Consider the following 71,666-nt stretch of genomic DNA (forward strand, 5'->3'; position numbering starts at 1 on the left):
TTTATGGATCTCATGATTTCCTTTTTCAAATCTCCTACAACGACTTATATATATAAAAAAATTTAAATATAAAACTTCACATGGGGGAAGGTAAAGAAGAAAAAGAAAGTTGGTTGAATTCCTTTCTAGAAGATGAATGGAATAGTTCTTTCTAAAAGATGAATGGATTTTTTCTTTATACATATTCTCATCCTTAGTTTCCCCTTTTTAAAGAGCTTACGATAAGGTAACTTGAAATCTATAACGTGCCACTACTATTTTCAGAAATTTAATCTGGATGTGGAATTTTTCTGAAAATTTGGAAAAAGCTGTTTGAAAAAAAAAAAAAACTTTTTAGCTTCACTCAAAAACTCATTAAAGTTCAAGAAAACAAAAAGAACTACAATATCCAAATACGCTTTTATTTCGTGAAAACTTCTTCTCCAACTTTTTTTTTTTTCCAAAAATTATCCAAAAGCTAAGCTAGCGTTTGACCATACATTTTGGATCAGATTTTGAAATTTTATCTTCAAAATATTTTAAGTTCTAAAAGCTGACTCGGGACATTCGTTATTATTAGAAATTTCACTTCCTCTCACAAAACTTCAAAAAAATTTCAAATAAAATGCATGTGAAGACACAATTTTAAGTTCCAAAAATCCCAATTTCAAAAACTCAAATTTTCAAATTTCAACTTCAAAATCTATGACCAAATGGGAGCTAAGCCTTCAGGCTGGTTGACTACATCAGACTACAGGGAGTAGTATTATCGTGTCCCTTATGTAGTTAGCATATCTCATAATTATATTCAATTATTTATTAATTTATTGTTTTTAATTAAGATATTTTTATTTCCCTATCTTAATTAAGTTCAGAATCTCGTCTCCCCTTTTCCTATTCATGTACAACTGGTCGATCATATGTAAAACTGGATAAGGGTACAAAATTAATGAAAATGTGGAATTCACGAGCTCACTATGACTGACACCTTTCTCTCACGAGAAATCTTTACTCGTTTCAGCAATCCTCCTTTTGTCTTTTGATTATTTTTTCAATCTCACAAACAACAAAATCTATATACACACGGAAAGAAGAAAAAAAAAAAAAAAAAAGAGAAAGGAAAGAAAGACATCGTTCTTTTTCTAACTTGAATGCAAACAAAAATCAATATTGATGGCTCCTTATCATAAATGAGTCAGCTGATGTTGTACACGTACAAAGTAGCATTAATTTGCACGGTCGATGTCACGTACAAGGTTTACGTGATCATATTATACAACATAAGTAGAAATTATTCTGATCCATTTCGAATAGTCGAGATAGAGCTTGTACTCTCTTTATTAGGAGTTTAAGTTCTATCTACTAAATTGTCACTTATGATTAGTAAAATATATTTGAATATTTGTTATCTAGAAACTAACTAGTACTCCCTCCAGATTAAAAAAAAAAAAGTAAAACTTAAAAGCGTTTGCATCTGCTGAAAATACTAACTCCTAGACAAAAATAAGTAATTTGACTAAACTAACCCTAATTAAATAAGCATTGGGATTGATCATATAACACTTAATAGGAGCCAATCTGGAAAAACAATGTTAATTTTTTCTTGATCTGATAAGTGGACACTTTTTCTGGCTCAAGCAAAAAAGGCTAAGTGAACACTTTTTTTGATCCGGAGGGAGTAATTTGTAAGGAACATACTGACCTCATTCTTGGGTAAATCTGGATAATTTTATATAGGTCAATGGAAAATTTAATCTTTTCTCCTTATAAACATGTCTCCATGTTAGAAATTTTTGGTCATTGTTGAACAAGGACATGTTTGGACGAACTTTGATAGGGATATATTCGGCCCCAATTATTAACGAAGAATAAATTTGAACCCTTTCAAAAAATTCAGAAGCAATTTAGAATGTTTTTCTTAAATAAAGGCAGAATAACTAAAGACTCCCAAAATTAGACGCATTTTATTTAGATCCCCTTAAACTATGTCTGATCCTAATTACCCATGTACTTAGTATTTTTCCAAAATTGAACTGTCTCAAACAATAACCGGTCCTAATTTTACATTGCGGGTCGTGACCTTGATGGAATCATATGGTGCAATATATATGGTGGAAGGATTCATTATAACTTATTGCCAATATTCCTCGAGTTTGGTAGGGTATATGATCTCAGACTAATTAATCTATTCCCTATCAATTGAAGTCAATCTCCACCCACCCTTTCAAGTTTGGGTGTAGGGCACCCACAATACCGGGTAACTCTTTAAATGAATATGCTAATTCATGACAGAGGAAAAACCTATACTAAGGTTTTTTTTTTTTTTTTTTTGTTCCATCCGATGTCGTCTGCGTTGGGGCAAGCGTATCCGGATTAAATTAGGGTAGTCCCACATTAGAGGACAAAGTCTTTCCTACAATGGTATTTCCGTCCCCGAAAGGGCTCGAAGCTCGAGCCTTGTTAAGATGAGTAATCTGCATAGCTATCATGTGCCATTGTTGGTTACTAAGATATCTTTATATATAAGTCCCACTTTTTCAATCACCAAAAACAAAATGTTGATATACAATTGACAAGCATTTAACGGGCAATAAGAAGTTGCAACATAGAATTGTAGAGAGTTTTAATGGATCACTCAAGACTAGCTAGGTAGAGCTCGACCGAAAAGGACTAAAGCAAAACCAGTTAGCCAATTAAGAGTTTTGGGTTAAAATTGTCCCTTATCTATGGGAGTAGGTTCATTTTGGTCCCTCAAATATTACCCTGAGCATATTTGATCCCTTATCTATGGGAGTAAGTTCATTTTGGTCCCTTAAATATAACGCTAAGCATATTTAATCCCTTAACTATGCTACAGTGGGACACTTTTGGTTCCCCTAATAGAACCCGTTTAAAAAGTAACGGTGCTAAACCCATGTGACACTCACGTGACTTGTAGAAAGCTTCAATTGGCTGGAAGGAGAAGAAGCTGATTTTTTTAAAACAAGCAGAAACTTTATCTAATATATTAAAATTTGCATTCACATGCTTCCGAAAAAAATTTGAGCGGTTCCACCAATTAAGATAATTTATAACAATTGTTAAAAGAATTTTGATTTTTTTAATATTTAACAAAAATAACTTTATATTCACATGCTTCCAAAATAAGTGGAACGGTTCCATGTGTGCTGCCAGATTACCGTTTAAGAGTTGGTTACCAAGCAAATATTATGAGTTGCTTTGCTAATATCTTATATGAGTTGCATTTTTTAGAAAAATGTCATTCCTCTGCTTTGCATTTTGTCCGATGGGTTTAGCCTTTTAAGAGTCATGTGAGTGTCACATGGGTTTTATATGAATTACTTTTTAAACGGGTTCTATAAGCGCCCCACTTTAGCATAGTTAAGGGATCAAATATGCTTAACGTTATATTTGAGGGACCAAAATGAACCTACTCCCATAGATAAGGGACAATTTTAACCCAAAACTGGCAAATTAACATATGCATGGTGATAGGCTAGCACACAGGAAATGAGAAAATGAAGTGCTATTAATAGTTTCAACCTAAATGAAAGTGGAAATTGAGAAACCTACTAATTGAAGTAAAAGTGATGGTCTTTAGTGCGGTTAAATTCTATACCTAAGTGACGGAGAGAGAAAGCTACTAGCCTACAACCGACGAAAAGTGCGATGAGCTTTCTTTTCGTTGAAAAATTATACAATTAATATGAAGAATATATTATAAGGTACTAATATATATATATATATATATATATATATATATATATATATATATATATATATATATATATATAGACACACACATATATATATACATATATATTTGTGTATTTCTTAGCAAAAATAACATTACTAAGTGATTCAGATTGAAATTACTCTAGACAGAATATATAGTTAATTGTATGAAAAAAGTTGGTAAAAACTTATATGCAACATACCAAACTAATAATAATAATATGATATGTATCTTCTATTTACTCTTGTATCACCTGACCATGGTTAATCAGTTTACAATTTCACCTCATTTGTTATTTAACAGTGAGAATAATTATAAGTTTGGTGCAATCACCGATTTTTTTCTGATCACATGGGTAAGTAATCAAAACTGTCCTTACATTTTCGTAAATGAATCCACAAGCGGAAAAAATATTAATGTAAACAACAAGAAGAGGCTGAATGATGATATCCTAATTATCAGGAGTTAGGTAGGGATCAAAGTTGTCAAAATCATGTCTACCACTTTTGATAATTGTACTGACGCTTTCAATTTTGGCCAACATTTGAGCATGGTAAGCAGAAAGTATATAGGTTTAATATAGTGTCAATTATTGATCAAGAGATGACTGACGAATTGTCCATGTTAATTGATGGTTTTTGTTACAACTTATAGTGGTGATTGGACATGCACATGCAAAAGCACATAGATTTATTAACAGCACATTGAGTCGAACAGTGATTAGTGTTTCATGGCTGAATTTACTCCACAATTGTACCACCAATGCCACCAACTCTCTGTCTCTCATCGGATTCTCAGCAAATAAATTAGTAAAAGTTCTATAAAATAACTAAATATAAATTTTAAGATAAACATTAATTGATAACTTGATAATATTGGCAACTAATCTGCTTTCACGGGTATTAACTTAATTAGTATCTAATTAGCATTACGAAGTTAATTTGTAGATTGTAGCACCTATTGCCTAGTATGATAGATGCAATAAAGAACAATCTTTAGGAATTCAGCAGCATACTTAAGATTTTGCACAAGTAATATCGACCTATTATTAAATTCGACATTTGGCATCTAAGACTTCATTAGTTTTGACTTTTGAGGCTTTACTTCAGTTTCCTAATTGATATCAATTAATATTATTTATTATAAATGGTGTCGACCTATTGTATGTATACATGTTGTTTTGGAAATTATTATCTACACAAACATATAAAATAACTTGTACGTAAAACATATTTATTTTTTTTATTTCAATTTTATCGGATGTTCCGGAGGGGACTAAAATGTACTTTATTGCTAAAAGACCAATTCTAAAACCACCAACAAATATAGGACATAATAATGCATCAACCGATCGACAATGGGTTTATTCCAATTTATAATACATTTCCCAGAATATAGAGAACAAAAGATCAAATCCCCTAACCCGCCCATCTTTTCAAGGTTTAAGGAATCAAGGCAAAGAGTAATTCCTTTTTAGACCTACAGTAATTAAATATTGTGTTGCATGACAAGTATCATTTCATCTTTAATTAGAAGTTTCAAATTTGAAATCTAGCAATGGACTCGCCTTTAATAAGGAGCACTTTAACCCTCAAAATAAGTCTTCTCAGCACGAATCTAAATTAGTTGAGCCTCAATAAGCAAGTATTTATAAGCATAAGGTAATTAGAAAGAAAAAACTACTGTCTTTCTAGGCATAACTGGACATGCTGCCAAATTAACGAAACATGTGAGCGATCTTCCATATGTTAACGAAAAAGGAAATAAATAATTTAAAATCATAAGAACTACAATATAATATGCAAACATGATCACCATCACGAAAAAACCCAAATTTCAAACTTGACCAAGAGAAAAGAGAGAGAAAAAATGGACAAATTAAATCGATAAAACATGGAAAAAAACCACAAGCTTCTTAACTTATACCCCTTGATGCATGTAAAGAAAGAATTGTTTGAATGCAATGCACGTAAAGAAAGCAATGAAAATACAATAAAAATAAGTACTCCAAACTTCATTTTTTTTTTTTTTGCTTTATAAGGGTGCTTTCTTAACTGTAGAGAGGAAGAAATTGAACAAGACATGAGTAGGAGAATTGAGAGAGTGTGAGACTGTGAAAGCTAGAGACCAACAGAACAAGTGAGACTTAAGATTTTTGAAACTTTGTGATTTTAAATACGTCATTATACTTTATATTTATATATGTTTACAAATTTTTATTCAGAGTGAAATAAATAATTTAACTAAATTACTTCTAAATTTTAAAAAGAATTTTCTTAAACGACTAAAATATAATTAAGTTCAAATAACTTAAACGAAGAAGTATAAAATTGGGTCAAATAAAAGGCAACATTTTCATGACAAAAAAAAAAAAAAAAAAAAAAAAAAGAGGAAACATTTTGTTCGAGGATTTTATTTCTCAACAAATAAGTTGTGTCCCTATATCTAAGGGGCCTGGAAATAGACACGTGGCACTATATCCATCATAAGTTCTTCAAAATGTCTTTTTCCCATGAAATCATTTAAGGCGGCTGCCATTTTTTGGAAGCACACTCTTCTGTATTAGTATCTACATCGTTTCTCCATGTAGTCTTTGTTACTAGTAAAATCCTACCATAGTACATGGATTAATCTATATACTTTACTATATGCAACCATAACAGCATTACATATTAATAATAGAGAAAAAATATCATTTCACCTTGAACTTGGCACGAAAACTCACTTTAGCAACTAAACTTAAATTGTATTTATATACCCCCTTAACAACTTTCATTTCAATTATTTTCCACCTCTAATGTTGATGTGGCAAAAAGAAAAAAGAAAAAGAAATTTAGGCAAGTAAATGACATAAAAAGGTGGGTCCGCTAATATATATATTATTATTATAAAATCAATAAAATAAAATAAAAATGAGCCTTTTCTCTTTCTTCTAAACCACCTCCCCCCCGGGTCCTCTTCCCCCACCCACTTAAATCAACCCCCACCCGCTCCTCTTCCCCACCACTGCCACCTCCTCCATATCCACCTCCACCACGGCTACCACCATCGTATCCACCACCACCACTACCATACCCACTGATTCGACCACCACTAAATCCACCCCCACCTCCATAACCACCACCATCAAAGTCATAAAGTTTTTAAATTTAATCCTAATTCTTAATTCGGAAAAAGTTACCAGAATGTTATGAGCTGATTAATTAGGAATTTGAATTTCATCATCTGGGTTGAATATATTACTGAAACATAGTCGTCTTCATCATTGTCGTCGATCAATTTCATCGGGAAAAATGGCGTCGGCGATTACTTTCCGGCCAACCAAACCCACATTAATTTATCTATCTAAGAAATGAATTTCATATTTCTTTTATTATGTAATAAAACACATTAACCAAATTTGTTTACAAAGAAATAGAAAAGAAAAGGAGAATGACATAGAAAATGGAGGTTGGAATTTTTATATATATTTTTATATGGAAAATGGAGGTTGGAATTCTTATGGAAAATGACATGGAAAATGGAAATGGCAGATGATCTGTTTTGCCCGAGCTTAACACAGATCTGAGCCTCAATTTTTCTCTGTTCAGCTTGGAATTCTTATATATATTTTGTTGATGATAATGGAGGTTTGAATGACAAAGATGGGATTTTGTGGTGGCGGCGGTGGTGGTGGTGGTCGGAAGAAGAAAGAGAAAAGGGAGAAGAAGAAGAAAGAGAAAGAGAAAAAATAATAAAAGAAAAATAAAAAATGAAGGGTTGGTAATTTTTGACGTGGCAATGACGTGGCAACAAAGTGGCAATGACATGGCGCGAGTGTAATACACCTCACAATGTGAGAGTGGTATTATTTTTTTAGGGTGGAAAATAATTGAAATGAAAGTTGTTAAGGGGGGTATATAAATACAACTTACGTTTAGTTGCTAAAGTGAGTTTTCGTGCCAAGTTCAAGGGTGAAATGATGTCTTTTCTCTTAATATTATACTGTTAGTTAAAAAAGGTGTAACCGTGAGAGAGTGTGCCTAAAATTATAAATTAAATCTCTATAATACTGATTGATAATTTGATAAAAAAAATTATTAATCTATTATCATAAATTAAACTATAATAATAATTTAAGAGAAATATTTACACTATCAAATCCTAATTCTTTTGTCCAACGACCTTATCCCACCCATGTGTAATTGTCTTCAGTTTCGTATCAAATTGAGTCACATCCGCCAATATTACACAGGTATTTCTCACAAGAGTTGCGTCTATAAAAATATCACCATCATTGAACTTTCAATTCACCTTTCCTTTTCTAGGTTTTGTTGCGTAAAATTTGTATTCAAGAACCAAACTTCAGAAAAATTATGCAGCTTTCTTCTTACTGGACTTTATCAGTTTATGGAGAGTCAAAGACACATAAATTCTCCTAATTGATAATGGCTTTTGTGTGGTAAAAAAATTAATTTCCTATGTCCACTTATAATTTGGAAAAAAAAAAAAAAGTTCCTATAACGATTTTTATGTTTTATTTACAAATTTCTGTATTATTTTTACTGATCTCCTATGAAAAAAGTTAAGTACAATATAACAAAATAGCATTTGTAATGGAGCATGCGGTGTTTTATTCTTTTATTTTTTGTTTAAGAGTGGTGGAAGCCCAGATTACAATTTAGATCTTGTAACCTTATCTTTGATCAAATCTCATCTTCTCACTTCAACAAATAATTCAAAGCAACTCAAATCATTTTCAAGGATCTTGTCAGCTATACCCAAAATTTAAAATAATCACTCTCAAATCTACCTATTTGGCTTAACATGGAATACTATAATTATGGATTAATTCAGTTACGTCTAGACATCTAGTTATATAGCTAGTGCGTATTACTTGGTTAAGAACTAATTTCGTATTAATTATGATCAATAAGAGGCCACGTTAAAAGTTTTTCGCACATAGGAACAAGATAGGAATCAAACACAGTACAATGATGGAAGTAAATTATCGACTCCTCACACTTGTAATAACGATCCTTATCTTATACATGTACTCCTATTTAACGTTTCTTTTCACGTAATGTGACTAATGACATGATTTTACCCTAGATTTTCTCCTACTCATTCTCCAAAATCATCAAGTACATGGAATCCTATAAGCGGATATACTATTTATGGTACGATCCAAAGTTTATACTCCCTCCGTTTACTTTTACTTGTCCAATATTTTAAAAATAGATTTTCACTTTTACTTATCACTTTTAGCATATCAAGAGAAGACAATGTTATGATTTTCCTGTTTTACCCATGGTATTAATTATTAACTTCAAATCATTTTCAAATCCAATAAAAATATGCACAAATTAATATGGGCACATTGGTAAATTATGCACTTCATTTATTATTTCTTAAACAAAGTGAAAAGTCCAAAGTGGACAAGTAAAAGTGAACGGAAGGAGTAATTGTTTTAAAAGTTCATTTAATATGTACTTATAATTATAAATTTTAGAACTCAATAACTTCAAAGCTCTAGAATCCAGAATTTATAAATTTCAAATCATGGATCCACCTCCAAGAGCGGATGTACCATTAAAAGTACGGGTTCAACCGAACCTACTACTAGTAACTTTGACTCACGCTCTATATGTGTTAAACATCAATCTACCATGTATGTACAACTATTAAATTTTGAACCCAATAACTTGAATGTTCCATTAATTTACTAACATGCTCAACCTATAACTTTAAATCGTGAATCCGCCTCGGTCCTACTCCTCTAATTCTACAAGTGAGTCCATCTGTAACTGAAGTGCCAATTTACTTCAGAAAATTGCTTGGCATTGTTCACTTGTCCATTGCAGTATTATGATACATGTCTTCTGGAAGGCCCCAAAAGAGAGGATGCCAGTCAACAAGGAAAGGGAATATTTTCTCTTATTGGTGTTTAATCAAATATGCAAAAGGGGATTTCCCAATTTCCCAGTTATTGGCAAGAAAAGCACATGGTTTCTTACTTAATTAATGACGATTTCCAAGTAATAACTGATCCTTTTTTGGATAATTAGAATGCTTGAAAGTTTTCTGCAAAACGTGACTGTTTTTCTACTTTGGTTGTGACAATGACATAAGATTGGTGTTACCGTTATAATAGATATGATAACAACATAATGATAATTCGTTCTCTTCATCAAACATGTATCAACAACATGGCGGATGCACCATAGGTTAAACGGTGTCACGAGACACCGCTTCATTTGAAATTTTACTTTTATAGATAAGATGCAAATAAAAATATTAGAATATATAAAAACAATTATGACATCGTTTAAACATAGTACTTCACAATGTAGTGGTTCAACCTGTCCCTTCCCTTGGAGGTCGGCTGATTGTGCTCTGATTTACCATCAATTTGCAATTTTTTATTCATCAATCAATTTATGTCATTTTTCAAAAGAATAGTTTCAGGTAGGGATTGAACGGGGAACCTCAAATGAAGAACGTCAAAGACAAATAATAGTCGACTAAAGCGTATATTCGTGTTTAATTACAGTTGCAATCATTATATTTAGCTCGATGAATTATTTAATTATCACTAATTCAGTAAAATAAAAAATAAAAAATAAAAAATCGAGAAAGAGATGTTAGTAGAATATTAGTGTACTTGAATTATGTTTTATAAATATGATTTAAGTATTATATTTTTCAAATAAAATGTTACTATTTGATCTTTCCTAACTTCTTAAAATAATAATACTGCTAACGAATTTTTTTACATAAGCTATTAATCAGTTCATGCATTATCGTAGTGAGCATCACTTCACTGTGATGAAATAATTTGTTATCTTGATGTATATAAAAAGGCCAAAATTTCGGTGTCTTTAAAAAACATTATGTTTAGGGTTAGGGAAAAGTTTGTACCGATTATGCAACCTTATTCTCGCATTCTACAAGGGGCGAACTTTTCACGCTTTCGAACCCGACCTTCTAGTCGAAAACTTTCTGATTCTGTTAATTTGGTGAATATCTTTAAATACCGAGGCGTAAACATAAGCGAAACATTTCAAACTTTCGGACCAACTATTCATGCAAGCTGATAGAAAACTAAAATCTTTCTCACGGAATATTTATTTCCTGCGAAGTAAGTATTAATTAAGCATTTTCTTAACTTGGATAAGAATTTTAGTCACTCTGACTATCAGCAATCAAAGTTTCAAACTTAAGAGTGATTGTCTTGACTTTTCTTTTCTTTTCATTTTGTTCTTTTTTTGGGTTTTGAAAAGGAATTAAAGATGAACTTACCTTGCTCTTAACACATTCTTGATCAGTCTTTGTTCTTTTAGAATTGTACCATCAATTTATGGGGGAGTCCAGACACATGAATTGTCTTAGTTGATAAAGGGTTTTCCATGCCTTATCCTGATTTTTTATTCCTTTTTATTTTTTTTTATTTTTTATTAAATGAATCTTGAGTAGTGGAAGCCCCACTATTTAAAAGTTTAGATCTTTGTCCCCTTTTTATCCATCTATAACTGGTCCTCTCACATTCATCAAAAAATTTCAAACAACTCAATCATTTTCAAACATCTTATCTACTAACCAATATTTGAAAAATGTATCTAAAAGTTTGGCTCACCATGATGAGTATTATCATTAAGTGCAAATGTAACTAATGCATCTTAGTTCTACCCTCACTTAAAAACCGATTGTTTTATGCAGTGACAGTGTGCTATCAAATTAAGATAATCTACAATAACATATATACAGAGAGTCTGTTTCGATGAGCTTATAACAATAGCTTATAAACATAAGCCATAAGTTCCTAACTTATGCTTTTGGCTTATTTTTGTTATTTAACTTAAAAACAAGTACTTAAAAATACTTTTTTTTAATCTTACCTACACTACAAAAGTACGTAAAAGCTATTTTGACTTAAAATCACCTAAAATAAGCCAATTCAAAACTGGTTCATAGTTGTTCGTAATATATAATTTTGATATAGTAAGTAGAAAAAAGAAGTAATAACTTGAAATAGCCATAGTTAAATTACACCATACGTAAAAGAAATTCTTTCATTGTCAATGTACGTTCGTCTCTAAATTAAATCATCTACTCGTGAAGTGTCAATTTCCTTTTGGAATGTTGTTAGGATCCAACGAAGCTACAAGGAGTAATAACAAATAGACAGAGCAATGTGCACAGGCTTTATTAGTTCGGTATTGTTCAGTCGTACTCATCCTCAAGAGGGTAACATTAACAAATAACCACTTTTATGCCTTTGTAATTGAAAAATAATCACTCATGTAATTTTAAATATTACGGGTAAAACTCTAGGACATTATATAGAGTTTCACCATGTGGAATTTAAAATTTTATGGCAGTGATTATCTTTTAAAAACATAACTAAGAAGTGGCAATGGATGTTATTCCATCTTCAAGATAATGTGTCCTAGATTTTCATGTGAGGAATTTGAAATTATATGATAGTGATTGTTTTCCAAAAACTGGTCAATGGGCACTATTTCATTACCATAATAATATCTTGGAAACTCACATGTGAAATAATAAAATTCTATGATATTGACTATTTTTTTAAAATGCGGGACAAAAATGTGTCCAATAAACGTAATTCATCACCAAGATTGTAGCATATGCAGTAAATAATGGCCCAAAAGAGAGGAAGTTGGACACTCACTAAAACTTACATATATGAGATGAGACATGAAAGGACCCATTTTTCTCTCTTATTGATGTCTGATTTAATAATGCAAAAGGGGTTTGATCAATTTCCACATTATTGGAAAGAAGAGCACATGATGGGGTTTCTCTGTTTGGCTTAGACAATTGTAACACTTGAAGTTTTTTAACGAAAGGAAATCTTCCTTTTTCCCCTATTTGGTTTATGAAAATGATATAACATAAAAGAGGCGGCCAGGTCTTATTTAAAATCTCCTGTATGTGCGGGGGGGTCGGAAAAGCTTGGACGCCAATTATAAAGTATATTATACGCGGCGCTTCCTTTGCATTTACAAGATATAACATATGTAGTATAAAAAACTATTTAATATAAATATGAAAAAATATTTGCTAAAAATGTGGGAAAAGAATAATATAATTATCCCTTCTCATCATTAAGCATAATATTTATTCTCTTTATGAGATAGGCCAAACATAAATAAGGATCTATTGCAGTATATAGAATTTGTATTTAAGCTTTGTGTACCCTTTGTCCCTTTTTTTTTTTTTTTTTTTTTACTTCCTGAAAAAACGTTGAATATATTGGACACCTTATATCTATTTATCTAGTAGATTGACAAATTTATGAGGGAAGCTATTTTTCCACTTTGGATAGGAAATAACTTTTCCACTACTGGGATTATACTAGTATGTTGTTGTTGAATAGGAAATATTTTCCTTATAAAATATATTTTATATACAATTAAACACCATCAAATCACTTATTTTTCAAAACTACATTCTCCAAATAATATTATAAAACATAGTAAAATTGCGACATTGAAATGAAACATAAGCTAGTTTAAATGGGAAACTTGAGATTTGGTAGAATGTAGATTTTTAAGTAAAATTGCGACATTGAAATGAAACATAAGCTACTTTAAATTGGAAATTCGAGATTTGGTAGAATGTAGATTTCTAGACATAAAAGGACTTAAACAAAACCTGCAGGTAGCAAATTCAAAGGCATGGTAATAACACATAGGAAAAAACTAAACGGAAGCAAATAGTAGGTACAATCTAGTTAAAGGTGGAAACAACAACCATAAACAAATGAAAATCAATGGTGTAATGCTCACCAATATCTTTTATGATACTTAAACTAACCATTTTCTTGTTCGACGGTCAGATATTAGCATTTATATGTTTGTCCTTTTTCAACTTTTTTTAGGTGGTTGGCCTATGAATATTGTGTAATGGGAATGAGTTTAAGCTATAGAATCGATTTTATTATCTAAAAAATAAAAAAGTTATCTGTCTAAAACATATAAAGTTTTCATAATGGTGCAAAAACTATTATTAGACTGTACTGAAATCTCGTCATATACTCTAACTCGTTTTGAGACTGAGATATCGTTGTTGTTATAATTTGGTTAATGCTCTTTGTTTATCAAGATTAAATTTGATCAATTTTTAGATCTAAATGGGACAGACAAAAGGAGTTAATTTGATAGAGAAAATTAGGGTTCAAAACCTAATCAATGGGCTATAAGCAAACTTTTAATCACATGGCTACATGGCAAGTGAAATTGAAGTGTTCCCTTTTCAAATGATAGCACAAGTTTAAAAATAGGCAAACGTCCTAATAAAGAATTAGGTGGGGAAATTTTTCTGGTTGTTACCAAGATTAGAAAGGACAAACACTTTTCGCCACCATATATGTGAGCATTAATTCTTAGCGTAATGTACCCAGTATATTTAGGTCAACAGAAAGATAGTGATGAACCATACTTTTCTGTTACACCTTTTGTATATTGGTTGGCTAGGTAGGTACAGGTACACTGACGTGCACATAGATTTTAACTAGCACATAGTTTTTGATTGTGATTATTGTTGTACTGGCTGACTTTACTCCACAAGAAATTTTCCCACAAAAAAGATTCAAAATTTACTCTATTTCGTATCGAGTAAGTTACTAAGGACCAGGGGTGTACAAAGAAAACCGATAAACCGTACCAACCCGATAAATCGAGAAAAAATTGGATTAGTTGTTTGGTGTTGAAAAAAAAAAACCGACCATAATTGTTTTGGTTTGGTTTTAGCTAAAAAAAGTCAAACCAAACCAAACCAACCCGACATTACATGTATTCAATTTTTAAAATATTTATTTGTAATGTAATTTATAAACACTTTTAAATTTTTTCATTATTTTTTGTCTTTTATCATATTATTTGAAGCTTGAATTTAGAATTTTGAATGTCAATAAGTTTTATATCTCATGGATGTTAATAACTCAAATAAAGTTCAAACCAAAATCATCTCAACACTAATGCTAACAAAAGAATTTCAACTCTAACACTAGGAATGACAATAATGTTGGATATCTATTCTTTAGTTTTGCATAATTGGTTTAGAGAGTGAAAATACATAACTTAATTTATTTTCTTTGTCATGTAATTAATACTTATTAGCGGTACTTATTTTAGCATGACTTAGTATTTTTGGATTATCATCATTTTCTTTATGGCTTATTAATCAGCAATATTTATTTTAACTGATATTTTTTTTTATTGAATATTTTAATACAATGTCATCACTCATATCACATTTTGTGTTATTTTCTTAAGAAAATCCTTAATTATATAGTTGTATCTTACTAGGACTAAAAAAATATTTGAAGTAAAAGTTATATGTTTTGTATGAAGACTTTTCCGGAAAAAAAGCCCAAAAAACCCAAGAAAATCAAAAAACCTAAGGAAAAAACGAAGTTGAAAAACCTGAATTTTATTGGTTTGGTTTGGTATTTGAAAAATCCGAATCAACCCGGTCCATGTACACCCCTACTAAGGGGTAAGTATTTCTTATTGAACTGTCTCTATTTTCAAAGTTCAAATTCAAAAATACTAGTTGAGGGTAAAAAACCTCCAATCATATTGTCACCAAAGGCGGATCCAAGATTTTGACTGCACCAATAATTACGCCTTAATATAGATATGCCAATTGTTACTGCAAAGTTTAATGTGCAACTTTTTAAATCTTAATAATTATGATAAGTTATTAGTAAAGTATAAAATATAACTTCAAAAATGGAAGAAGGAAACTCGGTTTAGAATGGTAAAAAAAAAAAAGAAATTATATGTACGTCGGAGGAGAAAAATTGAATTTGGGCCTTTTTTCTATTGGGGTTTGGTTAGGGGAGGGGGATTGAGGCAAGACTAAAGAATTGAAAAGGCAAGTATGTGCAGTTGTTAATTTATTTGTAGAGGATCCGTAGAACAGACTCAACAAAAAAAGAAATTGAAGTGCTGCAAGCAAGACTCAAACTCAGGTATCATGCAAGAGCCTAAGGGGCACAAGAAACAATTACACCAAATCAGCAGATATCTCTCAGGGGTCCTTTTGATTATATAACTGTTATTTTGAGGTATATACACTATATACATATTGGATTTTCCCGAGGTTAACGGGGGCACGTGACCCCCTCTTAATAGGGTTGGTCCGCCTCTGTTTGATATAACTTGTTGCTCAATTCTGGTATGTAGTTATTTTCAGTTTAATCTAAGAACATATTTGTATATGATCATGAGTGCTTCAAGCCTTCAACGGTGACAGTGTCACAAGCAATAGCATTGAGATATTTTTGTTTATTTGTCACATTGATTTGCAGCAACTCAAGATGGAAGATATCAAGATTAAAAGACGAGCTCAAAGAAGTTTTGCCACGTTGGAAGAATACCTAGAAAGAGAGGATTTGGGCTATGAAGCACAGTTGACCTCTTATACATGTAACTAACAAGTGCTAATCTTTTTTTTCAGGTTGTTGTGGCATTACTTTTTTTACAATAAAGCACTTAACCAACTTGTCTGCTTCAAAATTGGAGAGTACATGAGGATGAGGTGATCTTGTTTCAACATTAATTTCATAATTTGCTCATTTCTTTATTAATGATAACCTCTTTTTTTCCAGGAAAAAATATGATCTTAACCATGATGAAGATGAAGAGAACGACCAAGATTCTTCATGGAATGTGTTTTTTTAATACAAATGCCTTATTGCCCTTTCCCCCGTTGTGTGTTCCTGGTTTCGTGATTATATTTTTCTAATTATCAATGGTGTCGAGTCTGGCAAACACCTCATTTGTGTAGCGCAGTACATTCATATTAGTTTTTATGCTCACAAACATCATATGTTGCTGAATTAAATAGAGACTAACTTGGATAGTAAATCTGAAGAGTCTCAAGGCTAGAATCTTTTACATTTATGTTTTATTTGTATTGTTAGATTAGTTTCAATAAAGTATGTTTATAGATATATTTTCTATGTGAAATATTTTATGAACCAAAAAATATTCAGAACCAACCGATCAAAAAATCATAGCCCAAGTCCAATTTCCTTCGCAGTTGCTTACAACTGACGAAAACTATTCATATTGTAAGAAATTAATCGCTAGATTCGAATTAAACAAGCTTGCATAATCATATTTTGTTAAAGAACTTATATAATGTAAATCAAATTTCATTTAAATATTCATTGGAACATACAGCTTCAGATTCAAGTCTATGTCAAACTAAAGTAATACAAGCTCGCGTATGATAGCATTTTGCTTAACTTGATATATGTGAATATTGTATACTCCAGTATACTGTTAGGTACATATTGTATATGGTGTTCTAACTTTATATAGTATATGAGTGATATAATATATGCATAGTCCGGGTATTCATGCACATAGGCATAGCTATATGTATGATGCAGATTTGTCACCGATATAGAACTTAGAAAGTTAAGGTCATCTATTTTCTTTTCAACTAGGTTTATAGCCAGCTATGATTTGATTATATGCCAAGTCTGTAGTTTGGACAACCATAGTAATCTGCCTCCCAAATTGATTTTGTTTTTTTCTGCTTTTAGTTTGTTTAGAAATCATATTTATATTTTTCATAGTAAACTCTTTTCTACAATTTTTTTCCGATGCCTATTTAATTTTACAAAGCAAAACCACTTTACGCTATGAAAGTTTGATATTGTAAATGTGTCAATGTCTTACATGTAAAATCATATTTTTCCTTGAAATTTAGTTCAAAGCTATAAACTTGTGCACACAAACATATAAGAATAATCTAGCTCCCTGGCCGATTGATCCCGCTAATCATATGACTAGGAGGAATCGTTTTAATATCTTACGAAGACTGGTCTCTCTTTCAGTAGACTAAAGGAGAGTGAATTAACAGAAGAAAAAAATACTAGTGTCTTTGGTAAAGGGCTAAATTTAAGACTAATAAGCATCTGGGTTGGATACTGGACGAGTCCTTTTTAGAAAAATAAGATGAAGAAATAAATATTTCACACTGAATAGTTTCTTTAGTCTCTTAATGGATGTAGATACTGATAATTCTAGATTTGAAAAGCATACAGGTTAATTGAATACTCAACTTTTATTCTTTTTGACATCATGGTTTTTACTGGATTTGAGAGTTCACTTTGACAAGAATAATTCTTATACCATACAAGATAAGAAAGCTCAATAAACCATATGAACTTTTGAATCTTTTTTTCACTTGGAAAACAAACCTATATGCTAGAAATGCCCACAAGGAATAGCAATTTGGGCCATCGACTTTTAGACAAGTTTAAATAAATTAAATTGCCAAAAAAAAAAGAAAAAGGATTACAAATGTTCCAATATCCAATTTTGTAACTAGTGGAAACAACTATCAATTTGCTCCCAAACATAAATATCACTAATGAACTCTGCTTTGCTTCATTATTTGGAGAAAAAGGTCTTGCTTTTCACCTCTCCAAAATCACACATGAAAGAAAAGAAAAAAACTAAAATTGCTCTACATAAGAACTTGCACTATTTGTTGTACGAGAAAGAACCTCCATATATCTGCCTGGAAATCTTACATTCCACTTTAGAATTCTCAGGTTTTCCTACATACTCAAATATTGGCACTGACTCATTCATCAGTTGGCGTGTTTTGGTCTTCATCACCTTCAACAAAATATTGTTTGACAGCAACAAAAATTTTCTCAGGCACCAAGGGTCCATCTTCATGATCTACTAATTTAGTTTCCCATCTCAGGCCCGCTGCGATTTTCCTAACCTTGTTCAAGACTTCAACTCCATCTCGAAGAATGACTACCCCTTCAGGACGCAAGACACGGTCCATTTCTAGGAGAATATCTTCAAAATCACACCTGTTTTACAATCATATAGCTTTAAGAATCAGTATCTCTTTTTTTGCTAGTTTTTCTTTTCTAAGTAATATATCCGACTAATAAATCCATTTCTTTAAAGAGTTTAAAAACGCTTACTTGTCCTCGTACAGAGTGAACAAGCGATTAGCATGAAGAAGGTCATACGTCCTTGGGTACGTAGAGAAGCCTTCACACCTAAAAGGAGAAGGAAATCGAAATTAATAAAAGTTTCAGGAGCAATATTATGGACTATTCCCAGTGTAGAACAGTGACAGAAGAATAACAATTGACAAAAGGATGCATAATATCTCCAATATGAAAATCTTAAATTTTCGTCAAACATGCAAGCAACAGGAGGTCTTGGATGTTTCATTTTAATCATCTCATTAGATGCTATAGCTGTTCACTAATAAATGGAAGAAGAATTCTTGAAAGTGCTTTTTGCATTTTTGGCCCATCGGCCGGAATTAATTGCGGGTGCTAGCCAAAATATACAAGACACACACTGATCGTGTATATCATATGTATATTTATGAATATTTTGTGTATACAATATGTATATTATATGTATATTTACACTTAATAATACAAAACATGTACATTACTGGCTATTGTTCATTTGAGTTGTCCAAATATGCAATTATCCCTTCTTGAAAACAAAGGTAGGTCAATCGAAATGCCCGCTTCAGTAAACTAGCTAAATTCTTTACCATTTGCGAAATAATTAGTTGATAAGAAACCATTAGCAGTACGTACCAGTCATGGTATATCCCAATCAACCCCCTCTCATATACGACACCAAGAGTGTTATCAGCAATAGTTGGCACAACATTCATCACCCAAAGTTTAGGAGAGTCTAGTGCTGCTGCAAAGCCTCCAAGTCCGGCATTCATGTCCATTATGTTGTGGTATCTTGTGGTGCCAAGTAGGCTAACGATCCTCTTGTACGAAGTGACGTGTTTCTTCCAAAGCTTATTATCCTCTTGATAAGACTCAACCGTCACCCCAGGAACCATTTCATTGGCTACACGTGGTGGAACTGCAAATAGCCTAGCGGGAAACTTCTTCAATTCCCCTCCAGCTACTTCATCAGAGTTCTGGACGGCAGGGTATGGTGTTATGCATGCATCCATTTTTTTATACCTAAATCACCATTTTATACAAAGTGGAAAGACAAACACAAATTAGCACTTGCGTAATGGGATAGAAATATTCGGTATTTATGGTGATAACCCAAATGACCCAAGGTAATGTCAGTCATGAAACATAGGGAGAACTAAGTCAATGATAGGCATAAAACATTTTGGGCTTTTAACACATTTGGCCGCTTGGCCAAAAATAATTTCAGTCACTACCCAATATACGAAAAATACACACTAATTATGTATAAAATATGTATATTGTACATTATATCCAAAATTTATACATTTGCCCGCTATTTTGGTGGGCGGCTATACAGTGTAAAAATCTCAAACATTTTCTCCAACACTTGCCATGACTCATGAGTGGCTCTCACCTTTTTCTTTTATCAACCTGCATTCCATCTTATGCTCTAATTTACAGTTTTTGAGCACAAGTGAAAGGAAAACACCCATCAATAACTGTACATCTTTATTAATGTTGTTGGTTGGATACTATAACCTGAACTTTAGCCTGAACTTTATCAAAGCAGAAAGTCACATCGAAGGAACTTGAAGTTCATAGGGATGCTTCACCCCCTTACCGTCGGTAATATATATATAGCATAGTGATAAAGTGATTATTTGCTTGGTGAAAGACAAATAAAAAGAATCGTAAGACCTCTTGTATTGGCTGGTGGCGTATAAACAGGCTACTTTTATGCAGTACCTCAACAGACATCAAAATACTTGCTTTCAAACAGGTCTTATGAAAACATGACCCGCTGGTCACTGACCCGCCCATTTAGTAGCTCAGCCCATTTCAGCCCATCTAAAAGTTGGACTGATATCTTCTCAAAAAAAAAAAAAGTTGGACTGATATGTAGCCCAAATTGACCCTAGAAACCTTGTCAAAATATTTTCAAAAAAAACATTTTTTCAATTTGATATGTTATATATTAGCCAACAACAACCCAGTGAAATCCCACAATGTGGGGTCTGGGGAAGGTAGAGTGTACGCAGACCTTACTCCTACCAAGGTAGGACAGCAAATAAAGAAAAAAATAGTTTATTAGGTATTCAAATTTAAATAATATAAAAGAACAAACAAAGAAATTAAAACATAGTAAGAATTGGGCAAGTTGGATTATGACCCGCTCTTTAGCCCAATCTATTTTAGCCCAATTAACTTTGACCCGCCCCTTTATTAACTCAACCCATTTTAACCCGCCCAAATCCAGCTCAACCCGCCATTTGACACCCCTAGTCCCAATTGCTACAGAACACAACAATTTTCTCTATATCGACCTTCTTTATATGTGCAGCATGGTACCTGAAGACGCGCTCCAGTTAATATATAACTACTGGAAATTGAAAATAGAAGCTTGAGTTGAAACTCCTTTTTTTTTTTTTTTTTTTTTTTTCCTTTTTTGAAACTAGTGAAGTTAAGCTTGAGTTTCAACTCTTGTGAGCAAACCACAATAAAACTAGAGAGAAAAGTTTGAACTCAAAAGCGACAGATTATCTTGTACCTTTCACAACAAGAACACAGTCAGAAGGGTCTCCGGATTATAAATAAAAGGAGTTTGACAAGTAGGGCTCTAGTAACTCACCAGACATTATCAGTATCCTTTGTTTGACATATGTTGGCAGATGTCCTTCTGCATGATTTTCCGTTTATATTTTTCCTCCATATAGCTACATCACCTCTTTCGTATTTCTTCTCCCAGCAAAGAAGCTCAGCATACTCTTCAATCCTTTTTTGCTCGGCTCTACAATCCTCCTTGGTCCTGTTCCAGACTTTGTGATAGGTCTTCCAATTGAGTGGAGGACCAGACAGTATCCAGTATCCACCAGGTCTCAAAACTCGATCAACTTCCATCATGTACATGCCCTCTGCACATACAAGCCAACTATCAGCAAGCTAGAAAATTCACCATTTAAAGTCAAAACTCGTCACCGACAATTTTAATTATCTTACAATAAACTAAATTCACAGTCACACCCCTTAAAAAAGTTAATTAATTACACAAATCAAAGGCATCTGACAATATCATCCTTTTGCTTTCTCCAAACTTTTCTTAAAAGTAGAAATAGTCAGCATTGGGATTTGAAAAACCTATTAGAGAGAAGGGTAACTTGGGAAAATTAATAAATAACCTCTTTGGACTTTGAAAAGTTCACTTATTTTGGACTGGAGGGACCGAGGGAGTATTCTTCTTGAAAAGAACTAATTTACAGCACCTAATTTTATTCATCACATGATTCCAAAAGGATCTTTCCCCTTAGGCTCTTACACAGGAATTTACAGTTTGAATGGAAATCTGTTATGCTAGTCTCATTCCAAAACCCAAATCTCTGTCAAATCTTTTCCTTGTGACTTGACAAGCACCCCATATGCCATTCTCCTATTTGAAAATTCCAATGGTTTTAGATGTCTCCTTTCCAAAGGTGTCGTTAATAGAGCTCATAATGCTCCGGATGGCACTTGATGAACAAAGGGCAAGTACAACGTAAAAAACATTTAATGAAGTGAGAAATTTTTATGTCTTGGGAATATACCATTTGAAGCCCAGGGAATCAGACACCGAGAACAATGAGACATGTCAAATGCTCTTGATGGGTACGGAAGGTGTATGGAACCAAAAACTCCAATAACAGCAGGTACGCCTCGCTCCAATGCAAATTGCACTTGTGCTTCATGATTGTCCTTAGGTGCAAATGACATTGCCAGAATATTTCTCTTCAGCAAGTAAGCACCCCAGCTTGCAACCTTTTTGCATGATGTGAATGCAACAAGTTGTCAGAATCCAAGAAAACAGGCCACTATACAAAAGCATGATACTTTATGGACAATTACAACCATTAATGCAGAGAGAAACCCTTTTTCTGTCGAATGTAATTACTTAATAAGGGAAGGAAAAAAAAAACCAACGACAGCATGAGAAGAACTCGCAGATGTTCCTGGCCATAATGTTGCCTTTTTCAAGTGAGATTAACAATTTATTAATTTAGAAATTTTACACCTGAACGCAAGATTTTACAACGTTTATCAAAGGTGGTGAAGGATAGACTACTTATTTTATAACCTGTAAGTTATATTAGACTCCTTTCAAAGCTTCACAGTACTAGATCAATTGGAATAGTATCCTTCCAAGCAACTTATCAGGGATAAAAGGTATTCTCACAGATAGATGGGAAGTATTTAGATAGGCGATTCAATGACTACAGCGATTAAATCTATTACAAGTAAATGTGAACTAGTCAAGAATCGATATGTTAATAGAGGTTTTCAAAGATGTGTTACCGACTTACCGTTAAAGAACACAGTGGTCTTAGTGATGCAGTTTTGCTAATTCACAAAAACTTGTTTAATATGTGCACGAAACTTGTTTAGACATGAATTAGGTAAATTTTCCTTTTTCTATATATAAAACATAACCAGTGAGAATAATTAGCATCATGGAGATAGCTTTCTTAATGGAAGCAAAAAGCAAAATAGAAGTCGTTGTTAGAATGGAGGTATCTGCGGCTATAATTGATATAAAAGATAAAATGTTGAATGACTCCACATGAGTAGAAACATTCCAGTAATATATCTGTTTCCCTTCTATGTCAGTTTTTGAAGAGTTGAGTCTAGTACAACTAATACCAGTATTACTTAAACACCTTATTCAGTACTATTCTTACACATAGTAAATAACGGCATTAACAATACCAGTATTATTCTTATAATTATACACCCTATTCAGTATTATTTAGAAATTATGTGATGCATGTTATTGTTAATACACAAACCAAACAGTTAACAAGAAATAACGCCAGCATAACTTGTCTTCGAACCAAATGACCCTTTAAGGGAAGGGAGGAAAAAAGAAAAAGAACACATACCCCACAACCAGTGTCAAGAGCAGTTCTTATCATGCCACTTTTAATTGGAACCACAGAAGCAAGTTCATCAATATATGCATCTGCTCCTTTAGGGAACATTGTACCTCCTCCTGGAAATTTGAAAACATTTCCCTGAAACTGTACCCAGTTTTGGACCGCCTTCTCAACTGTCAAGTGTTTGTAAGGAACATTAGCATAATAGGCATAATCACGGCTTTTTGGCCATGGAAATGGAGTTGTGTATCCTTTGGGTGCCAGGATCAAACAACGAAGCTTTTCATCATCTGGAGGGCAATGCCTTTCTCTATATATCATATTTTCCCGTGGGAACTTCATAGCTCGGTCTTGTTCTTGGCAGGGAGTATAGTCACTGTATTTAGGATCACATGATTTGAATTTTTTAGTTGTTAGTTCTGAAGTTTCAAGCGTTTCCACATAATTATGGTGCGACTCAAAATCTAGAGTGGCCGGTGGAAAGACATTGCAGTCAGCAGTTTGCTCGGTCACTGCTAGTGCTAGCTTATCTCCCTTTCCGGACCCACTTTTCTGCCAAACTCCTATTAGATAACAGAAACAGCAAAGACCAATTACAATCAATATAGAGATCGGTCGCCGTGTTTTGTTGGTTGGTCCATGATACTTGGACGCCATTATGTGCTCGCGGCAGCACCAGAAAGTTCCCTGTAGCATAAAGAAGTTAGAATTTCGAGCAATTTCCAGGATACAATAGATACTTTACTTCAAAAATAAGTTTCATATATCATCTCAAGCCAGGGAAACAGTAACAGATTGACCGAAATTCTCAAAGGATGCAAACACAAACAGACCTAATATAATCTAAATGCAAAAATGAGGAATTTATACTAGGTATTTACAGATATTCAAGATTTAATCATTATATTAGAACATAAATGCTTCTTTAACTTCCACGATTTACTTCGTGTGCAGTACAACAGTCGGGTGGGATGACTGAAGTCAAGATCTCCTCAAAGAATCAGAAAATACTACATTACCATAAAACCAACTTCTGATTGACAAAAAAAAAAAAAAAAAGTGCTAAAAAAGGAAATTTACAAAGATCTTTTTTACAAAAACTAACAATTGAGGAGACAAAGCAGTTAGTGCATCAAGTGATTCAAATATAACAAACTAAACTCCCTGAAGTCTGAAATACTAAATCACCAGTCACAGATCTCGGATACACATTGATCTAGAAAGTTATCCACCATAAAGCCAAACAAGAACTCAGTGTCTTCATACTATGGAACAGATCATCTTTATCACTTACTTCATATTCTCCATAAATCCAATATATCATCAAAGAACTCATTAAAGACTACATCACCATAATTCAGACTACTCTTTGAAAACTAGAAAGAAGTCAGAAAGTGCATCTAGTAAATAACAAACTAAGAACTCTTTTCAGATAAAATCACACCCCAATAATCCACAGAGTTAAAAGAACAAATGGGTACTAGAAAAGATTAAAACTTTATCAAACAAACAAGAAATCAATACTACACAGAGACCTAAACCATAGCAGCAAAGCACAAAAATGAGAAAAAAGAACAAGTCTTTAGCTGATTACCAAGTGAGAAATTTGAAGTGAAGGTCGTCAGTCCTCACTAGACAAGTGAGAGAGATCTGAAGCAAAGGTTTTTAAACAGAGAGAAACAACCTTCACATACTCTACTATAAATGTACTCTTTCTTTAAAAAGACAGATTTTTTTTTTTCAAAGTGGGGATTGAATAAATGGAGTAGATCAGTAGTAGTAGAAGTAATAATATAGTTAAAGATAAACAATTGGGAAATTGCCCAATTAAGGTATTTGAGCAGTAAAAATGAGCAGATTCACCAGAATCCTAATTCTAGTAGGGATATAATGTGAAAAAGGTGGAGAGACCGCGTTAGGACTCTTCTTCTTTCATTTTATTTTATTTTATTTTATTTCTTTTATTTTGTGCAAGTAGGAATCTAATTGTCAGCCAAGTGGATGATTAAAAGAGGACCAAGTTCATTTTTGAAAATAAAAAAAATTACTCCCATCACAACGTCACATATATTTTTCTTTTTAATTTATGTAAAAAAAATGATACATTTCTATATTTATAAATAATTTAAATTAAAATTTCTCTCTAGTCAAATTATATCACATAAATTGAAAATCTTAACGAAAGAACAACTTCTTTCAGTATTATAGAAAACCAGATATGGAAAAGTTCAAGATCTGTAATTTGTCTTTCTTTTAGTTGGATGAAATATTTAACATTTCAATCATACATGATAGTGTAGTATAAGGGAAAAATTAAATTATACGTGTAGTGTAAAGGTTAAATCTAGTCCACTTTATTTAATTAGGATGTGTTTGAGACCAAAAAAAAAATGTTAATATAAATCCAAAAAAATAATAATAAGGTAAGTTAGTCTATAAAGGCAAACTTGAGCAAATTAAAATGGCAAGATTTTTTTTTTTTTTTTGATTGGTAAATAATAATGGCAAGAATATATTGGAGGCTAACTTTTAATGGAGATTAAAGTTGTCCTATTTCGCATAGTTCAGATACAATTAAATATTTTCATATTTTCTATCTAATTTTGAACATAGAAACTTGATATCTTTGTTTAATTTAAAGTAGCGTTTTACAGCTCCCTTTATATGAAATAGAACCTTTGCTAAGTTATTTTAATTTGGTACTAAAAATATTTTACATATATTTAGTTAGTCAAGTGATATGTGAAAAAAGGCTCAATGCATATGCGGCCTCCTAAACTTGCCCCTTTTTTCAATTTTGGCACCTCAAAGTGTTATTCCTATTGAACCCCTTAACTCGTCGTCAAGTGTGTCTATCAAACCCCCTAAATCTGATTTTTTTAAGGAGCAGAAATAAAATTGGGGAAATGAAGGTAGAGAATATTTTAGACGTGGCTATTCTTCTGGGTCATGGACGTGTATTATTTCGTTTTACTCTTCCACTGCCTGCTGAATTAAGAGCTACTCTTTTTTTTCCTCTCAATTGTTGTTAATCTTAGCTAAAAGATGGCATAATTAAATTAGAATATATATATAAACACATTGCTACATTGAAGATGGAATATTATATAAAACATTGCTTTGATAGGCATTACATGGCTTTAATTCAGGATTCAATAGAAACATCACTTAGTTTAGATGTCAAAATGAAAAAAAGGGACAAATTTAGGAGCCGCGTATGCATACAAGTAACAACAAGATACAAGAGTATTTCAGATCTATTTTTCCATTTAAAGAACACAAAGGTATTGACTCATCAGTCTACATCGTACCACATCTGGTTTTCAAAAGATCTAAATAAAACCATTTTATAGGTGGGAAAGGACAACTATTATACTAACAAATATGTCTACAGTGATAGGAGCATTACAAAGAATTTAGATCTACTAGTTTTTAGATCTGCCAAAATTATTTAATATGACCGACAACAATTATTTGAGCATGTCTAAAAATGGAATATTGGGTTTCCGCTGCTAACTCTAATAGTAACATGTTGGTACTTATATAACTTAGATCTGGATACTCAGATCAGATTGGCCCCAAGTTATGCTTCAAAAAAGATAATGGTAATATGATTAATAAAACTAAAACTGTGAGCTAATTGAGCAACCCTTTTTCCAACTGAAAGAATATGAGATAGATTGGCCAAGTGCAGCACGTTACAATGAGGAATAACGAATTTAATATGAACATAGTTAGCTAATCTGTATTTTCCAGTACTCTTAAGCAAATACCAAGATATATCAAGGTCAGTTCATTGATTACAACACCCAAATTTGTCAAAGATTCATTTTAGATGCAGCCTAAAACGACTCTCTCTCATCTTTTAAGCTTTTTCTTCTCCTTCTTTTTTCCATTGTAAGTACAAAGTAGGAAATCAAACTCATAAATTACGATTCGAACTATGACTTCTCAAAAGTTCTTTATTCTAATAAGTTGAGGTATCAAAAATTTATTGCAAATATCAACATTAAGAAAGACCAGTGAAGTTTATGCTAGTGCTAAAATATCTCTACTAAACAAATAAATTGAATATTATTGATTCACCTAGGTGGAGGGAGAGTTTAAAAGAAAAGCTATTAAAGGCACTTGCTTATAATGGACCGTTGGGGGATAGATCTGAATGTGACACACTATCAAGTGCCATTCCATTTGTGAGTCTTACACTCTGCCGACACTATTCGATCCCAAAAGTGATTATTTAAGGTTTTTTTATTTTTATTTATTTATTATTTTTTACTTCAATTTTTCCCTCGAGCCAATTTTCAATTCCACTGCGCATATCAATCTCCTATCACCTGACAATGCCTTTCTTTTTTCTTTTTTCTTTTTCTTCTAATCTTCACCATCAATCCCAAAAGAACCTTTGGCCTAACTTAACTCTAGGATTAAGTTATAAAACTGTATGAAAGTAGAAACATTTGAGAAACAAAACGAATCACAGACCAAAGAATAGAGTATTCGCGTTCAATCTATTTTCATTCTCATGACAGCTGGGGTAGCCTCTAAAGCCACAGTGATTCTTGAAATATCTGGCATAATTAAAGGTACATTATGTGATGTCTAGGAAGAGAACATCATAGTATCTAATCATAAATCAAACACAACTATACAGAAATGTGACATAAAGAGAGCACATTTAAAGGACCATGAAGCTTCCACAAGAATTCTGTTATTGTGAAAAAAAAATTGTGTTTTCTGTTGCACACTAATGTCATTAATGCCAGATGAATAACTAGATTTACAAGGCTACTCTGAGACGTGTATCATGGACCTAAGATCATGACACTGGGAGCTGCATTTTGCCAGATAAAAAGTACTACTATTATACAACAATTCAAAGCAGGCGGGCGAGAGTGTAAATTAAAAAGCTCAGCAATTCACAGGCTCCTTGGCCTTCCATGGCCAGTTTCTTTGCTGAGGGGAGAGTTCTGCATGTTGACCTGATGCTAGCTTGCTTTCCTTGGCCTTCTTCCTCTTGCCCGAAGAGCTTAACGAACCCTCAACTAAAAAAACAGAAAGACTACAGTCAAATTCAAGAAATATGGAAAGAGAGAGAGAGACAAACAATAAGAGTTCCACGGCTAAAGCAAATCTGGCATGGGTACTCTTATTGTTCTCCTATGTTGTTTCCTTTCCCCCACCCCCCAATTAAAATGTGGTATAGAGCTTTACCCTTATCAAGGCAAGGCATAGACCTTGTTCAAAGTATCGGTCTTTGTCTTTGACTTTCAGTGTTTTTAATTGTCATATCAAAGGTTTAGAAAGGAATCACTAGACTGAAATCACCATTCTAAAAGTTTCTGCAAAGGTCAAACAAAAAACTGGGAAGTGAAGCCGTACAGATTTTAGGGAAGGAATTTACCTTGCGAAGAAAATACAATTCCCAGTTGCCTTGAGGCAGTTATTACATTGGTTCGCTATGTTCATGACTATTGATGAGAGTGTGCAAGGAGTCTTGACCTTACTATAAGTTGCTATCATATACAGTCTATTCTCTTACTCAATCTATGACTCTCATTAATGCACTGGCTTGAAAACTTTCTTCACAAGTTCCCAACTGATCTTTTCTAATATAGGTTACATTGACAGCCTCTGGTGGTGGTACCGTGATAGGCAACCCTGTATCGTAGTATGCTACCATTGGAAGAAGACATGCAATTTGATTTTCTACAAAACTTTAGGAAGGAGAAAAAAATTTAAAAAAAAAAAAAATCAGAAACCAATTAACAACTATACCACATCACAAACAGTGTTCACCATTCAGCGCGAAAAAACATGTTTCTTAACAAACTCCAATTGCTAGACAGGAAAACAAGTGTTTCTAGAAGAAATCCATAGGAGTAAAATTACTATTATGTGTTTCAATACAATATGGACATTTTCAATGTGAAATTGTATGAACTTGTGTTCCATGCATTAAGTTTTAACTGCAAATGTCTTTAAAAATGATTTTTAGCTGGGGAAAGAATCAGCAACTGCTTAGAAAGAAACGTTAGCCAAAAGGTGAATTGATCAACAACAGCAAGTGTAAACTCAAGATTAAGGCAGTAAAACGCCTTACATACCTTGCCATTCCCATACCACCTTACATTCACCTTTGACCATCTTCGGGTATCTCTCTAGACGAGAGTCTTCTTGAATCAACTGCTCAACCTACAAAATATAGAGTAGTATGGTAAAAGATAGAACGTTACATTTTCTTCTTCCTTTTTTTTTTTTTTTTTTTAATCAAGAACGTAACACTCTGAAAGCATGTGAACTAGGCATAGGAAAAGTACAATGCATAGTACCATCCCTGAACCAAAAATGCAGAAGGAAAAAAAAAGAAAAGAAAAGAGGAGGGACATGAACACCTTTTTCCATAACCTTGGATCCTTTCTTTCCTTGGGTGAAAGAAGATGATCCCGTAACAGTGATGCCACCACCCAAGGTTCATGCGTGCCACTTCTTGCACCCAATGCCTTCTCTTCAAGTACGTCACAAGCCTATCATATCAAGAGAGATCAACAAATCCAAACTCAGCCCAACTGGCAAATAAATAAGACTAGTGACTTACCTGCTATGCAACTTGGGATGGACATAATACTTTTCTTAAATTTATCAGTCTTGCTATTTTTTTTTCTGTATTCCTTTTCCTGATAAGCACTCTAGGTCCCTATCTAAGATAATTCACTCTTTCACAAATTGAATGTCTCACTATGTTCGTCGAGGTCTACTTGATCAACTTCCATAGAAAACCAGAACTGTCATATTATTTTCTATTAAAAAAAAAATTTACACACTTGAAACTAGAAAAATACAACATGAAGCAACTATCTTATTTTTCAAAGTATAAGAATATGTTTCATAAGATGCAAAAAGTAATGAGATTCAACTGTTGAAACGCAAAAAGAGATATTCAATTTGGAAACAAAGAAACTACTATTGCAAGTTCAGCAGATTAAGACTAAGTTTAAACTTTAAACTTGTAATTAGGAATATGTGAATATTAGTTGAATTTTCTGTGGCACTGTTTGTTAAGTTGCACACTTACACCAGTGTTAATACCTAGCTATTCAAATTAATTACGTAGCTGTTAATTTGAGGCGCTAGAAATTGGAGACTAGTTCGATTCATGGATTTGGAAGTCAAAACTTCACTCATGGCTTGAGTTTGTTTGAGGCAAGCTTGAGGCCTAACCATGTGAGCTAAGGCCAACTATAAACCATCTCAGAACTTAGGAATTTTGGGCGACCTCAGTGTGAATGCATCCTAAGCTCGGCTTGGAGAGCCTAATTAAGGGGTCCAGACCTAGGATCGTTTACATTAGTTGTTCCTGGGACAAGTTCCGTGCAGTGGTTGGAGCAAATAGGATCTCAAACCAACTGTTGTAGCTCGGTTTCAAACCTAGGATCTTCCTGTTGTTACTCTCATGCCTTAACTGGTAATCCCTTGGAGATGAAGCATTGTTGGAGAAGCATACACTTTATACCAATAGTGAATGGACAGAGGATCCCTTAAATATTACACAGGTTTGTCTCATCCTCCAAAAATCACATGAATCATGAGGAAACATATCTAAAAGTGCATATAACATCACAACAGAATGGCAAACATGATTAATTCAATAGGGAGGTTGATACATAGTTAGTAGAAGAGGGACTTCATCTATTAATTCATCTATGCTTTATTTTAGAACTCAAAGGCATTATTTAACTAGATCAAGAAAACAATTTCCTTGTGTATCTATTCAATCAAAGGTGTGACGTTACTTGACTGAAATTAATGCGCCTTGAGGTAAGTTTTGGAGTAATATGGCGGAAGAAAAAGAATAGATACCCACATGTGTACTTAATGAGAACATTTCGAGCCCAGGTTAATATCTACAACTGGCCGTGAGGCTTAGAATTGTCGTGTAAATATGCCCCTTAGCCCTGAAGTTCTCTAGGCATATTGGTTTTCATTCCTTTACTTAAAGGAGGTGAATTTAGCATATTCAAGTAGTATAACTATAGCCAGTCACAAGTCGACACTGAAAGAAACCAATGTCACAGTATAGATTCTCCAAGGAAAGAAAACAAGGTCACATACCTCATTATATATCTGTTCAGCTCTAACTGACAAGTAGTATCTCTGACGGAGTTTTAACAGTAGGAAAGTGCATCCCAGGAGCTGCAAATTCCAATATTGTCAACAAGGTTTAGACGGTTATAATATATTAATATAAGCTTTCAAAGGCTGCTCTTACTGTGGAGTACCAATGCACAAGCTGGAACCAATAACAAAGCATGCTCAAGAATCCACTGCTGGATGCGACAGGAAACTGGTGTATAATGTAGGACCAGCGAAGCTGGACACTTCAACTCTTCAATTCTAGACAGAAGATGAAGAAACATTAATTAAAAAAAATATGATATACTTTCATCTGCTTGCTATAAATCATGGTTAATAAACCTGCAGAGCATACCCATGATCATTCAGTCTTGTCTCTAAATCCCTGTGAAGTGCCTCCATGGCTCTTTTCATGGCATGAGCATAAACAGCCTCATTCAAGCCATACTCATCCATTATTTTTGATTCATTCACTTTCTCCCACAATTGGTTACTTTGAACCTAAAAGGCAAGCATCAAACTTATGGAGAATGTTAGTTCAGTAGCTTTATAATACAAACTCATTTTGAGGATATCTTTTTGAATTTGTGCGTGTAAAGAGTGTGTGTGTGTGTGTGAGGGAGAGGGAGAGAGAGAGAGAGAGCAACGTACCCAAACAGTGCCAGTGCCAGTGCATGAATATTGAGCATATTCTTCACAAAGAAGAGCTTCTACTAACTTCGACTGCACATGTAATTACATTATCGTGTAAGCATTCAAAACCCAATTTAGCCAACAATGAAATGTTAATAACCAAAAGGGTTAAATAGGTGTCACTCACAAGCTTTTTAGCTGCTTCGTTTATATTTGAATCTTCAACACATAAGTTCCCAAGCCTCCGGTAGCCATGAGCACACTCTAATTTGCCTTCATGACATACTCCATTAAGTGGACAGGGCTCGCAGAAGTCTAAAGCCAAGAGGAATTATTAAAACCCAACACAGCTATTTATATCAAAGACCATCGAAAAAGTTGAAAGTTATTTAATATGCCAGCACTGTAGAACATAGTGTTCCACAGCTCCGCTTCTCAAAAATGAAGTGGATCACACGATTTTGAAATGCTCTAAGAATAAGCAAATGCAAACAGAAATACATAGAAATAACATATAATAAACCACATCATTGATTGGGATTCGCTACCATTGTTCCACATAAAATTACCAAAGAAGCTAACATCTAGCTGTTTTCCCGTTTAGAACCAGAATAATAAATTTAACCTGTGTTATTTACCTTCTCTAGCTACCCTGATATGGATACAAGAGACTGACCAACAGATGCCTCAACTGAGACTCGTTAAGATGCATGGAATACTTAATAGTATGTTGATTAAGTTGTGTCTGGTAATATGCAAGATTGAAAGTTCAACAAACAGTCAGCCATCATCTACAAAATCTCTTTCTCTGAAGGAGATAAGAAGATAAACAGGCAGAGAAAAATAAAGAGGAAGGAGCAAAGGTGCAAAGAGAAGGAGAGGCTGCATTTCTGGTGATCTTTTTAGAGGAATCTAACAGAGGAAAATAGAGGATCATGTGGTGAAATTCCCACTATTTACATATTATGGCAGTTCTATCTTTCTTTTACCCACCTTGCTAACAGCGGTCTCCCATAAGTAATAGAAATATACTAAATAATTAGGGTCATTCTAGAATCTGCATAATGATATAGTTGATGCATAGACATAGTGTCTCATAAGATGCACATTCCAAAAATATCATGCTTCATAAATGGAGGTGTTGCATACAAAGATGAGCAATTACATTACGTGTACCATCAGCTTGACATATCTTAGAGAAAGTAATTCATGTTAGCTTTGGTATTATTGATCCAATGTTTGATAGTGCTTTTCAACCTACCCTATTCAGTATTATTCTAATACATAGCAATCCACGGTATTAGCAATACAAGATTAATACATGGATAAACATGGTTAAATACAAAACTGCCGGCGATACACCAAACCAAACCGTGGATAAGAAATAATGTCGGCATAACTAATCCCAGCATTACTACTACATCATATTCAGTACTATTCTTATACACTCTACCAAATGACCCCTAACGGTATTATGTGAAGCACTGTGAGACGTTCAAAAAAGAAAAGATTGACAAATAAAGTGGGATGAAGGAAGTGATCAGGGTTAGTGGTTGAAAGCAGTGAAAGTTTGAATAATGGTAGAAAGATGTGAAAGTTGTACTCCCTCCAGATCAAAAAGAGTGTCCATTTAGCTTTTTTTTCCTTGGGTCAAAAAGAGTGTCCAATTATCAAATCAAGAAAAAACTAACCTTGTTTTTCCGGATTTGCTCATATTAAATGTTATGTGATTAAATCCCAATACCTATTTAATTAGGGGCAGCTTAGTCAAATTACTTTTTTTTTCTAGGTGTTAGTATTTTCTTAAGGGGTGTGCAAATGGCTAAGTTGACACTCTTTCTGATCCGGAGGAAGTATCAGTTTGTCTTGTAAAAGATCCTTTCTTTCTAATACTTGAAGTTGAAGATCAAAGTACTCTCTCTATATATAATAACAGTATTATGTGAAGAACTCTGAGGGTTTGATTTTTCAGATGTTCACTTGACTAATAGTTATTATCTAAGGAAGTCCCGTCACTCTTCTTCTTGATTCCAATTTTCTTCAACAAAGAGAAGTGACTTTCTGAGATAACAACTATTCGGGAAACAAACATAATAGAAGAAAATAAGATGGGACGAACCGGAGAGAGAGTCATCAAAGTCGGTATTGCTATCGCAAAAAGGCATGGGTTGCTGATTGAGTGACGTGAAAACATAGTTGCAGGAAAATGCGATGGCGGCGGCAACAACAACGACAGTGATGAGCCTAAAGAAGTCTGATATAGAGGAAGGGAATAAGTTTAAGGAAGGTTCAGTGATGGATGATTTACAAGGACGAGAAGAGGTGTTGTTGAGGTTAGGGCTTAGAGAGGAGGGTGGTCTAGGAGCGGAACCCATTGATCATCGCCCAGAGGTCTATGGGAAAAAACAAGAAGAGGGGGAAAATAGTATTGAGGGATTGATTCGCAAATACACAGTGATGACATTAAAATAGATACTATTTGAATATTTATTTATTTTAAAAAATTTAAATATAATTTGTTCCGATTATGATCTTGGATTTTTGGTCTTTAGAGGTTTCTTGGAACAAAACGATGCTGATTTTATCATTTTAATTTTTTATTCATTTACAAGATATTTTGCTATTCATAATGATGGTAATGGTATAAGATAATACACTCTTTGGTGTATTAAAAAGTCTCGATATTAATTATACATGCCCCAATATTTCAACCAAATAAGCTAATCCATGTGTTTCAATTTGTTTGAACATATTTCCTTTTTAGTCCGTACCAAAATAAATGACCTCTTTCCTAATTTGAAAATAAATTCACTTTATGAATGATTTACAACACAAATTTTTGCTTATTTTTAACCACAAATTTCAAAAGTCTTTTTTTTTTTTAAATATGTAAATGCAAATGGATTCATATAAATTAAAACGAAAAAAGTATAAAATAATATCACAATAATATCATAACTATTTTATGTAAGACCTCTCGACCTCTTACCAAACATGAGTGTTCTTTTTTCCAACACTAGACATTTCACGCCCAATATCTTTTTTGTTTTTCCTTTAAATAATGGACAAGTCTCAAGGTGAAGTTGTGCAAGGTTCAAAAACTGAGAAAAGAATGTCAGGTGACTTTTAGAGAATACATAAGATAAACTTTAGCACTAAATTGTCATAAATATCTGAATTTGAACTCCAAGAGCAAATTAATATTAATACCTAGCCACCGGATGTGATGATTCCTTCTCTCTCTTGAAGCTTGCGGTCGCCGGAGGATATTATATAAGTTATGCATAATTTTAAAGAGAAAATTACACCATAAGTCATGGAACAAGAATTAAGCACATAAATAGCACAATTTTTCAAATTCATCAAAAAGAGCACTCTTTATTACTTTATTGGTATATTTACTAGTTATTTGTCCCACTAAACTAGTGATTCACATTAAATTTATCCCACGAAAATTGGGATCAAATTTATTCTCTTGCTTTTTTATCTTTATTATTCTCATTTCTCTTTCTTATACGTGTTGGGTATAACCCATTATTTTTAGTTCTCCCTCCTCTTTAATTAATAGACTATTTTTTCATTTCTATTAGATTTTTGTTGTTAACGCTCTGCTACTACCCCATGATTAATTGATCATAATTTTTGGACTGCACGGGTCGTAGAATCGTCTCTGTTCACTTCTTTTCCTTTTACATTGGATACTAATATTTTTTTTTCCTTTTATGTTTTCTTTTATTTGGGAGAAGGAGAACTAAATTAAGCTGTTTCAAAGAATTATTAAGCGAGGACATATTTTTGTGGTAATAAAGTCTTGGAGAGATATTAAACATGGCAAAGCCAACTTATTGTTACATCTTTTATATAGATTTATGGCAATATATTTATGGTATAAATTTGTTATTCGAAAAGTATTTTTTTTAAATTATTAAATATAAATTTATACTTGTAATATATGATATGCATGGTATAAAAAATTTATATCTAAAATATACCATGTATTTTTATGGTATATATATAGTATATGGCAAATTCAGATTATTGCTACATTTTGGTACAAATTTATGAGATACAAAGATAACAATTGTATATTCATGGAAATACGATATGCATGTATATTCATGGAAATATAATATAAAAAATTATATCTAAAATATACCATGAATTTTAATGGTATAAATGTAGTATATGAAAAATTCGGATTATTATTATATTTCTGGTACCAATTTATGAGATGTAAAGGTAACAATTGTATATTCATGGATAAATTTGTTATAATGAAAGTATTTCTTTGTGATTTTTTTATTGAATATATATATATATATATATATATATATATATATATATATATATATATATATATGATATAATTTTATTATATCTCAAGCATACCATGTATAATTATGGTATAAATACAATATATTACAAAGTCAGATTACTAAAAATGGAGAAGAAGACTGAACGTAGCTATCCAGGAGGGAATATCTTTTGAGCAAAAAATTAGCATAAAAATAAGTTAATTTGTTAATGACTTGTCATAGCCATATACTTATAATAGGTAAGAATTTGTTTTGGTATATAACTCTTCTAATGCTAAGAAATGTTGATTAGATAATGGTGCTAAACTTCTGTAAATATTTTTATATAATAGTATAGTTATGTTTTTTTCCCATTTTTAAATGAAATTTAGGATCACGACAAAGAAAGTAGTTGTAAACTTGTAATCCAGAACGAATTTCCATATTATTTATTAGTAGGTCACATCTTGTACATATCAAAATATTTATGGTTAACATCAAAATATCAATATTTTTTTCCCGATTTCTTTTTCGCTGTTCAATATTCATCTAGGATCTGGACATTTGGCTTATTTACATTCGTCTCGAAAAATTCTACTGGACAGTAAAACATTTCATATAAAAAACGACTTCATTCACAAAATTTAGACTCGAAACCTTTAATTGAATAATTCATATACTTATTGCTCCACCACAATTAATACATTAATATTGATCTCAATCTCAAGAACCATTTTTTTGTGCGGATTGCCCTTCAAAAGCACTGGTCTTTAATTTTGCCCCTCAAATTTGAAATCTTTAATTTTTGCTCTTCGCCTAAAAACCCATGAGTTCCGGGTTCGAACTCCTGTTCAGACAAAAAAAAAAAAAAAAAAGGCAAACTATGCTCGATGGCTTGCAAAATTATGGTTTAGGCAAAAACTCACTATGTCTGATGGCTTGCAAAACTATGCCTGAGGTCTAACTTTGGCTTGCAAAACTCTGCCTGCAGGTAGAGTTTGCAGGCAAAGTATGTCTGATGGCTTGCAAAACTATGTCTGAGGCCTAACTTTGGCTTGTAAAACCATGCCTGAGGCCTAACTTTGGCTTGCCAAACTCAACCTGCAGGTAGAGTTTGCAGGCAAAGTATGTCTGATGGCTTCTCTATGCCGAGGCTAACTTTGGCTTGCCAGACTATGCCTGAGGCCTAATTTTGACATGCAAAACTCTGCCTGCCCGAATAGGCCTAACTTTGCTACAATATTCTGTCTTGTGATTTTTTTTTTCCTAAGCCGGGGTTCGAATCCCAAATCTCATGGTATTAGGCGAAGGGTAAAAATTAAAGACCACCAATTTGATGGACAAAAATTAAAGACCACCCCAAAATAAGGGCATTCCTGCGAATTGCCCCTCAAGAACTTACCTTTTTACCAATTCATTTGTGAATTGCCAAGACTCCAAGGGGTGTTTGGTGCATGGTATAGGCTGGGATATCCCAACACTATTTTTTTGTACCGTGTTTGGTAGGAGGTATAAGTTTATCCTGGGATAAATTTATACTTTCTACCAAATACGGTACAAAATGAAGCATAATTCCAAGGGTGGGATATCCCACCTTATCCTACTTATTCCGGGATTATTTTATACCATCTTTTAGATGGTATAAAATAATCCAAAAGATGAAATAAATTAGTCCCGAAATTATAATCCCGAGATAATTTTAACTATCAACCAAACGACCACTAAGAGTGTCAACTCGTGTTCAATATCTTTAATCTAATTTATTTCTTTCAATAATTCTGCAAGTTTGACGTTTGATTGGATTTCCATTTTGCCATCAACATAAATCCCAAACTGGCACAATTTCAAATCATTATTTAACAGTAAAAAAAATAACAAATATGTCCAAATTACGTTGCCAGCGCGCAATTTCCATTTGACAAAAAGACAAGAAAATGGTAATTTCCTTAATTAAGACATCCTTATTAAGCAAAGAAAATAAGTTAATTCTGCACCATATAAAAACAGAAGTATTACACAACTAGCCTCATTATTCTCAGCTTCTACATCTTTGTCGCGCCTTTCCGGCGGAAATTCCGGTTGAATCTTGGCCGTCCACGTGGCCGCCGGCGATCGGAATATTGAACTATTCTGGAAGTTGATCAGTGATTGGTTACCCTAAATCTACCATTTTGTGGTAAAGTTACATTTCTGGTTTATTTTACTGCAATTAATTTGTTCTATATTTTTCAGAATCCATGTGATTGCTAATTATATTTGAATTTTTAGGGGAACTATTATGAACAGGGCTAGAAGTTTTAGTGTTGAAATTGAGGGTTTGCTATAGCTAATTTATCTGCCAAAGTTTAAGGCTTTTTTCATTGGTTCTATAGTTCTTAGTAGTATACTTTATTTTCTATTGACCTAGTGTTGGTTCTTGAATTTAACATTGGTTGTTTGACGGTATTATGGATTCTTTTACTATTTTCCACATTGGTATCTTCTTTGTTTTTTCTCTTGCAATCCTGCATTGACTACGTTTCTTTTGAGCCGAGGGTCTATAGGAAACAACCTCTCTACCCCATAAAGGTAGGGTTAAGGTCTGCGTACACTCTACCCTCCCCAGGCCCCACTTGTGGGATTACATTGGGTATCTTCTTTGTTAGTTTGCCTTAATAATGGTTGAATTCATTGGTGGGCAATGCAAGTACCCAGTGGAAAAGACAAAGTGGGTGAAAGCTGGACCGGATATCACTATAATAAAAAATATAAATAAACATGATGGATGAATCAAACTGTTTATTGAGCATCAATGCGGTAATATAGGATTAATGCAGATTTGAAGTGATTGCATAGAAAAGTTCATGCTTGTTAATTAAAGGCTAGAGAAAATGTGAAATCTTTTCGAGGTTCTCAGTATTTAAGAATAGAATAACTAGATCCTTTCTCTCTATTCTTTTGGATGTCAGAGTAGGATCACCAGAACCTAAAAATACAATTATCTTTTTTAGCATTTGCTTGTTAACAAAGTATCTCTAACTCTGAGTATATGCTAAACAAAACTTAAGGAGATAGCTCAATATGGAGAGATACCACCAATTATGGGCCTAAAATCTGAGTTAGATAGCATATGTATGCCACCAATTATTCGTCACTCTCTAAATTATAGGGGCCTACTCAAGTAGAGGAGCAATTAGTAGGTTTTGTATTAAATTTAAACTGATACCTAGAATCAAATCCGAGGTTGTTCCTATGCCCCATGAGATCCTTGTTAAATAGCAACGTGATGCTTTCAATCACGTTACTTGTTCTTGAGGAGATTTTCTGAGATAGTAAATTATACAGTCAAAGTTAGGGCACAAAAATGACGTTCTTGGATCTCCATTGACTCACCGAGCCTGTGCAGCAATTTGAATCTGTCATGGACAGCCTTGTGATATTTCAAAAAAAAAATTCTCAAGTTTCTGAAATGGTAGGTTACATTACATATGCTTGCTATTAAGAGGTCTGGCAAATACATCTTCATCTTTAATAGCATATAGAGAGTTGTCGTGTAGAGCTCGTGTACACTCTTCCCTACTCTAGCTTGCGCTAATATGCTCAATATTAAGATGTCTTTTGCAGAATCTTCATAATTTAGAGCATATAGAAGAGAAATCATGTAGAGCTTGGGCGCTCTTTTCTGTTTAGTCTGCAAAATAAACTACCTGCTATACCGTGTTTGATCATTTTCTGTTGATGCTCAGTCTGATGATAAATCTTTGATGTAGCTATTGGCATAAAATTGTGTTTCAATCGGTTGCAGAATAATGCTTCCTAGTTCATGCTATACTAAAGCAACTGTGTGGAGTTTTTGACTTTATAGGAAATGTAGTTAAGGAAACAGTGAGGACTGGGCTGGGGGGAGGGGGGGGGGGTGTTGAGAGGTAGAAGCAGACAAGACTATCATTCGACGTAGAATTTCAAGGTGTAAACTTCGATCTGCTAAGTTCTTTGTGCTGCTGTTTCTGATTAATTGCTCAAATTACTTATTACTCACACCATATGGTCTGAAAATCCTAATTTTGTAACTGGGCTTAAAATCTGTACTGCAGCTGTTCTGTTGCATGAGTTGGGCAAGATAATGGGGGACATGCCAGGTTATTTCAGAACATGCTTTCACACAGGGAAGCTTGCGTGTTTGGCAATGTTAGTAACTACAGGGATTGTATTGCAAATACTGGTCGGCGCCACTGTCCTTTGATACCCTATGAACTATAGGGACCTTTTCTGTTTCTCGTTGTAATCATTTTTTCCTGATCTGACTTTCCTTGTGTTGTGTTGTAGGCATGTGCTTTGTACAATAACTGGTGGCCAATGTTGACAGGTGTGTGCAAAGCATAAATATTGAATTAAATTCAAAAGCATATAAATATGAGATTTAGCAATCTGAGACAATTTCATCCAATCTATTGTTTTTATCTTTGTGGATGTGGTGCCTCTTTCAAATTTATTTTGTTGTGGGAAGCGGAAACTGAATTATGTAATGAATTTAGCTCAGTATTTAGTTGCTTCAGAATGATCTAGGCGTTGATAGTTGACTACTCTATATGTGCCTCGGTGGCTCGGTGTATTAGTAGATTCTTTCCTTGGCAAAGGCTCTTTGTTCTAATAGTTATTGCCTCAGCTTTTTGTTTCTCTTTTCTGTTTGTTGTAGTGGGGGAACATAGTTGCAAAAGCAAATATAGTACGTGCTAGATCAGCCATTTGCTCTTACTCCTAGTCATCCCCCCTGCGCAAATTTAAACTAGATCATCCATTTATCCTTACTTCCATTCATCCCCTTGTACAAATTTAGAAACTCTGTGCTGATGGATGTATAAAATTATTCCAACTTGGTAGAAAGGAGTTTTACTGCTTGTTAAGTTGGGGTGTGTATTATAATTACATAGTTTTGTGCTTGGCATGGAGATCTTGAAAATTTAAAAGGCATTACATATGTCTTTCTCATCTGGACAAATCTTTTGTTATATTTGAGACTGTCATAAATGCTGTATATATCATAGATCCTGACTATTGTTGGTTTTTATTACTGTAGTTATAATATATGTCATTCTACCTATGCGTTTGATGTTCTTTGCCGGTTCAGATATCCTGACTATTGTTGGTTTTTATTGCTGTAGTTATAATGTATGTCATTCTACCTATGCCTTTGATGTTCTTTGCCGGTTCAGATACTTCCAGTCTCTACTCCGAATCTCAAAGCTGGTGAGGCTTGTTTCTTTTATGCACATCATGTAATAAAAGCATTTGTTCTCAAGAATCGGACCTTATATTTGCTTTAAAATGACTGGTGTAACAGTTGGCTAGATGCAACTAAGTTCTTGACTGGAGCATCCACCGTTGGCAGCGTTGCAATTCCGATTATCTTAAAGCATGCTGGTGTAATTGGTTGGGGAGCCATGGCATTGGAGCTCTCATCCTTTTTCGTTTTTGTACTGTCCATCTTGTGTTATCTTGGGACGAGTGAAAACGATGGATATAGTATGTTCTGAGATTGGCCTTATACTACTTCCTGCTTTATTTGTGTGCAACATGATATGGAGCCTCAACGTTGCATACTCGCGCACATGGTCGTTGCCTCTTGTTGTGTTTTGTAGATAGATAGAATTATAGATTTATTGTGATTATAAATTATTGGCTGTTATAAGTCAACAGATCCTGCGAGCTGCATTTGATGTTTTATACTTCTTCCAAGATGAATTCATTTTTTCTCATTGAAATTTCGGTTGTGTAATATTGGAAATTGAAGTGGAAGAATGAAAAAGTTTGATCCATTTGTGTATAGAATTTCTTGACAGGATTTTGTTCATGGCTGAAGAGAACGTACTGATGTTTAAATCCAAGGAAGTATAGTTGATAAATCATCATAAACACTCTTGGAACCAAATGGCCCTAATAGGCAACACTTGTTAGTTATCGAAAAGTTGAAAAAGTTTTACCTTTAGTAGGTGTTTGGCCAAATATTTTTCTCTTTATTTGAACTTTATGAAATTGAAGTTGTGTTTGGTTATACTTTTTGCAAAGGAGAGAAGGGAGCATTTTATTTGGAATTACGCAGATGGAGTTGGAAATAGGTTAATAGGTTGTTTTTCAATGTCCAACTTCAAGTTGAATTTGAAATTGCCAAATGAAAAATTATTCCCAAAATAAAAGTGGATAATTTTTATGCCCAAACTGGTTCTAGTGTTCTGTGAAGGAGAAGTGTCATGGTTGCTGAAGAATACTAGATTAGGATTGTTGCTAATACCCATTATTCGATTTACTATTGTAAATTCTTGTCAAAAACCTTTTTTAAATAATGGTGTAATTGGCTGTCTTGGGAATGCCCGACTTATTAATTTATTCGGTGAATATTAGGATATTCCTACTTTTTTTCACTCGTAGATAGTGGATGCAACTCCTCTCCAGTACCAAATCTGTTAAGTTTGTCCAGTGCCCTTCTTATATTAATACGCCTGTCACTTTAGAGATTTAAGGGTCTAGATTAATTTAATTAAAAGAGCCCCTAAACCATGGTTAAAATAGAGATGGCTCTTCGGATGATTACAGCTTCCAAAAATAGTGCCGTATCAGCTTCTGAAAATAGTGTCGTATCTTCAATTCGGAATTGGAAAAAAGATTGTGTTACCATGGATAGAATTCATTTGAGATCCATAAGAATATACTCCTCTGTTGTTCTTTGTTGGCAGCAAAAAAAAAAAAAATTAAAGAGTAAACTCGTTAAAAAAATAAAGAGTAAACTCGTTTCATCGTTATTTCTATTCCTAATCTTATATATTCATCAAATAATATTTTCTTTGACCATAAGGTTTTCAAATACTTTCTAAATACTTTGAATTGTTAACTATTGTCACTTAGAGTACTTTTTACGCATTTTCTAAATATGTAATTTTTATTCAAATTAATTAAAGATTCTATGTGCGAATTCGTACGCTGAACATTAGTTACCCTCGTAATCCGAATCAAAACAATCTTTTTGGGACGAAGGGAATAAAAAAGACACTTTAATTTTATTTTCCAAGTTTAGGTACATGAAAAGAGATTCTCTTTTGGTTTTCAATATAAGATATTTCACATATATTTATCCACAAAAGAGAATGGATCTTGAAGAGCTCTTTAAGAACAAGGATAATAAGGTTAGATATCTACATGCTTGTGTTTAATTTGTGTCTCGTTTTGTCCAACTAATCCACAACTCGACTTTAGAGATGCATGTTTCTGACTCAATCAATAGTTAACTCTATTTACAAATATGAGATACGCGTAGTAAAATGGAGAAGTCAGATTGGAAATAAAAAGCTACTTTGGGATAATCAAGTTGCCTAACACCCAACCAACTGAAAAAAAAAAAAAATACTTTAAAGCACCAGACACTACGAAGGAACTAAAGAAAATGAACTTTGCTGCTTCCTGCAATAAGCATCTCAAACATCACTTCAATGGAATTAGTTTTAGAATAAGACTGCTCAAACCTTCCATGAAATATAAAAGAACTTTGGGATTGAAAAGAGAAAACTCGAACATGCTCTAATATTACACCAAACTCTTGATCAAATTAAAATGATCAGCACAATAATTCACAGGCCACAGCAAGTTGTTACTAGACTGTCAGAAACGGAGGCGGACCCAGGATTTTAAGACGGCGGGGGCACCATTAATTATTTTAATATACACGGCAACAAAAAATTTAATGATGACTGAGGGATAATACCGTGTCGGATCGGTCACTAATAGTGTAGCAGTGGCGAAAATACAAATATATAGGCGAACAAAAATTGTGTCGGAGCCGAGATTTGATCTCGGGTGGTGACCACTGAGCACTCAGGGACTGTTATGTCCCGTATTTTGCACTTTCGGAAAATTTGAAACAATTGTGACAGGATAAAGACGAGGCTATATTTTGATCTTGTTTGGTATATAAGTTGTTCATGAGAAATATTGATGCGAAGAATGCGGGGAGGCTAAGGGCAAAGTTAGAATTTGGAAAAATTTTGTTTCATGAAATTACAAATGTTAGCCAACTACTTGGGCTAAAAAAAAAAAAGAGGAATTAAGGCCCAAAGAGATGGGGTGGCCGGCCAACATAGCTTGAAGCCCATGGAATTTTATTAATTTCCATGTGCTAAATTAAAATAAAGGACCATATATGAGTCATATTTCATTAGAAGCTTCAAGAGAATTAGACAAGGAGAAAAACAAGAATAACAAGAGCAAGAAGAGCCTATACGGCTTTGGCCATAAAAATTTAGCCCCTTGAAATCTTTCTCCAAAAATTGTTTTCTTGCGGTATTTCCATAATTCAAGGGTCCTTTTACTGACTTGGTGTAGTTGTTTTGGAAGAAAGAGTATTTGTTTCTTCAAGTTGACAACTTGGTCAAGTGAAGAAGATTGTGGAAAAAGGTAAGAATCAATTCATTTTTCTTATGTTATGAGGTTTGGTTTATGTTGTAGTATGTAGAAATGAGTAGAATTTATGAAAATATGGAAGTTTGCAAAGTGGGTGTGTTTATATGAAGGTGGCCGTGTGTGTGTGTTAATGTATAGATATGATGAGTTGAATTTTTGTGTTGTATTCTAGTGTGGTTATGGTGGAATTTATCTTGGAAATGAAAGTTGAATGAATTTGGTTGAAGTTGGAAATATAGGTGTTGGCCGTGTGATGTATGGAATTAGAATGGAAATGGATTAATTTTGTTTAAGGTGTTAGTTGTGTTGTTGCGATCCTTATGATGTAAATGAGGGCTAAATGGTTTAAGTTGGCAATAAAATGGATTGTAGAAGGTTATGTCATTTTAGTGTGATTTTATGATACTATGGAAAATGAAGTTGTTAAAGTATGGATTGATGTTGTTGATCATGAATTTGTAAGTAGAAAATGTGTTTGATGGTTTTGTTGTATATGTAAGACTTTTGGGTGAAATATGGAATTGATGGAATTATTGAATATTGGATATATGGCTTGGAATATTCTTGGCCTATGTTTGTATGATCTTAAATTAGTGTATGAATATGGAAATATTGATATTGACTTGAAAGTGTAAAGTTGGTTTTGGAAGTTGTTGCATTATTCGGAAAAGACTATTTATGTTAGAATGCGTTTTAGTCGATCATTGATGACTATTGGTATTGTTGTTTGGTATGGTTGTTGCTATTTGAGCCGAGTTGAATTCTCGGGGACGGCGCGTTTACGGAAATCTTTGCCACAAATTTTGTAGACAAATGCTAATTCAAGATTTGAATTCTTAAAGACTTTAATTAATGTTTGGCAAATGTGACCATTTGTAGATTTTTGGAGGATTTGGAAATTGAATTTGGAATAGCGTAAGCGAGAAAAAAGGTATGTAAGGCTATTCCTTCCTTCTTTTGGCATGTCCTAGATATACTAGGTTGAGATTTGAGCCTCGGGGACAATTACGTTTCATAGAAATCCGAGTTCGATTTTGTGTACTATTCATTCAATATAATTGAACTATAATTTTTATGTTTTGTTGGAAAAAAATGATCAAACGTCGTAACTTTTACAAACGAAATCGGATCGCTACGAAACTTTCTTGGATGACTCCATAGAGTTTAATGTTTGTGATTCATGTTCACCATATCGACTTAACAAGGTGGGCCCACTGTTCTCGATTCCTCTTCTATTGTCCTAATTGACGTATTTTGTCACGATGATCAAAGGGAACCTTTGTTTGTTGTTCGAGTTTGTTAGGATTCGTATCGTTCTACGATACAAGCATTTGGAAGTTAGATATGAGTACATTGACTTGATTATTACGATATAATTATTCGGTACAAGTAATCCGATATGAGTACTTCATTACGATATAAGTATCCGGATATGAACATTACGACTTGAGCATGTTGATATAAACATTTGGGTATGAGTATGTTGATATGAATATTTTGATGTAAGTATTCCGATATAAGCACTTTGATATGAATATTTCGATGTGAGTACGTAAATTGATATAAACAATACGTTGAATAATCTGACATAAGTGCGTTGGTAGAAGTACTCTACTATAAGTAGTATGAAATAGCACTTTGACATAAGTATCCTGACATAAGTATTTTGATACAAGTATTCTGATACAAGTATTTTGATACAAGTATTCGACATAAGCATTGGGATAAAAGTATTAGATAAGAGTATTCGATCTTGGTATGTAATACGATATATAATTATGATAGAGTAATGCATATGAATAATTTGCTACGAACATTCGATGAATATCTTGTAAAAAACGATGTTTTGGTTGTCGAGATCAATATTACGATTATTCTATTTCGGACGACGGTAAGTGTGTATATGTATTGAGTCTTGATTTGTATGCATATGGTTTCGCGCTACTACGGTCGTACAAGTTTTGGTATGCCTATTCAACGAGCCGGGCAGGGGACATGTTCTCGTCGTACTCACATAGAATTGTTCGAGACCCGCCGATGTAAAACACGTATGTGATGATGGCGCCGTCCGGACCGATCCCTCTCTTAGATGAATCCTTTGACGAAGGGCGGGACATGTTATCCAGAAATCCCTCAGGCGGGCCGGGACACGTTACATACATGCATGACATTTGATGTGACATATATATTTTGATATACATGATTCATCCCCGAGGTCCGTAATAACGGGCGGGACACGTTATATGCATATCTTTACATGATATTGATATGTGTGATTCCATTTATCGAGTCCCTCACAACGGGGTAAAACACGTTATATGTATAAAAGGGTATGTGAATATGTAGATAACAACCTTATTCAAGTCCCTCGCGAAAGGGCGGGACACGTTACGTGCGTAAGTATGTATATGTATATGTATTTGAATTATGATTTGAGATCTCTCTCTCTCTCTCTCTTGCTTACGCAAAACGTTTTGATGACTTTTCACGGTCTTACTAGTTAAATTAGAGTTTCCATTTTTGGCTAGGATTCTACGTTACGTATTTCATGCCTTACATACTCGGTACATTTTTAAAATCTTGACCCTTGTCTCAAACTCGTTTAGACATGAGTACTCCCAGACGAGTTGAAGACATTGTAGAAGATATCCGGCGGTGGTGGCAAACTCCATTTTGTTCTGGAGGGCTAGAGTCGAGTACGGTATATGTGTTATGGTTTCGAATGATGTTAGAGGGCTTTCTTGACAGTCGTGGGCATGGTGTGTCGGTTTAATAAGCGGCTCCATCGGCCGATGTGTTGTTTTTGTATTATGTTATAAAGTCACGTAATTCTGATTTGGTTGGTTTGAAATCTACAAAGAAAAAAAAAAATATGTATATTTCGAAAAATGTATATGTATTTCACTTTTACTTGATTTTAGCGTGAAATTATGCTTGTAATAAGAGTCTGTGGGTTCGCTCGGCTCCGGATAAGGGGTCGGGTGCCCATCACACCCTAGGGATATTAGGGTGTGACAGGGACACTCCTACCAACTGAACTACTTTTGCAATTATGTTTGAGGGGTCCCTTTAAAATATACCATATATATATATATATATATGGTTTTGCTAACCTACAACATGAAGGTTGTAGGTTAGCATCCTACCCATTTCTTATTTGACAAAAATGAGATCATGACTACGCTCGCATAAAATCATTATCACCATGTACCATCTGCTTTCTCAAAGTTGCCACAATCAATGTTGAGAATACTTATTTGAATCATGAAATGAAACATCCTGCAATTTGGAGAAAAAAGAGTCATATCATGTAACATACTTATTAGAATGAAAAAAAACGTATATGAAAGTAATCCTTGAGATAATTGTATAGGACACCATGTAGGAACACTTCCTTCTGACACTCCCTATTATTTAAAAGATAAAATAAATTGTTGTGTTATAAGTGATAACAATAAACAAAGAAAGATTTAAATATTGTGAGATACCTTAGTCATTGATGCATTCGATAAAGGTGGACGTGAGACTTCAAGATATGGAAATTGGTGCTCTAGTTGTTGGTCTATTTGACAATGAGAAGATCTTGGCCATGAAGTCTTACTTTTTTTCTGGGCCTTTTCCGAAAAACTCTTTGGTCGAGTATTAGAGCGACGAGTCTGTTGCTTCTTTTTTAATCCAGTCACCTTCATCACATTTACATTATCAATAAATATTGTCTCACTCGGTTCATTTTTAATACTATTGCCTGTGGCTGAATTTTCATGTGATTCATCTCTGTTCTTTATATCTTTCAACTTCGCAATTATCTCATTAGCACACCTTGCAACCAATTCATACCCTTCTCTGGATTCTGAAGCTTGACTTGAAATTTGGACAAAAGTTGGCATAAATGCCTATACGTCGCAGTAACTTCAACCTTTGGATCAGAGTCATCTTTCGCTACTAGACTAATATCTAGCTCATTCATATTTGTAACATCTTTTGTCCATCTCTTTAATATATAATGTGCAGGAATCATATCCTTTACATTCAATATATCCAAAATCTTTAAAGCATGTCGACATAGTATACGAGCACAAACTCAAACAATTTGCAGCTGCAAGAAACTTGAGTTATTGACCGCTTAACAGTTACCGCATGCTCCTTAACACTTCCAAGAGGGCCAACATTATATGTACATAATTCTCCTTCATCATAGGAACTCTTAATAGAAACTAGCAATGACCTTTCCTACTCATTCTGGAACATGTCAAATATAGTTGGGGTGTATACTTTCCTAGCATGCATCAATAAAGGAGTGATTTAACCTTTAAAATGGGTATTCTTTGAGTCATGTCAAAATTTGACTTATTTTCACTGGCACGCTTATCATCAACTGACCTCTGGAAATGTTTAAAAAATTGAAAAATATCTAAATCAGATTTCAAGTAACCCCTCAAGTTAATCCATTAAAACTTTCACTTAATTGTGTGCTTCGGATACCTCCTGAGAATATAGTCCTGCCATATGTCATTGACCATTTCTCCCTTATAGCAAATGTATTTTTCAACCAACTATTATTCTCAAGGTCATATTTCTCAATCATTTCCTGCCACGCACTTAAAAAATCCTCCTCATACTCATAATCATAAAGCAATTTGCTAAAATCTCTTGGAAATGATGCATTAGCTCTAAAGATATGATTGAGATGTCTAAATGCATTCTTTTCCAAGTGCCATACACAAAGGCGATGATAAGCGTGGCATTACTAATGAGACAACAACAGCTATAGTGGGACCCTGATCAGTCATGAATGTTAGTGGTTTATTTACCGACAAAATTCTAAAGAATGCATGAAAAAGTCATTCAAACGATTTAGTTGATTCTTCGTATAGAAGAGCTGCACCAAATATAACCATTCAAACGTCTTAGTAATTTAGTTAGTTGTTGGGATTTATTTTCTACTATTTAGGAATTGTATATTTATTATGTTTAAATAAATACATTATGCACATTCGAGGTTACTCCCCCATCTTATAATCCCCTCCCTATTTTTCCTTGCCCCCAACTTTTTTTTTTAAAATATTTTTTATTTTTTGTGATATCTAACTGAAAATAAAAAAAGAATAGGGTGATATCTAAGGTAATAATACAGTGAGAATTGAACCATGCCCAAGTTCAAAGGTGGCCACTCTATCCTACAACTAGATTCTCATTTTAAGTTAATGAGGTGAATTGTAATTTTTTTTTTAATATAAACTAACCATACAATTGTCCTCAATTTACTTACTATTTTTCAATCTAACTTATCCTTGAGAAGTATTCATCTTTATTTCATTATAACTGCTCAACATCTCCGTAATCTTTTGTTCCCAAAAATTGTCAAAATACAACTTCCAAACAAGTTAAAGTTAAAACTAATTTTATAACTCCCCCCAGAAAGAAAATAAAGAAAAGCAGAAAGGCATAATCACAAAATAAAGAAAAGAAAAGCTAACTTAGATACAAGTATCAACTCTGCTGAAAGTTCAACTCTTTTCTTCACAATTTAAAAAAAAAAAAAAAAAAAAAAAAAGCAAAAGGATGAATGAAAATCAGCAATCACTTCTCCTCCAATCTGCCGCTCGTTTCCCTCCTCCCAAAGGTACAATCTTTCATTCAATTAGTTTCCAACATCTCAATTTGACTTACTTTTTTTAAATATATTTTTTTCCCCTGAAAATTGTTAATTTTCCATAAAAAGGCAATTTTTTTTTTAAGTTTTGAAACGAAATGGGTCCGAACAAAGCAGCATTGATACAGAAGATTTATGTAACAAGCCTTAAGTAATTTTGGATTAAGGCATAATTGATTGACTGTTGATTGATTTTTCTATGAAATATAATAATAATAATAATGTATGAACCAAATGAGTCCAATTAGGAAACAGAACCAACTAGTTTGGATCGAGATGTACTTGATTGATTGTTGATTGGTTTTATCAGAAATGTATGAACAGGGGTTAAACTTATTCTCAATTATTCTTTTTGTTTCGGAAAAGCTATCAAGAATCACTAATTTGGTATAAAGATTACTTTTTTAGTATCCAAATGAAAAAAAGGGGTTTACTGGAATGGAATGAGTTATTTGGGATTGAAGTGTAGTTGGTTGATTTTTGATTGACTTTTTTTTTTTAAAAAAAAAAAAAAAAATGATATGAACAGGGGTGAAGTTGTCTTATGGGACAGCTGGATTTCGAGCTGATGCATCGTTGCTGGAAGCGACGGTGTTTAGAGTGGGGATATTGGCGGCGTTAAGGTCGTTAAAGGCGGGATCAGTGATAGGTTTGATGATCACTGCATCACACAACCAAGTATCAGATAATGGAGTCAAAGTGGCTGATCCAAGTGGTGGAATGTTGACTCAGGATTGGGAGCCTTTTGCTGATGCCATTGCTAATGCTCCTGATCCGCATTCCCTCCTTCAGGTCCCAATACTGTCATTTTTTTTCCACATAGATCTGTCAAATTCTCAGAAAAATGGAAAAGAAAAAGCTACTAGTATCATTTGTCTAGTACACTTATAATCGTTCAAGTTGAAAAAATGCATGTTAATTTGATAATCTGGATATCTTTGAAGATTTTCTATGGTTACAACATGGGCCTGGATATAGCAAAATTGATTTTATGATTGATCTATGGTTAAAGTATATTGTGTACAAAAAATGTGTGTTACTTCACATGTATCCTAGTTCATCACAAAAGTTATAATGGGTGTTGCAAAATAAGCCTATCTAGAGGAATTGGGAGATATGGGACTTTTTGGGTGAAATTGTTGTTGGGAAGAGAAAGAAGGGAAAATCTGAACTAATAAAGTTAAAAGATATGATAAACTGTAACTGGAATCTTTCGAACTTTCTTGATTAGACTAACAGGCTAAAGAACTATGGAGAGAAACTTTGACTTACTACAGTGTCTTGAGAAGTTTAATACCTTCTTTATCGAGAAAAAGTCCTTGCTTGTACTTCTCTTTATTTTTCGAGATTGGGTTGGTGTTTAGTCTACTTCTAAATAAGTACTCATATGTGGAGGCGTTGCTTGATAGGCACAGCTCACGTTAGTAGTTTAAGTGAGTAAAATATGTTGACATCATGTTAACAACTCATGTTCTCTCATCCCGCTATTATCTTTATGTGGAAATGTATTTTGCTTTCTTTTATGTTGGGGTAGCTTGCAAGATGTTTCAAGCTTGCCATAGAATTTGACCAACAGAATACCTAGAAAAGATTGGAAATCCCTAGAAAATTAGAATTCATCCAAAAACGATAGACAGGCTTGCATATTTGTCTGTGCAGATTGAAGAGTGGGAAATGGTTCTGAGAAATGAAAATGTGAAATATACCCTGGTTAGAACAAGTCTGAGTGGAATGATCACAATAATAAGATAACGGGTAAGCTATGTGGTGTTACTATTAGTACGATGGCTATTCTTTCTGCTCTTCTGATAAATATTTTTAAAGGCGTAGACTACTACATACCACTTGAACAGAAGTAGAAGAACGGAAACCAGAAAATAAGTGTACGAAGAATATTATAACTGGCAAGTATGAAACAAATGTAGGACATTTCTTGTTATTGGCCTTTTTAATTTTTTCAATTGGTTGAACTTCACATAAATAGTATCAGGAAGGAGGAAAAGTGGGGGGGGGGGGGGGGGGGTTCCTTTTTTTCTAGATTATTGAAAAAGAAGTTCAACATTAAGAAAATAATGTGATTCTGGACTGTTGATGTTGATTGAGACTCCAATAAGTTGTTTTACTTGTGCTGCATGAATGTGAGTTATTTCGTTGCTTATAAAGTATTTTAGCTATGCTGGTAAAGTAGTTTGTCATTTGCAATAGCTAATACAGATTTGATGTAATCTTCTCTCTTTTGCACCTCTGCATGTAGTCCATTTCGTCAAGTGATGGATTGGTATTCTGTCAATTAGCTAAGTTCTGATTGATTATATCTTGTTCTGGAAACAGCTAATAACTGAATTTATGAAGAAAGAAGATATTAGCTTGGAGGGAAGACAGCCAGCGGAGGTGTTATTAGGAAGAGACACAAGGCCTAGCGGAGAGGCTCTCCTTGAGGCTGCCAAACAAGTATGTCTTTTTTTTGGTAAAGTAAACAAATTCCATTAGTAAAGGCATCAAGTAGATTGCCAAACAAGTATGTCTTTTGTGTAGCTTTCATGGGCTTTGTTCACTTCTCTTTAGTCATGTGTTTATTTGCTTTACTGCAGCAAAATTCAGGTGGAACTCATACTCCTCTGTTATTTGCTTATTCAACTTTTATTTGTTGGCTGGCAAGATTATTCTCTAAAAACCTTTACATCTATTCCCGTTGTCTAGCTTTGGTTTGACAATTCGCCTCCTTTTTTCTCCTTGTCTTTTAATGACCCTTATGCCTCGTATTGGCCTTCCATTTCATGCATAAACTTGCAGAATACAAGCACCAAAGAACTCCTAGTTAGATAAACCACCATGATTTGCAATTCAGTTGTATTTATTGGTATTAAATGTGAATTGAAGGGAATCACTTCAATTGTTGGAGCAATTGCAACTGACATGGGAGTGGTCACAACACCACAACTGCATTGGATGGTCCGAGCAAGAAATAGAGGCATGGAGGCATCTGAATCTAGTTATTTTCATCAGCTTTCAAGCTCTTTCAGGTCACATTAAGTAGACAATTTGTTGAAGCCTTTAAATTATTTGAGATATGTTCTAATAGAAATGCTACCTACTTTTTTAGGTGTTTGATGGATTTGAAGCCTGAGGGAAGTAGGAACAATGGTGATGATGATACATTGGTGGTGGATGGGGCCGACGGTGTTGGTGGAGAAAAGCTTGAACATTTTAAAAAGATGTTGACTGGGTTATGCATTGAAGTTCGTAACCGGGGAGATGGTATGCTTAATGAAGGTGTTGGTGCTGACTATGTGCAAAAAGAGAAGGTTGCTCCACGTGGATTTGGTCCTGCAGAGGCTGGGTTAAGGTGAAACACCTTCTTGTCCATCTAGAAAAGTTTTTGTTGAACATTGTCTAATCACAGTGTTTGGGTACGTAGGCCTAACTGTAAAATGATAGTCACTAGGTTAATTTTCAATTGGGTGGAAGTTTAGTAATATGAACCTACTATACCTATCCAAGAAAAGGAGAAGTAATACCGACCTACTATCTAGATATAAACCAGAAAAGGACATCTGATTATATTCTATTTGTCTCACTGGTGAGTGGCGATGATGATTTAGTTTAACTCGTTTACCTCATATGGATTTGGTAAGGCCCCTTTTTATACCTGTGTTGTTGCACTTCTCTCGTCTTTTTTGGCCTTATTTAGGATGCTGTATTTATGCAGGAGCTACTAAACTGATAGGGGCTCTTAGATTGCACTTGTGTCTGTTTCAATATCCAACTCGATAGAAAAACGATAAACAATATCTTATTTCTTGATAATTTACTGTATCAATTGTTTCCAAGAAACATAACTTTTAGGAAGATCTCAGTAATAAGATTGCTTATCATATACTCATAACTAGTCAGTATCAATTGTTTCCAGATACTGTTTATCATATACTCATAACTAGTCAGAGTAGATACAGGTTATGGTCAGCATCATCTGTTGATATTGTAGTCTTACTATTTCTCCAGTAGTTGTTGAAGAGAAATGGAAATTGATTACTTCAATGCTCCTAGTGGTTCAGGTGTGCCAGTTTGGATGGGGATGCTGATCGGCTAGTCTATTTTTCAGTCATATTGAATAAAAACAACAAGATTGAACTCGTCGATGGGGACAAGATATTGTCTTTGTTTGCTTTATTTATCAAGGATCAACTAAGTATTTTGAACGAGGGTGAAGGCAAGAAAGAAAATGGCTCTTATCAAGCACGTCTAGGCGTTGTGCAGACAGCTTATGCGAATGGAGCATCAACTGATTACCTTAAAGAGATGGGTCTAGAAGTTGTGCTTACTCCAACAGGAGTCAAATACTTGCATGAAAAAGCTGCTGAATTTGATATTGGCATATATTTTGAGGCAAATGGGCATGGAACTATCTTGTTTTCAGAAGTTTACTTATCCTGGCTGGAGGCTACTCACAAGACGCTTTTATCAACATCAGAAGGTCTGAGCCAATCTCCTTTGTTACTGTAACGGCCCTTAACCACCTAGTTTTGAACACCTATATTATCTATCTGTTTCTTATTTTAGGTTCAGCAAAACAAAAGGCTGCTTCAAGACTTTTGGCTGTCAGTCAGTTGATTAATCAGGCTGTGGGAGATGCTATAAGTGGACTGCTTCTGGTGGAGGTTATCTTGCAATACACGGGATGGTCCATAAAGAGATGGAATGAGCTTTATCATGATCTACCCAGCAGACAATTAAAGGTCAGATTCTTCCATTTTTTGAATTCAGTAACAAGTTCAGCATATTTGTTAGAGAAGATGCAACTAATCTCACTGGTTTGACTTCAACTCCGTCAATTAGGGACTTCAGTTTCGCTGTTTTAGTTCTGTAGATATTTTGATTGCTGTCACTCCTATCGGCGTACACTTGAAAATTCGCTGGTGTTCTCTATTGACTAGCATGATGGGCAGTAGTACTGATTACCAATCGGCGTGTGATGAATTGCCCATAAACAAACACTGGGATTCCTATGTGATAGTTCTGTGTCAGAAATTCAGTTGTGTCAGTGAAACATCTTAATTTGGTTTTGGTTTCACATATGGATTTTTCCACATTCACGCTATGTTGCTCGGACTCTTAAAAAACGTCAGACGGTTGGTGTCGGATCCTCCAAAAATGCAAAATAGTGCATTTTTGGAGGAGCCGCCACGAGTACGGCAACATTTTTGGAGAGCCCAAGCAACATAGCACTCATGTCCCTTGTACAGAATTCTGAAAGAGTGAGAACCAATGCACAAGACATGTGAATTCTTATAAGTTAGTTACATAATCCCCTTGTTTTGTTCTAGGCTAAAGGATGGAGCTCCATATGTTTCATTTTCTTAATAGAAATAGAAAAGGTCAACCATATGCAATAAAGAAGTGGGTAAACATTCAAGTCAGTGCCTTATCTATCAGCCACTTGGGCTAAATTAAAAGCTGAGAGAAGGAGAAGAAAACAGAACTACTCATTAAAAATAAGAGTAGAAGAACACAAACAGAAATTCAGCTTAAGCGGTAGCTCAAATGCGCTATATCACATTCGGGATTAAGTAAACCAATAGACACAGGTTAGGCTGTAGAAGCTAGTGATGTCTCAAAGCTATAAAAATTTGTTTCTGCTCCCGTTTCTCAGCAATTCATAATCTTGTTGGGAGCACTGTCACTAGAAGTGGGTGACTTCAGTACAGAAAAAGAGTGATTTCAAGTCCAAATTTCTAGTTTGCTGCTCACAGAAACTAGTGGACCTCTTCCCAAGAGGAAGAATCAACTTGACTTTTATATGTACATGCGAAAGTTCTCCAAATTAACTTTTCAGTGTGGCTTTAAAAAGTTTTCTCCATAGTTGGAAGTTGAATGTGAGTTTGAGTCTGTTCATAGTTCATCTCATTTTATGGAAAATTTGCTTTGAAGTGCTTCAATTCAAAATCCTCCTATTTTCAGGTAAAGGTTGTCGACAGAACTGCAGTTGTCACGGCAAATGCAGAGACCGTGGCTGTTCAGCCTATTGGTATTCAAGAAGCCATAAATGCTGAAATAGGTAATTCCATCAACTTGCTCACCATCGTGGATGTACAAATTGGTTTCAAAGAACTTAAGTTTTGTTCTATTCAGTGAACTGAGTGTTTTCTTTCTGTCTCTCTTTTGCTCCCGCTCTCAATCACCCTTCCCCCCTCTCTCTCTCTCTCTCTCTCTCTCTCTCTCATGGTTGTAGCAGGGATTACTAGCTTCGATGTTTTCCAATTGCACAAAATTCATGTTGCAGCCTCCATAACCAATGTAGAACTTGAGTATTCAGCGAAGAAATATTATAAGTCATGGCTTGGCTTGTCCAGGAGCCTATTTCTTGTGGCGCCCTATAAGTCCATGCTTTGATAAATTGCATTTGTTACCAGTGCCTTATCCTGATCAGATAAATCAACTTGTGCAAATTTTTGTCGTTGAATGCTCCCAATTAGCTATTAAACCCGGATTTCTTATTTTTTATCCAGCAAAATATCCCCGAGGACGATGTTTCATTAGACCATCTGGGACAGAGGACGTCGTAAGAGTATATGCTGAAGCAACCACCCAGGATGCTGCAGATGCGCTCGCCTCTTCAGTTGCAACACTTGTGAATCAGTATCTTGGTTCTGGCACTGCTTGATTAACTCACTAACAAAGTGGTAGTCCAAATTTTTAGATTTTGACCGCTTTTTAGTAGATTGAATACTGAACTGAGACCAAAAAATCATTGTTTTCTGTCTCTTCTGCGTGTTAGTAGGTGCGTTCTGTAGCTCTTTGTCAGGCCTTTTTGGATCATGCTATATGGTCCTCGATTCCTCTCTTGTTGAATTGTTGAAGAATCTTGAAAAACATTGAGGCTAATATATTTATACCTGAGCAATTTTCTGTTACTGATTTTGGAAATAGTATTTGTGTCTTCCATTCACGTATCTTGCTCGAACCAAAGTATTTGCATCTTCCATTTTTGTGACTTGCAGTTGGATTACTTTCTTTGCTTCTCAACATCACCATCAGTTTTGAATCCCTCTCAAAATAAGGAACAACATTTTCCACTTGAAGATCTTGTCTGTTAGATTGAACATACTGTATTATCAATTTCTCATAGGGCTGGGGAGGCTCATGAAGTATGATAGTTCTCACATAGCACCTTTTTAGGAACAGTTATGTACTTTTTGTAAGATTAAATGATCAATCTTTTGTATGTCTTTTATGAACAGATCAACAATGGGTCACGACGGACTTATTACAACAACGATTATAATGATTTGGAATAAGCTCATGACTATTGGTGACATTCAAGGTATCAGGAAATATGAAGATTCGAGAGGCAACAACTTGAACTCGCTCGAAGGCAAGTCAAGAAGGAAGGGGGACTTTCAAATTCCATTCACCATAAGCTGCTTCCGTGAACTCACGAATTTAAAATGCTGGGGTATGGAAAAATGGCCATAAACATATATTTACAACAACGATATAAACCAAAACATGATCTAATACTCCGATGCGTGTGAAAACTTGCTCATAATGGCTCAGAAATCATCTTCATGTCTCCATAAAGGAGAAGGTCTTCTTTAATGCTTATCATATATGACAACCAGCACTGAGTACAATTTTAATTTGAACAGTATAACAAGACAAGAAAATGTGTGAACTTGAGAATATTGACAGCCTCATACTAGATAAAGATGGACTGACAAGGTAGAAAATGTGAAAGAACTACTATGACACACTTAAATTGAGCAACATGGACATGATGTGTATTCAGTTGTTACTTGGAATAGAAGTAAGTATTTTTTTGTTACAAGTTCTTTTTCAGAAGAATTCCATTTATAGTAAGTTATGACTGCACATCCAGACTCCAGTTAAATAACTTCTCAAAGAACATGACTCCTTCAAGATTTACCTTAAAGCTCATAACCAGAGACTTCTCCCTACTACAATTAAGAACATGAAAAATCCATAACTGTTAACACACTATAATAAACACTCATTTATTTCCCTTCTTTGTGTCTTTACGTCCAAAGCCAATGGTGACCGGAAAACACCTTTTTTTGGATTCTATTGATAGCGCATCTATTAAGTACATCCACAAGAAATGGAACTACATATAATATGTCTTTCGATTAGTTGTTTCAATTTCATCAGATGTGATACAATATTTGCCCCTTCATAGTGGAGCATCCTTGGATAACTTATTTCTGACCGGATAATCTTCTAAGGAGAGGAGAAGATTTATGACTTTACAATCACATTACAGATAGTTGGATCAATGTTCAAATATTTAGCTAAATGACAATTTGAACCCACACGGTTCTGAAACCATTAAAATTGTATCTATTATAGTAAAACACCAACAACCAAAGCTTTCAAACATGCACACACAGGAAACCAATGAGATATAGCTAGTTATTCGCCAGACTCAGAACTTATACAGCAAAACAACCACTTGGAAACCATGGCAACTTTGGAAAGCCTCAATTATGTTGCAAAACACCTATTGTGAGTATCTTGTAGAATCATTATCAAAAGAAAATCTGCAAAGCACTTGACCCTCATGACAGGAAAAATCATCTTAAGACTTCACAAACTATAAGCACATCCAACTCAAAAGAGGGCACGCTATGAAAATACTCAAATGATCAAGAGAAATTGTGGTTGTTCTAGAAATTGTAAACTTATGAAGGATGTTCCAATATGAAGCACATTTGCACTTGGCTGCACCAAATTTCTTGGTCTAACATCAAAAGCAACTTTGGCATACTTGTTGAAATAATACAGACAGAAAAGAAAAGGAAAAGAACCACATGAAATAGGTCGCATTTTGTTTTCAGATTAGAAAGCTCTCTTTTTTATTGCTCTTAACAGTATTTTTACAAAGACTTCCCATTGAAATGCTTATAAGATCACAGTGCCATAAAACTGAAACTAGTAGTAGCATTTTTCTTTTGCCTCAGCTTAGCTAACATAACTAAGCAGCCTCAATAAGAATACTAATCATGCTCCAATTAACTAACATCAATCAACTAAGCCTCAATCCCAAACGAATTGGGATGGGCTGTATAAATCATTCTGCTTTATTCGAGCTCAATTTATTCTTATTTTTAATAAATTATTTTTCTTAAACAAATTAGACCCCTAATGAGTCGTTTTTTATTATTAAATTCTAAAAATACTATGTTTGGTAGTTCTTTTGCTGTATACCACAAAATACAGAATTCAGATATAAATTATGAGCTATATATTATTTAACAAACAAATAAGCTTAATAACTAATACGATAAAATAATACATTCACTTATAACTAATCGAAAAGCTAATACTTGAACCAAGCTACCAACACAAAAGTTCAGGGAAAAAAGTTTAAATTAGAGTAGTAGCCAACAAACTTAGAAACGAAAACATAAAAAAGCATCGAAAAGCTAAAATCAAGAATACAAAATCAGTAAATTAACCAACAAAATTAGGGTATTTCAGTACGTCGTGTTCAGTAAAATTACACTAAATTCATCAGAAAAAAGAACCTTTTTTCCCCAATTTTCTCAACTAAGAAAACTCAAATGCACAAGTCTTCTCTTCCACACAACCCCCAAAAATCAGAAAACCACGCGAAATTGAGGCGCGTCGGACCCACTCGCGGGCAAAACCTCCCAACGACAAGGCTCAAGCTCATCAGAAACAGGACAATATCCAGCAAGTGTAACCTTATCAACTGAAGCCGCAACCGACCCGAATTCGAATACGGTTATATCCGTTGGCGGCGGGTACGGCCTCACAACCTCAACTGCTCCGTTCATACCCGGAACTTCCGGTTTGTCCGAAGTGATTTGGTCTTGGGCTTTCGGGTCGGAAGATATGTGGGTATTCGGGTCGGGTTTTTGAGTGGGTTTAGGGGTTTCTTTTTTGTTGTCGCCTTTCCACCATGACAGAATTCCCATGGCTATTACCTACAAAGGGTTTTGAAGTTGTTGCTACTCTTTTTTGTGCTTCGATATTTATAGTAGAGTGCTTTGACAATATTATCTGTTTCTTGGAAATGTTATCAACATTTTCCTTGAAAAAAATGTATTTACAGTTTTATACCAAATACTATAAGGGGTCGTTTGGTAGAAGGTATAAGCTGGGATATCCCAAAGACTAATTTTTATACTATATTTGGTAGAAGGTATAAATTTATTTTGGGATAAATTTATACCATCGCCAAATATGACAAAATATTTGATTATCTGGTTATACCTTCTTATCCCATTTATCTTGGAGTTATTTTATACCATCTTTTAGATGATATAAAATAATCCCAATAGATGGGATAAATTAGTCCCGGGATTATAATTCCGGGATAATTTGTCGTTTGGTAGGTAGCTAAAATTATCTCGGGATTATAATCCCGAGACTAATTTATCCCACTTCTTGGGATTATTTTATCCCATCTGAGAGATGGGATAAAATAATCCCAGGATAAGTGGGATAAGGTGGGATATCCCACCCTTAGGATAAGGCTTCATTTTGTACCGTGTTTGGTAGGAGGTATAAATTTATCGACGATAATTTATCCTCCTACCAAAACGACCCCTAAAATTTTGATATCCAAATTTATACCATGCATAAACGACCCCTAAAATTATAAAAGCTAATACTGATAAATTACTAAAATCTCACTTCAGTTTGGCTTATAACACTAATTTTTTCTGGGTTTGTAATATTATATTCGCCTTCATTATTTATCCTTTTTCGTAACAATTATGTTAAACTATTTAATATTAAAACAAATAAGCGATAAAATTTAACTAATTTATCCCTTCTAATGATACGCTCTTTTATTAGTTTAATTGTTATTATTTTTAAAAAGATTCCACCTTTGGCAAAATTAAACTAAGCTAGGTTCTTGACGTGAATAAGGCTTATTTTGGACTTTAAAAATGGAAAATGCAAATACTTTGGTTTGAGCAAGATACATAAATGGAAGATACAAAAAATGCTCAAGCATATAATTTTAACTTCTAGATTTTCCAAAGATTCGAGAGTAATCTAGGACATACACCATAATCCAAAACGGTCTAACAAAGAGCTACTCCCTCTGTTTACCTTTAATTGTCCACAATAAACTTTACAATTACTTTAAGAAAATAATAAATGAAGTGAACATTTTACTATAATATCCGTAATTATTAGCCTTTGAAAACCATTGAGAAATGACTTGAGGAATTATTAATTAATGTTGGGGTAAAATATGAAGAAAAAAAAAATTGTCTAGGACAAATAAAAATGAAATTTTATTTTTAGTATAGAGAACAAGTAAAAGTTTACGGAGTATATAACAGATTTCTTAAAACCCAAGACAGACAGAAAACAATGATTTTTTGTCACATAATTCAGTATTCAATCTGCTACAACGCAGTTTTTGTGACTACTGCTTTACGGGCGGCTCAATAGGATAGGTGGCCTAAAACCGAAATTTAAAAAAGAGACCTTGTATTTATTTAGCAAAATTATATTTATTATTAAATGAGAGGTAGTGAATTATATTTTGATAATATCATTTTTTTTAATTAAAAATATAGTCAACTTTTGTGTAATTTTTCGCCAGACTTTATTGAGTTAGGTAAGATCTCATTGATTTAGTTTTGAGAACTTTTAATTCATGCAATTGTTACAAAAAATATTTTATAAGCAATTGAAAAGAAAGAAGCAAGATTTTAATTGATTGAATATGCCAATTAGAGTATCACATTCTACTTATATAATTTATCTTATCACTTCAATCATAAAAATATATCAAAACCATCAATATTATGGTCACTATGCTTTAAAAGACATGTACAGAATATACAGATCATTAAAATGCACTACAATAGACCTTTTCCAAACTTTAAGACATTGTACAGAATCATCCCTCAGTCAAAGGTCAGTAGTAGAGCAACAGGCATATACTGGAAGAGAGGAAATTAATTGCTTCAACACTGAGAATTGGACAACACTTGCTCTAGAAATTTAAGGGGGAATAACACTTTTCCGGTGTCCATGTCCAAATAAATCAGAGTTGAGAGAAGCAATGTCTTTTCTTCATGCCTAGTTTCAGATGAGCAACAAAGAAAAACGTTATGGGTGGTAGTTGTAGGTATCAGGAACAAGTCCAGATGCAAGAGGGAGCTAGGATGTTGGTTACGGGCAAAGTACAATAGCAAATGACAGTATAAAAAGGACATCGAGATGGATTTCGCTTGCAAATAATGAATATTTCATTTGATGTTAGTTCGTTGCTTTCAGAAAGCATGCAGTTTTCCTCATTTCTTTTACTATCTAATCTGCATAGACTAGTTTCTTCCTACTTTTCTTTCATTTCATTAAAAATAGGTAAGGGAAGCATCCTTGCTTCTTACTGGCAGTTAATGACGACCCAGCTTAAGGGATGCAATGAATAAATCTAAAGTTACAAGGATGCTAGGGTTCAACATGATGATCTCGAACTAACCTAAAAGGTAGCCCATAGCAACTTTATCTGCTGAGTTCTTGTCACGTAGTAGAATTTATGGAGAATCAATTTCATTAACTTTTGATGCGTTCCTCAACATCAGCCTCACTTCCACTGTTGATTCTCTTTCAGTTCATTGCAAACAGCTAACAAAAAGAATACCCTTGCTTCTTATTAGCAGCTAATTACGATAAATTTAAGGGATGCAATGGCTAAATCTAAATTATAGGGATGCTAGGGTTCAACAAGATGATATCCAGTTAACCTAAAAGGATACCAAAGCAACTTTGTTCTGCTGACTTCTTGTCACTTTCTTATTTTTTTTTTTTTTGGAGCTTCATTTTTCATCAACCTTGTGGATATCTTAAAGTCATGTACTAAATCACTACCCAGTCAATGTTCACATAACAGCAAAAGAACCGTTATACTAGTAATAGTGATCAATTGCTTACAGTTTCTCAATAATTAAAGAGGGGGGATTTGCAATTTCAGTATATATGTCCTCTGGGCTATGAGCAGAGAAAAGAGATATAGATTTCTTGGATAGCTGTCTGCTTAAGTTGGAGGTATCAGGAAGGATTACAGATCAAAAGAGAGGCTAGAATTGTTAACAAGTAAGAGAATGCACAGCTTGCTTCTCATTGGCTAACAATTAACAATTCAGGAAAGGTTGAACAAGATGATTTTTTTTCCAGAGGGTATGGCAAGGCATTGCTTTCGGAAACGCTTACATCTAAATTTAGAGGGATGCTAGGACTTACGGGAAAGGTTCAACAAGATGATTTTTTTTCCAGAGACGCTAGGACTTATGGCAAAGGTTCAACATTCTTATTATCAAGTTAATCTTCCCAGTAACCAATAGTCAAGTAAATATTCTCACCAAATTGCTCCAATTCTACCTCCAACCCCTGCTGCTAGAGCATAATCAGAAACGTTAAATCGTGTTTTCTTTTCTGCATCAAGCTGACTATGCTATACCACGTAATGGTCGCACAGGCGACTTATTCTAGCAATTGGCAACACATCAATTAAAAGAGTGATAATGTAAAGCATCACAAAGTGCCAAGATCAGATATTTGACATCAAATGTCAAGATTATCTTTAGCAAACTGCAACTCAAAATTCGGAAGGACGATTCTACTCTTAACATATGCATAGTGAGCTCAATCTCCACAGAGTGGAAATGTATTTATTCATACAAATCAATGTCAAGTTACATATTTCAAAGAACAACATAAATTCAAAACTTTTTAAGTAAATCCCGGTTGCCTATCAATTTCTTCCTCAACAAATCACAGTATGCCAACTAATACAAGTAGTGTTTTCTAACAAAATAATAAGTATTGTATATCATAAAATATGTTACCTAAGCTTCAGCATTACCAGACTTAGAACTTCTAAAATCCTTCTTCAACTCAGCCATTCTTTTCATACAAGCTGCCTTATTCTTCCCAGGCACAGCAGCTGCTATTTTCTCCCACCTCATCGCCACTTCCTTCGGAAACGTCTTCAATGCATTAAGCAATGCCAAATCCTCACCACTAGTCCAACTCTCCACCGCCTTTTTCGCATCCACATTATCAAAATCACCTTCATTTCCACTCTCACTTCTCTTATCCATCGGTTTTCTATCCTTCAAGAACCTCGAATACGAATCCTCATCACTCATTTTCTTCTCACCCAATTCTTTAGCTTTCTTTATCACATTTTCCACTTTATATCTCCCATTAAACCCTTCCGCTATCGCTTCCCATCGACCCGGTTTCCCTACCGGGTTCTTCCCCATCATTTTCTTCAACAATTCCTCATCCCCTTCACTCCATACACTATCCCCCTTACTATTTTTCGAATTTTCCACCAACCCATTACTTTTTTTCGAATTTGGAACCGACCCATTACTATTTCTTGAATTTGAAACCGACCCATTAATTTTCTCGGGTTTCGGGTCATAATTGGTGGCAAGAACCGGCTCAAAGTCAACGTTTTTTTTAGGTTTGTTGGATCTTCGGTTTGACTTTTTTGACTCGGGTTCGGTATCAGAAACATCATCTTTAGGCGGGTCTTGAATGGGGGATCCGAGTCCGACCCGAATATCACCAGCTGTAACAGAAATAGGAGCAAAAGGACCAATAAGGAAAGAAAGAAAGAGCCATAAGAAAATGGATCCAATTGGTTCAAGATTGAAGTAAAGGAAGGAGAGAGTGAAGAAGAGAAGAGAAAGGGAAATGGAGATGATGATTCCGGGTCGGTAAAAAGAACGGGTTTGGGTTACCGGATCGGAATTGGATTGGGGTAATGGTTTGGATTGAAGGACAAATCTGGGTTTGGCATCTTCGTCTAAGAACTCCATTGACAATTGTGAGAGAATTATACATTTCTCTATCCTATTTTAGGAACTTATATACTATGTGTAAAATAGAGAAAATGCAAAAAATGGTCCCTTATGTTTGTAGTAAGTTCAAAGTGGTCCCTTATATACTCTTGTATTATTTTGAGATATTTTAAGTTTGCTAGAGTGAGCAATTTTTGTTTTTGTCTATATTTAACAAACTCTTATTTTTATTGGATTAGCCAGACCTGTGAAAGAAGGACCAGTATTTAATATGAACTCATATTTGGAGGTGTTATATTTGCGTTTTTGGAATCTGGTGCAACATTTTGAGGTACGACTTGTGTTGCTATTTTTGTTATTTATTTATGATGTCCGATGTAGTTTTTACTGTTGCAATTATGAGATTTGACAGGTTTTTGTGGAGTTTGTAGTTAAATCTTTTGTTTCACATTTCCTTTAAATCTAACAATTAGACCTTGTGAAATATTTGACCAAAAATGCTCACTTTTGAGAAAATTCAAAGGATTACATCAAATCAAGAATACTCCATATGTTAAGAGATCAATTTGAATCTACTTCGAACATAAAAGGTTCTTTTTTTCTATTTTTTCGTGTAAAATAATTCCTCCTCCTTTTACTTTTACTTTGTCCATTATATTAAAAATAAATTTTACTTATTTATTTAATATATCAAAAGAAAACAATTTTTTTACCTGCTTTACCCTTAATATGGGTATTATTATAAAATAATACCCATTATTCCTTAAGGAGAGTGCAAAGTCGATTGCGGATGAGTAAAAGTGAAGAGAGAGAGTATTGCATAACTACTACTTTCTCCATTTCAAAATATTTGCCTAGTTTTGATTTGACACGGATTTTAAGGAAAGTAAAGCAGACTTTTTAATTTTATGGTTGTTAACTAAAGATATGCTTATCTAATACTAAAATATTTAATTTTGTAGTGTAAACATATCGTATAGGAAGTTGTAACTAACAACGTGTTTAGAACGTTGTTACGATTGTATTATATTGTATACGTTACTACAGTACAATGTTTGTTTTGATTGTTATTTAAAATGTATCGTATTGTTAAATTCAGGTATTCGTATGATAAAAAATCCTATTTTATGTAACAATCGATTTGGTGTTATCCCGGGTATTCTTTCAATTTAACACCAATTATCCTCGCCATATTTCATAATCCTATTTACCTTTACCTATATTATCTAACTCCATCAAATGCCTAACATCTCTCTCTTTTCCCAATCTATTTCTTTTTTCTTCTTCGTCTTTGTGTCCCTACTTTTTGGTGAAAAAACTTTTGTGATTTTATAGTGTACTATTTTTAATTTATCGAGTTTCTTCTCTTGTTTTGAATTACATGTATTTCTTTTTGTCCATTACTGTTTTTTTCATTAATTTTGTTTTGAAATTTGCATTAATTCAATTTATATTTACAATGCATTATTTGGCACAACTTAATAAATTCAATATTTCCAATAGTTTAGGGCATTTTAGTAAACTTACAGAGTTTCAATACAATACGACATCCCAATTCAAACAAAAAAATGTTCTTATCGACAAACGATACGGTCAGCATATCAAGCATTATATACTATAGCTTAAGTAGCGATCTGATAAATCTGACGTAGTACAGTACATTATGAAACATGGATAACAACTATCCAAACAGAGTGTAAGAGTTGTCAAAAAAGAAAAAAGACATATGGAGTATTCCTTGTTGTGTTAGGAGATGAAATCCTTGTTGCCATGGCAAAAGTTGTGTGTTGTTAATTATTTGCCTAGATAGTTTATAGTAACAAGTAAGCTGTGTAATTATTGCGTCATGCGTACAGGTTTATATAATGTTAGCAAGGAATGTACAGCTCCAATTCAATCATAAATTGGCAAGGCGGATCATGGCAGCTTAATTAATTACTCTATCTAAATTTAACTGGAACCTTGCCTCCATAAAATTTCAATTGACATATAACATATATTCTCTACATATAATACGCCAAAAAGTTTTTCAAATTTTGACTTGGTACTCATGTTGCAGAGGAAGAGAGGACGAAATAGGATGGCAGTATGATACTTATGATACCAGACAGAAGACATTATAGAATGTTTCAAATCTTATATTTGCGTCTCTGTTCAAGACTAATGAGTTGGTTCCTTTCCAAAGCTAGAAACATTTGCTTCTAGTTATTTGAAATATTTGTCCCATTATTTGTTAGTAACTACTTTTGTTTTTGGTTTTTTGAATGTCTTTAACATTTTTTACTCTTGATGGCGTTGTTTATTAGCTTTACCTTGTCCTAAGTATTAGCATTTTATGCTGTTATCTTCCACCATCATAAGTCTTGAGATAGATACTGCTCATGCGAAAACATGTGTTGTTTTATGTTTTTGAGAATTTGAAATAGAAGAAATGATTTTAATTCTTTTAATTCTTTGTTTAGGTTCCACGACATCTAGTATTTTTGTCTTTACCAAGATTTAATAGAGATTGATCTTGAAGGTTTGAATCCACCTCATTGAACACTAAAATCCACTGACCCTTGGGGTGCTATACATGTCTTTTAACAATTTTTTTCCCTTCTTTCTATTTTCTTTGTCCTTTTACTTAATTTCAGTATTATGAAGAACTAAAGATATCAGTTGATTATATTAGATTTCAGAAACACATGCTATTAATTAAGCAATAATTTGATTTCAGTGTTGCCGAAACATAGAATAGATTTTGTTGAGGAATAGTTAGACGACTTCAAGGAAGTAAAAAAAATTATCCTCTGCTCTCTTTCTCAGCTGCAACATGAGTACCAAGTCAAATTTGAAATCCTTTTGGTGTTTTGAGGGAGAGATGTACATGAAGAGAATATTCATCTAATGTCACTTGAATTATTCAACAGAAATCACAAGGTAATTGCTAACACATTATATAAACCCCTACATAGTTTCACAACATGTAACATTATTGCTCAAGTACGTAATGCAAATAATACATAGAACTTTCGCGATATATTGGCAAGAAAACACTCATCAGCTTGCTTTCTGATTTTGATAGTCATGATTTCTGTATTTTGTTGTGAAGGACATGACCACGTCTTCAACGACGATGATGCTACTAGTTCTAGGAAGACAACAAATGTTTCAGAAGGGAAGAGCAGAATTTTGTTTGTGAAAATTGATGTATTTTGCCCTTGCAATTTATGCTTTCCTACAGGCTGCACTTGTGCTTATTGTAGCTATCAACTTTGTTGCCTCAGCAGAAAGTAAAAAGAAAAAAGGAAGATCGTGCTGTACTTTGCACATCTTAAGTCGACTCGTGATAACGCTTTTGTGGAACTAAACTCTCTTAAGATTTCACAGTTTGCTTCTGAAAAGTTTTCCTATATTTAAACTATTTAGTTTTAAATTGTTTTCTGGATAATAATTTGTTGGCTACTTAGATGAATATGCTCTTGTTATTAGAGCAACCTAAGATGTGTCATTCTTAGGGTACAAGCTCTTTAATATTTGCCAATTGTGATGAGGATATATATACCATTTGGTATTGTTGATTGCCATTGCTATGCCTTGCATTTCAATGTCTTAGGGCAATAAGCAATTTACGCAAAATTACTCCATTGTATTTGCTCTATTTGAGTTGCGTTCAACATTGCCATTTGTATAATTCAACTTTAATCACATAAAAAAAATTCTGTAATTTGGTGTAGCATTTCACATTAGTACCTCGTTTTGTGTCCGATCGGGTAATACCTATACTATAGGTGTTAGGGATGATCGAATGAGGCTATAGGTAGCCTAATAATTATATTGGTTGGTAGGTATGATGAGATTTGACTATAGTACGACGGGTTTAACTCAAATTAAGGAGTGTGAAGGAGTTGTTTAATTGAGTCTATTACTCCAATGGTCACTCAAATATTTCTTTTGCTTGTAAAAGAAAAGTCATTTAACTACGTGCGTGGCACTCAAAAGGTCACTCGAATAGATTTCTCAAACTTTCGGTGGACAAATACCTATTTAATCCTTAATCATCAACCTTTCCTTTTTTTTCTTTTTTAATATTATGATATTTTTTCTCTTTTTAATCTATATTGTAAAATTATCTATAGAACAAATAAATCTTATTTAAAAGTAAAAAAGTGAAAAATAGTTTTCAAACATATACGTACAATATTAGAATAACTGGCAATATTATACATTACAGCCTTACATGCAGTGCTGCTTTATAAGCCACAACATCTGCGAAATAGAAAGAACCTTTTCTAAGATGACCTTTTTTGCTCAATTTCAGTTACAATGCTAGCTGAATATAGTCTTGTCGTTTAGAAAATACCATCTTAAACTTTTATCAATAATTTGCGTGTGTAAGTGGTGATCCCTTTTTATCTACAGTATTTAATTTCATTAAATTGCACAACATACACAAGAACAATATATTTCGGTTACTTGTCACTCTCACTCTCCAAATCTTTTCCATTATCATGATGTGAAAAACTGACCTTGATTCTCATACCATTAAAAGAAACAAGAAAATAAATATTGTGATACTATACTTTCAGCATAAATACTTTTTACACCATCAAGTCATCTTTACGTGTCATCGTACATAATATATCTTAGCTTATTTTTAATATTTTAAATCTTAATACATTTTAAAGAGGCTTATCTTTATATATCCTTTTGATGACCCAATCGTGTAAAAAGTTATTTACACTCACTGTGTATAAAATTAAACTTAGTAATAAGATTAAAGTTGTTTTTCAGAAGCCGGAAAAATAGTTTGTTTCCTGAAGCACTTTCGGAACCTTGGTCATGCATAAATTGATGCTCTTATATTGATAAACGTGATTTTCAAATTAACCAAACACAAACTGCTATAATCTAAAAATATTTTTTTCAAAAAGTACGTATTTATAATTAAAAAAACACTGTTTAAAGTAAGTAGATTTTGAAAGTTTGGCCAACTAACATGCTATTATTAGAGCTTACATTCCATGGTGACTATAAAACCCTGCACCTAGGACTCATTAGTTACACGACCTAATTATGTATATAACTATAGCATTAGAGCTTAAAAGTAGTTAAGTACTCTGGCATATAATACACAACTTTTTGTCATGGCAACAAGAACTTCAGCAGGGGCCTTGCAAATATTGATGATCATGATAGTAATTTCTCAATTTTGTTGTAATCTTAACGAAGCACATCATCAGGTTTTCTCCACTACTGGTACTAATAAGTCACCTACCATGGGAAGTGAAAAATCCAGTACAAAATATGTTACAGAAAAGCAGATACTACAGGGCACAAGTTTGAGGATCTCTAGGCCAATTTGCAATTTTGCAGTTGCTTTGCATGCTTTCCTCATAGCTGTCGTTGTCGTTTTTGTTCTAAACAACTTTGCTAGCTGCACCCCTAATTTAAACTGAGAGTGTGAGTTCTGAAATATATATCGTCTATGTTTGATTTTCATACATATATCTATAGTTAAGGTCAATGGAAGTCCTGGGTTTTGTCCAACCCGCAATATGTACCTTCCTACTATATATAAATTGTAAATTGTTTGTTAGCAATATATGTCGTTCTCTATTGTGTAAGCTCTTCAGTAGCTGTTGATCAATCCGGATGAGGATATACCAACTGTTGCATTATTTGCTTTAGCTATAATGTACGACTTGCATTTCAAAGATTTTATGGTATAGTTTGGAGAATTCCTCTTTCTTTTATGTATTTGAGCCACGTCAATATCTTTATTGCCTAGTTAATACTAGTATGAGTTTCTGAAATTAATATTAACCCACTGATAAAGACGGAAATAATATATAAAAGGATATATCACACCCAAGGGTTGGGATATACATGGACTGGGTTGGGTCAGGTTTTTCAAATACCAAACCAATTGCATCATGTTTTTAAACCCGTAAACCAAACCAAACTAATAAAAGTCGGGTTTTTTGACCTCTGATTTTCTCGGTTTTTATGGGTAAAGTCTTCATACAAAACATATAACTTGTACTTCAAATACTTCTTTAGTCCTAGTAAGATACGATTATCTAATTAAGATAGTATTTAAGAAAATAACAAAAAATGTGAGATGAGAGATGACATTGTACTAA

At 33.7% G+C, this 71,666-nt stretch overlaps 6 protein-coding genes across 9 annotated transcripts; 2 read left to right on the forward strand and 4 right to left on the reverse strand.

The window, feature by feature from the left end:
* Positions 1-18,046: 18,046 nt before the first annotated feature.
* LOC132030235 (probable methyltransferase PMT14) lies at positions 18,047-25,459 on the reverse strand. Its single transcript, XM_059419766.1, has 7 exons — positions 25,170-25,459; positions 23,582-24,262; positions 22,253-22,463; positions 21,304-21,586; positions 19,329-19,715; positions 18,690-18,767; positions 18,047-18,572 (listed from the first exon to the last, which is right to left on the reverse strand). Exons 2-7 carry the CDS (start codon positions 24,230-24,232, stop codon positions 18,332-18,334), a joined length of 1,851 nt encoding a protein of 616 aa, XP_059275749.1. The 5' UTR covers positions 24,233-24,262; positions 25,170-25,459; the 3' UTR covers positions 18,047-18,331.
* Positions 25,460-28,224: 2,765 nt separating this feature from the next.
* LOC132030236 (uncharacterized) lies at positions 28,225-34,737 on the reverse strand. Of its 2 annotated transcripts, XR_009408010.1 has the most exons (10): positions 34,461-34,737; positions 32,529-32,656; positions 32,360-32,431; positions 32,064-32,209; positions 31,855-31,969; positions 31,688-31,768; positions 29,971-30,102; positions 29,683-29,770; positions 28,790-28,917; positions 28,506-28,620 (listed from the first exon to the last, which is right to left on the reverse strand). XR_009408010.1 is itself a non-coding variant. In XM_059419767.1 (9 exons), exons 1-9 carry the CDS (start codon positions 34,714-34,716, stop codon positions 28,487-28,489), a joined length of 1,152 nt encoding a protein of 383 aa, XP_059275750.1. In that variant the 5' UTR covers positions 34,717-34,737; the 3' UTR covers positions 28,225-28,486. The 2 variants fall into 2 exon arrangements, 1 of the variants encoding a protein (XP_059275750.1); XM_059419767.1 differs by lacking the exon at positions 28,790-28,917 and having other exon boundaries at positions 28,225-28,620.
* A 3,892-nt stretch (positions 34,738-38,629) lies between these two features.
* LOC132030237 (vacuolar protein sorting-associated protein 55 homolog) lies at positions 38,630-42,444 on the forward strand. Of its 2 annotated transcripts, none has more exons than XM_059419769.1 (5): positions 38,630-38,829; positions 40,710-40,837; positions 40,942-40,981; positions 41,778-41,862; positions 41,957-42,444. In XM_059419769.1, the coding sequence occupies exons 2-5, from the start codon at positions 40,739-40,741 to the stop codon at positions 42,147-42,149; spliced, it is 417 nt and encodes a 138-aa protein (XP_059275752.1). In that variant the 5' UTR covers positions 38,630-38,829; positions 40,710-40,738; the 3' UTR covers positions 42,150-42,444. The 2 variants fall into 2 exon arrangements, with proteins under 2 accessions (XP_059275752.1, XP_059275751.1); XM_059419768.1 differs by having other exon boundaries at positions 38,633-38,812.
* Positions 42,445-50,447: 8,003 nt separating this feature from the next.
* Positions 50,448-57,636, forward strand: LOC132030238 (phosphoacetylglucosamine mutase). Of its 2 annotated transcripts, none has more exons than XM_059419771.1 (9): positions 50,448-50,686; positions 51,246-51,508; positions 53,048-53,167; positions 53,597-53,739; positions 53,820-54,062; positions 54,772-55,190; positions 55,283-55,452; positions 56,675-56,771; positions 57,223-57,636. In XM_059419771.1, the coding sequence occupies exons 1-9, from the start codon at positions 50,626-50,628 to the stop codon at positions 57,375-57,377; spliced, it is 1,671 nt and encodes a 556-aa protein (XP_059275754.1). In that variant the 5' UTR covers positions 50,448-50,625; the 3' UTR covers positions 57,378-57,636. The 2 variants fall into 2 exon arrangements, with proteins under 2 accessions (XP_059275754.1, XP_059275753.1); XM_059419770.1 differs by having other exon boundaries at positions 50,452-50,686; positions 55,277-55,452.
* Positions 57,637-60,184: 2,548 nt separating this feature from the next.
* Positions 60,185-60,756, reverse strand: LOC132069395 (uncharacterized). Its single transcript, XM_059462752.1, has one exon. The coding sequence runs from the start codon at positions 60,670-60,672 to the stop codon at positions 60,331-60,333; it is 342 nt and encodes a 113-aa protein (XP_059318735.1). The 5' UTR covers positions 60,673-60,756; the 3' UTR covers positions 60,185-60,330.
* A 3,608-nt stretch (positions 60,757-64,364) lies between these two features.
* Positions 64,365-65,577, reverse strand: LOC132030239 (transcription factor MAMYB). The gene has a single exon (XM_059419772.1). The coding sequence runs from the start codon at positions 65,554-65,556 to the stop codon at positions 64,573-64,575; it is 984 nt and encodes a 327-aa protein (XP_059275755.1). The 5' UTR covers positions 65,557-65,577; the 3' UTR covers positions 64,365-64,572.
* Positions 65,578-71,666: the final 6,089 nt, after the last annotated feature.

The sequence above is a fragment of the Lycium ferocissimum genome, chromosome 9 (assembly GCF_029784015.1).
Source record: "Lycium ferocissimum isolate CSIRO_LF1 chromosome 9, AGI_CSIRO_Lferr_CH_V1, whole genome shotgun sequence".
NCBI lineage: Eukaryota > Viridiplantae > Streptophyta > Magnoliopsida > Solanales > Solanaceae > Lycium > Lycium ferocissimum.

What these genes read in the sequence shown, in the direction of transcription:
- LOC132030235 (XM_059419766.1), bottom strand. Translation starts at nt 24,232, where the DNA reads ATGGCGTCCAAGTATCATGGACCAACCAACAAAACACGGCGACCGATC. An exon ending in CTCTTGACACTGGTTGTGGG is followed by an intron (nt 22,464 to 23,581) that starts GTATGTGTTCTT and finishes TCATGCAAAAAG; the next exon opens with GTTGCAAGCTGGGGTGCTTA. An exon ending in AAGGATACTGATAATGTCTG is followed by an intron (nt 19,716 to 21,303) that starts GTGAGTTACTAG and finishes ATGGTGATTTAG; the next exon opens with GTATAAAAAAATGGATGCAT.
- LOC132030236 (XM_059419767.1), bottom strand. Translation starts at nt 34,716, where the DNA reads ATGGGTTCCGCTCCTAGACCACCCTCCTCTCTAAGCCCTAACCTCAAC. An exon ending in CTGGCACTGGCACTGTTTGG is followed by an intron (nt 32,210 to 32,359) that starts GTACGTTGCTCT and finishes CTTGCCTTTTAG; the next exon opens with GTTCAAAGTAACCAATTGTG. An exon ending in GGTGGTATGGGAATGGCAAG is followed by an intron (nt 28,621 to 29,682) that starts GTATGTAAGGCG and finishes CTGTTTTTTTAG; the next exon opens with TTGAGGGTTCGTTAAGCTCT.
- LOC132030237 (XM_059419769.1), top strand. Translation starts at nt 40,739, where the DNA reads ATGGGGGACATGCCAGGTTATTTCAGAACATGCTTTCACACAGGGAAG. An exon ending in GGATTGTATTGCAAATACTG is followed by an intron (nt 40,838 to 40,941) that starts GTCGGCGCCACT and finishes GTTGTGTTGTAG; the next exon opens with GCATGTGCTTTGTACAATAA. An exon ending in CTGGTGGCCAATGTTGACAG is followed by an intron (nt 40,982 to 41,777) that starts GTGTGTGCAAAG and finishes TTATTGCTGTAG; the next exon opens with TTATAATGTATGTCATTCTA.
- LOC132030238 (XM_059419770.1), top strand. Translation starts at nt 50,626, where the DNA reads ATGAATGAAAATCAGCAATCACTTCTCCTCCAATCTGCCGCTCGTTTC. An exon ending in ATCCGCATTCCCTCCTTCAG is followed by an intron (nt 51,509 to 53,047) that starts GTCCCAATACTG and finishes TTCTGGAAACAG; the next exon opens with CTAATAACTGAATTTATGAA. An exon ending in TACCCAGCAGACAATTAAAG is followed by an intron (nt 55,453 to 56,674) that starts GTCAGATTCTTC and finishes TCCTATTTTCAG; the next exon opens with GTAAAGGTTGTCGACAGAAC.
- LOC132069395 (XM_059462752.1), bottom strand. Translation starts at nt 60,672, where the DNA reads ATGGGAATTCTGTCATGGTGGAAAGGCGACAACAAAAAAGAAACCCCT.
- LOC132030239 (XM_059419772.1), bottom strand. Translation starts at nt 65,556, where the DNA reads ATGGAGTTCTTAGACGAAGATGCCAAACCCAGATTTGTCCTTCAATCC.